Below are 72,089 nucleotides of genomic sequence, written 5' to 3'. Positions count from 1 at the left end.
CAAAGAGTGCCAAGAAAATATTCCCCACACCATGACACCACCACCACCAGCCTGAACGTTGATACAAGGCAGGATGGATCCATGCTTTCATGTTGTTGACGCCAAATTCTGACCCTACCATCCGAATGTCGCAGCAGAAATCGAGACTCATCAGACCAGGCAACGTTTTTCCAGGCAAACGGGTGGCGATTTGAGTCACTGTTGCCTTTCTATCAGCTCGAACCAGTCTGCCCATTCTCCTCTGACCTCTGGCATCAACAAGGCATTTCCGTCCACAGAACTGCCGCTCACTGGGTGTTTTTTCTTTTTTGGACCATTCTCTGTAAACCCTAGAGATGGTTGTGCGTGAAAATCCCAGTAGATCAGCAGTTTCTGAAATACTCAGACCAGCCCTTCTGGCACCAACAACCATGCCACGTTCAAAGGCACTCAAATCACCTTTCTTCCCCATACTGATGCTCGGTTTGAACTGCAGGAGATTGTCTTGACCATGTCTACATGCCTAAATGCACTGAGTTGCCGCCATGTGATTGGCTGATTAGAAATTAAGTGTTAACGAGCAGTTGGACAGGTGTACCTAATAAAGTGGCCGGTGAGTGTATCTTCTTATACACTATCAGACACACAAATGGAACTTTTAAACAAGGAACTGTCGTTTTGTACTATTGATGATACTGATTGGCTGAGATTTGAGGGGGATTTAGCCCGATGTTTCAGATCAATCAAACTTAAATATGGTATGCACAACAACAGGTCTCAACTGACAATATTAGTCATGCGAGACCAGAGTTATGTTTGAAGGACCTAGGTCTCTTCAATAAAAGTGATTTCTCACCATTTGTTAATTCATCTGTTGTGGAAACTTTCATGTCATAAGTGAAAAAAGATATCTCGGTACTGTGTCAACAATGGGGCCAGTCACCATTTCCAAAAATACGTAACAACTAGAGATGAGCGAACATACTCGCTCGGTGCTCGGACGAGTATTTCGCCCACTTGAGAAAATGTCATCTCGCGGCGTTTAGATTTTTGGCAGCCAGAAACAGAGCCAATCACAAGCCAGGAGACTCTGCACTACACCCAGCATCACGTGGTACACTTACATGTCGATAGCAGTGGTTGGCTGGATTGATCAGGTGACCCTGGAATATACTAGCCCCTGCCCCCGCTGCTCGGATCATTCTATGTCTGGATGCTGTTAGGGAGAGAGCTGCTGCTGGTCAGGGAAAGCGTTTGGGTGTTCTATTAGAATAGTGTTAGGCAGGAGTGATTCTACAAGAATCCAACAGCCCTTCTTAGGGCTACAATAGTGTTATATTTTATTTTTTTAAATTTGCTTGTGGCTGGGCTTGCTGGCACTAGTAGTCTAGCTAGTACCATATTGTGACAAATTTGCAGGGAGACTTGCGAACGTTCTATTTAGCTCTTAGAGACACACATATCCATCTCAAACACCTAAGTGGGACAATTTATTAGGGGAGTGATTGAATTAGGCACAGTCTGCCGTTTTATTTTTAATTTTTTTCTTCAAAACTGAAAGTCACAGGCACAGCACAAAATCCTATTGTGTGCTGTCAGTGTAGGTTAGAAACTAGCCATAGCAATCATCTTCTGTGTTTGCTGTGTGATTTCTTCTGCACGTTTTGTTCTATAAAAAAATTAAAAAACACAAAAAAATTTACAAAAAAAAAAAAACACAACATTTTTTTACAGTTTATATTTCTGTTTTGTCTATATAATAGACTTTAATTTAGAAAATGTTGAACCTGAGGGCTAGGGGAAGAGGACGAGGGCGTGGGGGTCGAACTACTGCAGGGGTCAGAGGCCATGGTCCTAAGCGGGATGAGACACCACCTGCTGATGAGGGAGCAGGGGAACGCCGCAGAGTTACACTCCCTAGCTTCATGTCTCAAGTTACTGGGACTCGTGGTAGAGCACTGTTGAGGCCAAAACAGTGCGAACAGGTGATGTCATAGATTGCAGACAATGCTTCTAGCCATTTGTCCACGCAGTCCACCCATGTTACCCAAGTGAGCAATCCTCCAGCTTCTCCACCTCAACCTCCTTCCCCCAGTCTGCCCCCTCCCAGGAAAATTTGGCTTTCGAGACGGCATACTCTGAGGAACTTTTTTCTGGACCCTTCCCAGAGTCACAAACCACTTGTCAGGTTGCTGCTGAGCTCTATCCCGATGCCCACGTTTTCCACCAGTCCCAGTCTGTGGGTCATGATGACCTTCTTGACATAGTGGAAGAGGTGTCGGACGATGAGAAGACACGGTTGTAAGACAGTGGTGAAGTTGTTGTCAGGGCAGGAAGTCCGAGGGGGGAGCAGACTGAGGGATTGGAGGATGATGAGGTGACAGATCCAAGCGGGGTTGATAGGCCGGGTGAACACAGTGCTTGTGAGATGGAGGCGAGTCCTATACCAGAACAGGTAGGAAGAGGCAGTGGTGGGGCCAGACGGAGAGGCAGGGCCAGAGCTGGTGCATCAGCGCCAAATGTTTCACGTAGTGAAGCTTCTGTGGCGATGGCTTTAAAGTCTGGAAGTTCTTTAAAGAAACACCGGATGACCGACAGACTGTGGTGTGCAACCTGTGCCACACCAGGATCAGCAGGGGTTCCACCACTTAGTACTGCTAACCACCACCAGTATGTGCAGGCATATGAATGGTAAACACCCCACTCAATGGAACCGAGGCCGTTCACCTCCGGCCGGGTCCACCACTACTCCTTCCCCTGTGTCATTTGCTGCCTCTGCTAGTTAGCCCCCTGCCCAGGACCCCAGCACAAACACCTCCCAGGCGAAAACCACACCTTCGCCTCCACGATCCTCCACAGCATCCACCAATGTCTCCATGCGCAGCGTCCAGCTCTCTATACCCCAGACCCTGGAGTGCAAGAGGAAATACATTGCAACTCAACCACACGCCCAAGCCCTCAATGTCCACATCTCCAAATTACTCAGCCTGGGGATGCTGCCCTACAGGCTGGTAGAGACCGAGGCCTTTTGCAACCTGATGGCGGCGCCGCCCCTTGGTATTCGGTCCCTAGCCGCCACAACTTTTCCCGATGTGCCGTCACAGCCCTGCACCAGTACAGTGTCAGACAACATCACCCGTGCCCTGACCAAAGCCGTTTCTGACAAGGTCCACCTGACCACGGACACGTGGACGAGTGCTGCCGGGCAGGGCCACTATATATCGCTGATGGCACATTGGGTTAACTTGGTGGAGGCTGGGACCGAGTCTGACTCTGGGGCTGCTCATATACTGCCGACGCCGAGGATTGCGGGGCCTACCTCGGTCCAGGTCTCTCAGGCCTACTATGCCTCCTCCTCCTCCCACCCCTCCTCCACCTCCTCCGAATTACCATGGGCATGACGCCATTAGTCGGTAGCTCTAGGCACGGCAGCAGTGCCGTCGCTAAGCGACAGCAGGCGGTGCTCAAACTGCTGAGTCTAAGCGATAAAAGGCACACCTCCCAAGAGCTATTACAGGGCATTACGGTGCAGACTGATCTGTGGCTGGCACCACTGAACCTGAAGCCAGGCATGGCTGTGTGTGACAACGGCCGTAACATGTTGGCGGCTCTGCAACTCGGCAGACTGACACATGTGCCCATGTGTTAAATCTCATAGTTCAGCGTTTCCTCAAGACATACCCCAATCTGTCTGATTTGCTCACAAAGGTGCCTCATCTGTGTGCATTTCAGGAAGTCCAGCACAGATGCTGCCACTCTCAGGGCAGCGCAGCGCCGCCTCCAACTGCCCGCTCATCGACTGTTGTGCGACGTGCCCACGAGGTGGAATTCAACATTAACCATGTTATCCAGAGTTTACCAGCAGCGCAGAGCGATTGTAGACTGCCAGATGTCAACTTCCACCAGAACTGGTAGTCAGGTCAGTCAGCTTCCTCAAGTCTACAATGAGGAATGGACGTGGATGTCTGATATCTGTCAGGTGCTGAGTAACTTTGAGGAGTCAACACAGATGGTCAGCCTCACCATGCCACTGCTTGGCCTGTTGAAAAACTCTCTGGTCAGAATGAAGTCGGAAGCTTTGCGCTCGTCACAAGAGACGGGGGAAGAAGATTCCCTTGTTGATAGCCAAAGCACCCTCCGGTCTCTTTCTCAGCGCGCATTGGAGGAGGTGGAGGAGGATGAGGAGGAAGAGGAGGAGAATGTTGGCAAGACAGAAGAGGGGAGCATTGCTCAGTCCTTCACTGTTCAGCATGTATGGGCAGAAAAAGAGGAGGAGGAAATGGAGAGTGAGGGGAGTGAATTCTTGCACATTGGGACTCTGGCGCATATGGCAGATTTCATGCTAGGCTGCCTATCCCGTGACCCTCGCGTTCAAAGAATTTATTCCAGCACTGATTACTGAGTATTCACTCTCCTGGACCCGCGGTACATGAAAAATCTTTCCACTCTCATCCCTGTAGAGGAAAGGAGTGTGAGAATGCATGAATACCAGCAGGCCCTGGTGCACAAGCTGAAACAGTATTTCCCTTCTGACAGCGCTAGCGGCAGAGGTTTCAAAGGTGGACATGTGGCCCGAACTGTACGCATTGGAGGTTCTTGCCTGCCCTGCCGCTAGCGTGTTGTCAGAGCGAGTTTTCAGTGCAGCTGGTGGCATCATCACCGATAAGCGTACACGCCTGTCGACTGACAGCGCTGATAGGCTGACGCTTATCAAGATGAATAAAGCCTGGATTTCTCAGGATTTCCAACTGGCTCTAGCTATAGTACTCTATGTATTTAATATTTCTGAAGGGCCACCTACCCGGTCCTCTGTTTTAAACAATTTTTGGGAGTGTCACATACAGGTACTCTACGTATTTAATTTTTCTGGAGGGCCACCTACCCGGTCCTCTGGTTTAAAAACTTTTTTGGACTGTCACATACAGGCACTCAATCTATTTAATTTTTCTGGAGGGCCACCTCCTGCTCCTTTGGTTTGAAAACTTTTTTGGACTGCCACATACAGGCACTCAATCTATTTAATTTTTCTGGAGGGCCGCCTACCTGCTTCTCTGGTTTGAAAACTTTTTTGGACTGCCACATACAGGCACTCAATCTATTTAATTTTTCTGAAGGGCCACCTCCTGCTCCTCTGGTTTGAAAACTTTTTTGGACAGCCACATACAGGCACTCAATCTATTTAATTTTTCTGAAGGGCCACCTCCTGCTCCTTTGGTTTGAAAACTTTTTTGGACTGCCACATACAGGTACTCAATCTATTAAATTTTTCTGGAGGGCGTTGTCTCCACACGTTATCTCCATAGCTGCCTCCAAAAGTCTTCCATATAACTGCCTCCATACATTGTCCCCTTAGCAAACGAGCTGTGTCAGGCAGAATTTTGTGTTGTTTTCACGGCTTCCACATCAAACTTTTTAACTTTGTCGCCAGCCTGCTGTGTTATCCACAAAATATGCCGCCAAACTTTTGTCATTTACCGATATTATTTCAGTGCTAATTGCGCATCTGTTTACCTTCCCCTCCCCCGCAATAACTAGGCCAATTACTTATAAGAACAGTACTACACTTGATCTTATACAAAAGGTTCTTAGAAGTGCTGTTTGTAGCCCCCTCCTGCTTTGAAAATTCTAATTTTTTCAAAGTAAACGCTGCTGGTCCCCAGGCCCATTTTGGGTGGGGAGGAGCCGAGAGACAGGGGCTTGGACAGGCGAAAGCTCGCCTGGCAGCGGACCGCCAGCTCCATCCCAAGATCCAACTAACATAGTTTTAACTGCAGTACCTTTAATCTACTACTACCTTACTGCCTCCATACATCGTCCCCTTATCAAACGAGCTTTCCCGGTGGGCCGGTCGGTCCTGGGCCGGTCTGGGGCCGGTCCGGCGCTGATCCGGGCCGCCCGCACTCCCTCCTTACAATTTTTGATTTAATGTATAGTACCTGCATCGTACGATCGTACACAGCGCAGCACCGCTGCTTCTGCGTATACAGGCAGCTACACAGGTCGCGCAATCGACGTCATTGCGCGACCTGTGTAGCGTGGAGGAGGCGGACACTCACCAGACCTCAGCTGTCCGGCCCTCCCTGCAGCTCCGCGGCTTGGTGTAAGAGGCACGGAGCAGTGACGTCACTATCCCGCGCCTCTACACCAAGCCACCGAAGACCGAGGACAGGAAGAAACCTGCGCCAAAGGGGTGAGTATTATGTTTTTTTTTTTTAATTATAGAAAGTGGGACATTAATTACATGTCTGAAGCAGGGGGGGGGACATTATTCTGTATCTGGGGCCCGCAGGGGGCATTAATTATATGACGGGGGGCATTCTATATCTGGGGCTGGCAGGGGCATTATTTATGTGTCTGGGGCAGGGGGGGGGACATTATTCTGTATCTGGGGCCCGCATGGGGCATTAATTATATGACGGGGGGGATTCAATATCTGGGGCTGGCAGGGGCATTATTTATGTGTCTGGGGTAGGGGGGGGGGGAAATTATTCTGTATCTGGGGCCCGCATGGGGCATTAATTATATGACGGGGGGCATTCTATATCTGGGGCTGGCAGGGGCATTATTTATGTGTCTGGGGCGGGGGGGGGACATTATTCTATATCTGGGGCTGGCAGGGGGCATTATTTATATGATGGGAGGCGTTATTCTATATCTGGGGCTGGCAGGGGGCATTATTTATATGATGGGAGGCATTATTCTATATCTGGGGCTGGCAGGGGGCATTATTTATGTGTCTGGAGGGGCATTATTGTATTTCTGGGGCAGGCAGGGGGCATTAATTAAATGTCTGGTGGGGGGGGCATTATTGTATATCTGGGGCTGGCAGTGGGCATTAATTATATGTCTGGGGCGGGCAGGGAGCATTAATTATATGGTGGGGGCATTATTGTATATCTAGGGCAGACAGGGGGCATTAATTCTATGTCTCGGGCAGGGGGCAATTATATGTCTGGGGCGGGCTGGGGCCATTACTACTATGTCTGGGGTAGGCTGGGGCCATTACTACTATGTCTGGGGTGGGCAGGGGCCATTAATTCTATGTCTGAGGTAGGCTGGGGCCATTCATTCTGTGTCTGGGGTAGGCTGGGGCCATTCATTCTGTGTCTGGGATAGGCTGGGGCCATTCATTCTATGTCTGTGGTAGGCTGGGGGCATTTATTATATGTCTGGAGCAGGATGGAGCCATTCATTCTATGTCTGTGGTAGGCTGGGGCCAGGGGCGGACTGGCCATAAGACCCACCGGGAGAAATCCCGGTGGGCCGATTGGTTTAGGGCCGGTCCGGGGCCGGTCCTGGAGTGGGGGGCCGGTGAAAAAATAAAAACACATGAAACTCCCCTCTCCGACGCCCCGACGCTGCGGCCCAGCTTGATCCAGTCCGGCCGCGGTGACAGCTCCGTACGGGCCGGCGTCGCACAGACCATGACGTCGGCAAGCGTGGGCAGGGGCTGGCCGGCTGTATACACCGGGGCAGGGGCTGGCCGGCTCTATACACCGGGGCAGGGGCTGGCCGGCTGTATACACCGGGGCAGGGGCTGGCCGGCTTTATACAACGGGGCAGGGGCTGGCCGGCAGTATACACCGGGGCAGGGGCTGGCCGGCTGTATACACCGGGGCAGGGGCTGGCCGGCTGTATACACCGGGGCAGGGGCTGGCCGGCTGTATACACCGGGGCAGGGGCTGGCCGGCTCTATACACCGGGGCAGGGGCTGGCCGGCTCTATACACCGGGGCAGGGGCTGGCCGGCTCTATACACCGGGGCAGGGGCTGGCCGGCTCTATACACCGGGGCAGGGGCTGGCCGGCCATATACACCGGGGCAGGGGCTGGCCGCCTATATATGGCAGGGGGCAGTATTATAGTAGTTATATTCTTGTACATAGGGGGCAGTATTATAGTAGTTATATTCTTGTACATAGGGGCAGTATTATAGTAGTTATATTCCTGTACATAGGGGCAGTATTATAGTAGTTATATTCCTGTACATAGGGGGCAGTATTATAGTAGTTATATTCCTGTACATAGGGGGCAGTATTATAGTAGTTATATTCTTGTACATAGGGGGCAGTATTATAGTAGTTATATTCCTGTACATAGGGACAGTATTATAGTAGTTATATTCTTGTACATAGGGGGCAGTATTATAGTAGTTATATTCCTGTACATAGGGGCATTATTATAGTAGTTATATTCTTGTACATAGGGGGCAGTATTATAGTAGTTATATTCCTGTACATAGGGGGCAGTATTATAGTAGTTATATTCCTGTACATAGGGGGCAGTATTATAGTAGTTATATTCCTGTACATAGGGGGCAGTATTATAGTAGTTATATTCTTGTACATAGGGGGCAGTATTATAGTAGTTATATTCTTGTACATAGGGGGCAGTATTATAGTAGTTATATTCCTGTACATAGGGGGCAGTATGATAGTTATATTCCTGTACATAGGGGCAGTATTATTGTAGTTATATTCCTGTACATAGGGGGCAGTATTATAGTAGTTATATTCCTGTACATAGGAGGCAGTATTATAGTAGTTATATTCCTGTACATAGGGGGCAGTATTATAGTAGTTATATTCTTGTACATAGGGGGCAGTATTATAGTAGTTATATACTTGTACATAGGGGGCAGTATTATAGTAGTTATATTCCTGTACATAGGGGGCAGTATTATAGTAGTTATATTCTTGTACATAGGGGGCAGTACTATGGTAGTTACATTCTTGTTTATCAGAGAAGGTATTGTAGTATGTTTTTAGTGTACATATATGGCAGTATTAAGTTGTGTGCTCTTAAAATAGAAGTGTTATTCCTCTATAAAGGAGGCAGTATGAGTCTCTTTCTCTGTGGTGTACATGTTGATTTAGACCATCTATACAGTTTTTATGGAGTTTAGTAACTCCACCCACATCACAAGGCCAAGCCTACTTGTTTTGACCCCGCCCACAGAATGGGGCCACTTTTACAGTTTTTTCCAGGGCCACTTTAAATTCCCAGTCCGCCCCTGGCTGGGGCCATTCATTCTGTGTCTGGGGTAGGCTGGAGCCATTCATTCTGTGTCTGGGGTAGGAGAGAAAGAAGAAATAAATTACCCTTCCCATTACAGTGTGTTACATTATAGGGCACTATTTGTGTGGTACTAATATTGTAGGGGGCTCTATTACAGTATTTGGGGCACAGTATTGGTGGTAGCAGAAGAAGGGACAATGGGAAAGTGCAGAACATAAGACGTCTGTGTGGTAAACTCTGCAGGAACGCTGTGTACCTGGAGGAAGAGACAAGGTGATGGTGGAACTAATGGAGAAGAGGAACGAGTACAATCAGAGGAGACGTCACCTGATGTCACTGGATGCAATAGGTGAGGATCTCATGTGTTTTCTGTAGCTGTATATGATAAATACTGATTGTTTTTCATGTTCACTTCTGTGTAAATATGTAGTATTATAGTAGTTATATTCTTGTACATAGGGGCAGTATTATAGTAGTTATATTCTTTTACATAGGGGGCAGTATTATAGTAGTTAGATTCTTGTACATAGGAGGCAGTATTATAGTAGTTACATTCTTGTACATAGGGGCAGTATTATAGTAGTTATATTCTTGTACATAGGGGGCAGTATTATAGTAGTTATATTCTTGTACATAGGGGGCAATTTTTATTAGTATAAAACAAACATAAATACAGAAATACTTTTCCATCAAATAAATCAACATTAAAGGTCATCAGTATAAATCATACATGTTCATAAAAATAAAATTTAGATTAACTGTAACTTAAAAGTCCATTTTGGCTTAAAAAAAAAAAAAAAATTAAATAAATAAATAAATAAATAAATAAAGAAAGAAAGATATATATATATGTATATATAACAGATACAATCGCATATTACAATCAGCCTAGATGAATATTCCTCCAGAGTCTTATATTCTGGCTCTTTTTCTTGACCTCTAATGACTGTATCCACCTGAGCTCGGACATGATGAGGCTTATGGCTTTATTATGATGGAATGGCTCGCTATGTACGGACACTCTGGTTCTCATGTGCCAGTGATAGTATTTAATGACCTGTATAACTATATACATGGTCTCCGGATTGATGTTACTTACATTAGATCTTATACCATAAAGGATCTCTGGGTACTGAAGGGACTGCAGTGATGGGAATCTTATCTTGGTGGATATGTCACGCCAGATGTTCCGTCCACCCCAGCACTCAGATATAAAGTGGACCATAGTCTCCTCTGTCTGACACCCGAGGGGACACATACGATCTGTCACGCTTAGGAATTTTAGATTTCCCCTGACAAAGAGCTTTCCCTGTAATGAGAGCCAGGTGATGTCACAGAACTTATGGGGCAGCCTCCGACCATTCAAGAACCTCAGACTGTCCTTTAGGGTGGTGGTTGGACAGTCTGGAAGTGCCAGCTGTAAGCAATAGAAGGTCCTACATATTCGGGAGTACAGATCTTTCCTGGTCTTACTCTCAATAAAACCCTTGTCTATACCCCATTTCTTCAGACACCTTATTCCATACTCCAGATACTGGGGGAGGAAGCCAGGAGTCCACCGACCCCTCTTGAGACTGCCGCCTCGCATCCAGGATTCTGCAGAAGGCAATATCCAGTCCCTGACACTACTTACCCACAGGAGACTGTGGTTTGAGTCCAAGTTACCAAAGTTAGCTTTCAGAAACATGGAGTCAAAGAAAACCCTTGGATTTAACATATCCAGCCCACCCTCTCTCCTCCGTAGGTAGGTTATCCCTCTTTTTACTGGGTTCAACCTGTTCCCCCATAAAAGCTGGAAGAACAGGCTAAAGAGCCTAGCGGAGAAAGATTCTGGCAAAGGAAAGACGACAGAGACGTAGAGGAAGACAGGCACCAGGTAAGTCTTCATCAGAGTAACCCTTTCTCTATAGGTCAGCCTCCAGTTCTTCCATCGCTGAACCTTTACATTTCCGGTATCCAACTTCTCTTCCCAATTTAGCTTGGAATTATCTTCCCTCCCAAATTTCACCCCAAGAATTTTAATATGGGTGGAGGCCTTGGCGAATTGTGGCAGATCAAAGCCAGGAGCAGTATCCAATGTCCAGAAAGCTTGACTCTTCTCAAGGTTGACCAGAGACCCGGAGGCCTCTGAGTAACTTCTGATGGCTGCAGATAACATCTCCACCTCACGAGGTTCAGATATCACCACAGTCACATCATCCGCGTAGGCAACAACATCCAGGGGCAAGCAATGGGGGACCGGCACCCCCTGAAAATCGCACCGCTGCAGTGATCTCAGGAACGGATCGATGGCAAACACATACAGCAGCGGACTCAGGGGGCAGCCTTGTCGCACCCCTGCCTCTACCCTGAAAGTGTCCCCCTGCCAACAATTGATCAGAGGAAAGCTCTTCGCCTCTCTATACAAAGTCCTGAGCCAATCCACAAATTCTCCCGGGATACCGTACTTTGATAAAGTTGCCCATAGATAATCGTGATCAACCCTGTCAAAGGCTTTAGCCTGGTCCAGACCTACAACATATCTCCCACACCTCAGAGCTTTACATCTCTCAAACATCTCTCTTATCGAGAGGACTGCTCCAGAGATGTTCCGCCCTTTTACCGTGCCGTACTGAGAGCCTGCCAACAGTGCCGGGGACAAACAGACTAATCTAGAGAATAGAATTTTTGCCAAAATTTTTCTGTCAACATTCAAGAGGGCGATCGGCCTCCAGTTCTTGATGTCACTAGGCTCCTTACCTTTGGACAGCAGAATTAGCGATGAGACCCTCATGGATGGAGGCATCAGGTGATTTTCTAGACAATTTCTGTAAACATCCACGAGGATTGGAGCTAAGAGGTCTCTGAACTTCTTATAAAATTCTGCTGTTATACCATCTGGTCCTGGTGCCTTCTTCAGATGTAACTTATCAATGGCCTCTTTTATCTCCTCTACCGTTATTTCTGCTGTTAAAGGAGAAAAGTCCAATTCTCTAGTATCAGGGCCTGGAGTTGCCTCCAAGAATTGGGTCACTTTTTCCTTATCCAAAGCTTTCTTCTGAAACAAGTCAGTATAGTACGATCTCACCACCCCCAGGATTCCCTCCCGAGACTCTTGTAAAACACCCTGGGAGTCAGTGAGACCAGCGATCAGTTTTTTCTCCACACGCTCCCGGCAATTCTCAAATGGATCCGGTGCCCCTCGGGTGCCATAGTCCCTCTCCACTACCAGGGAGGTGTATCTACTGTACTGATACTGCCTTATCTCAGATTTCAGCCGGTCAATCCTTTGTTGGTCATCCCCACCCGCCGAATAGAGCGACTCCAATTCTTTCCGCAGTCTCAGATACTGGCTGTACTTACTTCTCCCTTTCTTAATTGACAGTCTCTGCAAGAGGGACCGGATCTCCTCCTTGACGTCCTCCCACCAGTCGGCCATGTTGTCATAAAAATCCACTCTGTCAAGTTGGTTCTGGAAAAAATAGTGCAAGTATTCCTCGACAGAATTGTCATCTAATAGACTAGAATTTAGTCTCCATAGCCCTCTACCAACATCAGGATACTTATTGGCACCCAAACAAAAGTATAAGGCCAAATGATCGGAGTGTGGGACAGTTCTTTCCCTTCTTTCCCTTATGGCTTCAGTAGCACTCACCAGAGCAAGATCTATCCTACTGCTGCGTCCTGCACAAGTGTAGGTGAACTTAGGACTCCTACCACCCTGTACAAAAACATCGGACAGGCCAGCCTGCTGAATTATACTGTTTAGGACCTTACAGTCCCTGGTAAGGGGCCTACCGTTCCTGTCCCTGGTGGTAGTGGTGGCATTAAAGTCCCCAGCCATGATGACTGGAACAGATGTGAACAGATATGGCTTTACATCATTAAAAAGCTGAGTCCTTTCGGTCACTGTCTGTGGGCCATAGATGTTAATGAGCCGGAGTCTTCTACCTCTGATGGTGATCTCTAACATCAGGCACCGTCCCATCGATACCTCGGTGAGTCTGTGGATGGTGACATCATGGGTGTTAAACAAAATCGAGACCCCGGCATAAGGCTCCACAGCCAGCGACCAAAAGGAAGGACCAGACTGCCAATCTCTCTCCGCCTCTCGTAGGAGACCCAAGGTGTTTAATCGTGTCTCCTGTAAGAAATATACATCGGCCTCGAGATACTTCAGGTGGTCATATACAACATGTCTGGTCCTTCTAGCCCTAATGCTATTCACATTGCTGGTGACCACAGAAAGATGGAAGTCTGCCATCAGAAGAAGAAATAGAAAGAGCATCCCCATCATCATAGATCAGAGTCAGAGTTGTCTTGCTGACTACTAATCTCCATATCCCATACAGACTGAGACTCGGTTTGAAGGGGTTTCCTTTTTGTGGGAGGATCCCCCCCTGGATCATCATCATACTCCTCCATCATGCGCTTCAGTTCTCTCTCTATTTCCTCCTCTCCATCTGACTCAGACAGTACGCTGTACCTATTAGTGGTTACAGTAACATCAGCCTGACTCTGTACTTTCATTTTAGAGGGTTTTTGGACAGTAGTCCATGCAGTCTCAGGTTTTCTGGTGCTCCTGTCCTTTTTCCTCTTTTTAACAGCACTATTATTATCCCCAGTGGCAGGTGCTGAGGCAGGGGAAGGGACGGGCACTGGTGGCTCTACAGACTGCTCCACTACCTCCATGTCTCCCTCTGTGTTACCTGTCCCTGGATGGTCTGGGGCAGCACCACTAATATCTGGGGTCTCTGGCACTGTGCACACTGACCCTGATAATAATGCCTCCTCCTCCTGCTCCTCATCTGGGACATCTGCCCCTTCCATCAGGTCTTCATCGGGGAGGTCCCTACAGATGTTGTGCCAGGCTTCAGGACAGTCCCTATGGGGATGACCGATCTGACCACAGAGGTTGCACCTTATGGTCTTGCAGTTGGCGCTCACATGGCCGAGGTCCCCGCACAGGGTGCACTTCACTGTGGTGCAGTTACTCGCCACGTGACCAGATCTCCCACACCTAAAGCATAACCTCGGCTGACCGACATAAAAGCACACACCCTTCTCTCTGCCGATAAAGAAGGAGTTGGGGAGGTGATGGGTGATGTTCTGGTTCTGATGTAATCTGACCAGGACCCTCCACCCCCCGGTCCAGATTCCATCCTCATCCCTGGTCTTGGTCATGTCTGACATGAGGGTGCAATGTCTCTTGAGCCATATGATGATATCTTGAGGGGGGACAGACTCGTTCCAGAACATTACGGTGACAATCGCTGTATCTAGTTTGGAGATGGGAATGAAACTAAACTTACTCCATCCCTCAGTATCTCTATAACGGGGTTGTTGAGCCCAGAACCGGTCCAGATTACACATGAGCTTGAAGCTGATATCATACCCCTGTCTGTCTGGAAGATTTATTACGGCCAGGATGTCGGCTGGCTGGAAACCCATCTGGGTGCACAACATGTCCCTGACCACATGCCTCCTGTCAGGTAGATCCTCTTTAGCCCCTTTATGCCTAAACCTGACAACATTCCTCCTCTTGAAGGCCTGGCCGGTGTAATGGGTGCTAGAGGAGAAAAATGGGGAACCCCGACTCCATGCATTCCCTGATGTCTGACCCCTGTCCTGCTGTGGGGGATGTGTGGGCTGTGGACCATCAGTACTAGGGGGCAGCTGACCACCCGGACCATGGGGCTTCTGAGCAGCTGGACCATGGGGCTCTGCTGCTTGTGGTGTAACTAAAGGGGGAAATTCCTCGCCCTCTACAACATCAACATTGGGGGTCTCTGTGTCACCAGCTGCCACTGATTGTACCTGAGATGACTCCTTAGCTGGGACATTATCAACCACAAAAACATCAACATTATCAGAAACATCTTCAATATCAGACATGTCAGCAACAGTATCAGAATTAACCCCTTGCACAGCACAGTCCTGAATGTCCTGCTCAGATTCATCCTGCACCTCACAGTCCTGCTCAGATATACCTTGGGGTACAGATACAGTGTTACCTGCATGTGAGAGTCCAGAGTCCTCCTGCAGTGCGCTGCCTTCTCCTGGGACTTTTGGTGTCTCCTCCACTACTTCACTGGCAACATCAGGTTTACTTACTGCTGGAGCTTGTAGTTCCTCGCCAGGGCATGCTGGGACTTGTAGTACCTCATCAGGGCACGCTGGGACTTGTAGTACCTCATCAGGGCACGCTGGGACTTGTAGTACCTCATCAGGGCACGCTGGGACTTGTAGTACTTTATCAGGTGTAGTGGCAGGACTTGGCTGTTGTTGCTCTTTCTTGTATACTTGTCCCTCTTCAAAGGGCAGAGTAGCTGGCTGTAGTATGGGCCTTACATGGGACTGCTGAGTCTCAGACCTGGATGATGAGGCCTTGTCTCTTTCAAACCTCTGCTGGTTTCTGTAAGTTTCTCCCACTGGCCCCATTTGCTCAATGATGGACTCCATCTCCTGCACAATGTCAGCCAGTTGTTTTGCGCACGTGGCCAGCTTCTTGTCCAGCAGGACCTGCTTCCCCGGGTTTGCTGCTTTTAGCTTATACGTGCAGTCAATCTGTTTTTGCAGGAAAAGTTTCTGCTCTTTCAATGCCTCCATCTTCCTCACCAGTCCTGGGATCTGTCTGGCCAGCTGCAGCTCAGGTGATGGCTCTGGCGGCTGCAGTTTGCTGCTGCGGTGTGGTTCCGGCCTGTTTGCAGTACTGGACCCTGCAGCTGCACCATGACCGCTGTTTCCTGGCACTGAACCCCGTGATTTTGGCGCAGAGTTCAGAGATTCTTGGATTTTCCCGGCTGCTGTCACTGCTCGGGGGTCACAATCTCCTGATGGGCGACTGGATCCCGGATGTCTTGCAGATACGACGCTGGTAGCACCTTTGGATCTTGCTTCATGGCTGCCTTTGGTCTCTTTCACAGCCTGCAGGCCCCCAGACCTGGTACGATCAGACGGTAGCATTACACGCTGCTGCAGGTTCTCCTGTATTGTCTGCCTTTCCAGTGATGTCCTCCTCTGCCTGCTCGGGGTGGAGGTGGATTGTCCACCTGAGGCTTGCACTGGACGCTGCTGCACACTCTGGATGATACCTGACTTTGGACTCTGCGATACTTCAGGCTTGTTCACAGGCAGAACAACCTTCCCACTGGTAGGTGGTTTCACCAAATTCTTGCTTACTGTTGCTTCTTTTTCTACACCAACTTTCCTGACACCACTGCAACTGCTGACATTTGTTCCAATAACAGACATTTTAGGGTTAACATCTCTTACTTCAGCTTGCTGATTGCTGTTCGCCAAATTAGGCCTAGAAGCCTGGGCCTTGCTTGGGGAGCTTCCCCACCCAGGGTGGCCCCGCCCTGGGCTATCTCCAGTCATGCAGAGGTCTCAGGAGCTCAAACCACGCACAACCTCACCTCTAGGAGGCAGGATTATAGTAGTTATATTCTTGTACATAGGGGGCAGTATTATAGTAGTTATATTCTTGTACATAGGGGGCAGTATTATAGTTGTTATATTCTTGTACATAGGGGGCAGTATTATAGTTGTTATATTCCTGTACATAGGGGGCAGTATTATAGTAGTTATATTCCTGTACATAGGGGCAGTATTATAGTAGTTATATTCTTGTACATAGGGGGCAGTATTATAGTAGTTATATTCCTGTACATAGGGGGCAGTATTATAGTAGTTATATTCTTGTACATAGGGGGCAGTATTATAGGAGTTATATTCTTGTACATAGGGGGCAGTATTATAGTTGTTATATTCTTGTACATAGGGGGCAGTATTATAGTTGTTATATTCTTGTACATAGGGGGCAGTATTATAGTAGTTATATTCTTGTACATAGGGGGCAGTATTATAGTAGTTATATTCTTGTACATAGGGGCAGTATTATAGTAGTTATATTCCTGTACATAGGGGGCAGTATTATAGTAGTTATATTCTTGTACATAGGGGGCAGTATTATAGTAGTTATATTCTTGTACATAGGGGCAATTTTTATTGTAAAAAGCCAACAAAAATACAATTAAGCAAAATACAAAATCATAAATACATTCTTCTGTACAATTAGTATTCAAACAAATATAAACTTAAAGTAAATTTAACTTATAGAGTCCATAGCTGCTGCTGGAAAGGAAAAAGAAAAATGTAAAATCACTATATACAAATTAAATACCAGATACATTCCTCCATAATTTCCTATTTCTCTGGTCTTTTCTGACTTCCAGTGATTTTATCCACCTTAGCTCAGACAATATCTGGGATACCACAGCCGTGTAGTTATAGTCCTCACTATGCAGGGACACCCGGGTTCTGGCATGCCAGTGGTAATATTTGATTACTGTTATTATAAGATACATGGTTCCCGGATCAATATTACCATCTGGCGATGGGACTCCATAGATGATGTCCGGGTACTGGAGGAATTGCAGCTTCGGGATGTTCAGCAGGTCAGATACTTCCTTCCAGATCTTCCTCCCTCCCCAGCACTCAGAGATGAAATGCTCCATCGTCTCCTCCTGCTGACACCCCAGAGGACACTTCCTATCTGCCACACTCACAAACTTTAGGTTCCCTCTAACAAATAACTTCCCATGTAGTGACAACCAAGAAATATCCAAAAACTTGGGGGGAAGTGGCTTCCCATTGAGGAACCTGAGACTTTTCTGTAAGGTGGTGGTCACACAGTCTCTAAGAGCAAGTGGGGAATGGAAGAAAGCCCGACATATCCTGAGGTAAATATCTCTCCTGGTGTTACTGACAATGTAGGACTTCTCCAGCTTCCACATCCTGACACACTTCAGACCATATACCAGATATTGGGGGAGGAAGCCAGGAGTCCATCGGCCCCTCTTGAGACTGCCGCCTCGCACCCAAGACTCTGCAAAAGGCAATATCCATTCCCTGACACTACTTACCCACAGGAGACCATTATTTGAGTCCAGGCAACCGAAATTGACTTTCAGAAACATGGAGTCAAAGAAAACCCTTGGATTTAACATATCCAGTCTACCCTCTCTCCTCTGCAGGTAAGTGATCCCTCTTTTTACTGGGTTCAACCTGTTCCCCCATAAAAGCTGGAAGAACAGGCTAAAGAGCCGAGCGGAGAAAGATTCTGGCAAAGGAAATACGACAGAGACGTAGAGGAAGACAGGGACCAGGTAAGTCTTCAGCAGAGTAACCCTTTCTCTATAGGTCAGCCTCCAGTTCTTCCATCGCTGAACCTTTACATTTCCGGTTTCCAACTTATCCTCCCAATTTAGCTTGGAATTATCTTCCCTCCCGAATTTAACCCCAAGGATCTTAATATGGGTGGAGGCCTTGGCGAACTGTGGCAGATCAAAGCCAGGAGCAGTATCCAATGTCCAGAAAGCTTGACTCTTCTCAAGGTTAACCAGAGACCCGGAGGCCTCTGAGTAACTTCTGATGGCTGTGGACAGCATCTCCACCTCATGAGGTTCAGATATCACCACAGTCACATCATCCGCGTAGGCGACTACCTTCAAAGGCAAGCAATGGGGGACCGCCCCCCCCTGAAAATCACACCGCTGCAGTGATCGCAGAAACAAGTCTTTGGCAAACACATACAGCAGTGGACTCAGGGGGCAGCCCTGTCTCACCCCCGCCTCTACCCTGAAAGTGTCCCCCTGCCAACAATTGATCAGAGGAAAGCTCTTCGACTCTCAGCCAATCTATAAATTGTCCTGGAATACCGTACTTTGACAAAGTGGCCCATAGATAATCGTGATCAACCCTGTCAAAGGCTTTAGCCTGGTCCAGACCTACAACATATCTCCCACACCTCAGAGCTTTACATCTCTCAAACATCTCTCTTATAGAGATAACTGCTCCAGAGATGTTCCGCCCCTTTACTGTGCCGTACTGAGAGCCTGCCAACAGTGCCGGGGACAAACAGACTAATCTAGAGAATAGAATTTTTGACAGAATTTTCCTGTCGACATTCAAGAGGGCGATCGGCCTCCAGTTCTTGATGTCACTAGGCTCCTTACCTTTGGACAGCAGAATAAGGGAGGACACTCTCATGGATGGAGGCATCAGGTGATTTTCTAGACAGTTAGTAAACACATCCACAAGGATCGGGGTCAAGAGGTCTCTAAATTTCTTATAAAATTCAGCTGTTATCCCATCAGGACCTGGTGCCTTCTTCAGATGTAACTTATCAATGGCCTCTTTAACCTCCTCCTCTGTTATTCCTGCTGTCAAAGGAGAAAAGTCCAAATCTTTAGTGTCAGGGCCTGGAGTTGCCGCCAAGAATTGAGCCATTTTCTCTTCATCCAAAACCTTTTTCTGAAATAACTCAGCATAGTAGGATCTCACCACCCCCAGGATACCCTCCCGAGATTCCTGCAAAACTCCCTGGGAGTCAGTGAGACCTGTGATTGATTTCTTGGCCACACGTTCCCGGCAACTCTCATATGGATCAGGCGTGACTAAGATTCCATAGTCGCGCTCGACAACCAGAGACGTGTAGCGGCTGTACTGATACTGCTTTATTTCAGATTTCAGTCGGTCAATTTTTAGTTTTTCATCCCCACCCGCCGAATAGAGTGACTCCAATTCTTTCCGTAGCTTGAGATACTGGCTGTACTTACTCTTACCCTTCTTCACTGACAGTCTCTTTAAAAGGGACCGGATCTCCTCCTTGACGTCCTCCCACCAGTCAGATATGTGGTTATAGAAATCCACTCTCTCCATTTCACCCTGTAGAAGAGAATGGACATGTTCCTGGACAAAACCTTCTTCCAAGAGACTAGAGTTAAGTCTCCATAAACCTCTTCCCATATCAGGCCGCTCACTAGCACCTAAGCAAAAAAATAAGGCAAGGTGATCTGAATAGGGAACACACTTTTCGCTCCTCTCTCCTATGACCTCCATAGGACTCACCAGCGCCAAGTCTATTCGGCTAGTTCTTCCAGCACAGGAATAGGTTAATTTGGGTTTCCTACCACCCTGCACAAACACATCAGATAAACCTGACTGCGAGATTATAGCATTCAAGACCTTGGAGTCCTTGGTGAGAGGTCTACCACTGGATGATTACGGGCACAGATGTAAAAAGATAGGGTTTTACCTCATTAAACAGATTTACCCTTTCAGTCACTGTCTGCGGACCATAGATATTAGTAAGTCGGAGCCTCCTACCTCGGATGGTAACCTCCAGCACCAGACACCTTCCCATCAATACCTCTGTAAGTCTATGTATGGTGACATTGTGTGTATTAAAGAGTATGGAGACCCCGGCACAAGGCTCCACAGACAGTGACCAGAAGGATGGACCTGAGCGCCATTCCCTCTCTGCTTCTCGTAAGAGACTAAGACTATTGAGATGAGTCTCCTGTAAGAAAAAGACATCAGCGTCCAGATATTGGAGATGTTCATACACCGCATGTCTTTTCTTCCTTGTCCTAATGCTATTTACATTAGTCGAGATGACTTTAAGGTGAAAATCCGCCATTAGAGCCATAAGAAGAAGCAGAGAGAGTAACGCCATCATCATAAGTCTGAGTCCGAGCCCTCCTGCTGACCACCTGTCTCCATATCGGATTCAGATTCTGGCCCTACTGCCTGAGGTCTCCGTTTGGAAGGGGGATCTGGCTCATCCTCATATTCTGCCACCATTTTCTCAAGTTCCCTCTCTAGTTCTTCCTCTACATCTGACTCCGACAACACACTAAACCTGTTTACAGTCATTGTCACATCTGCCGTTCTGTCCACCTTCATCCTGGATGATTTTTGGACAGTGGTCCACTCTGGCTTACGAGTGGATGTATCTTTCTTCCTTCTCTTTGTAGAAGTTGGTGCTGGAGAAGGAATGGGCACTGAGGGTGGTACAACCTGAGGGACAACCTGCTTGTTCCCCTCAATGCTTTGTGGTCGGGACTGGTCTGGTACTGGTGTGGTTTTAATCTGAGGCTGGTCTGGTACCGGCGTTGTGTTTATTTGAGGCTGCTCTAGTACTAGTATGGTGTCACTTTCCATCCGCTGAGGTTCTGGCCCAGCTTGAGCTGACCCTGACAACAAAGCCTCCTCCTCCCCCAGGTCATCTGCCCCTGCCAGTATATCTTCATCAGGGAAGGTCTTACAGATATTATGCCATGCATTAGGACAATCCCTGTGGGCATGCCCCATCTCTCCACACAGATTACAACGGATGTTCTGGCAGTCCGCACTCACATGACCGATGTCCCCACACAGGCTGCACTTTATCATGGTGCAATTACTGGCCACGTGACCGACTCTACCACACTTGAAACATCTGCGGGGCTGACCTGGATAGAAACATACCCCCTTCTCACGGCCTATGAAAAAAGAATTGGGCAGATGTTGGCTTATGTTATGAAACTGGCGTAACCTCACCAGGACCTTCCACCCTCCTGTCCAGATCCCGTCTTCATCCCGGGTCTTAGTGAGCTCTGACATAAGGTCACAGTGCCTCCTGAGCCAGAGCACAATATCCTGCGGGGGCACAGCTTCATTCCAGAAGATAATGGTGACAGTAACCTGGCCAAGCTTAGAGATGGGGATGAAGCTAAATTTATTCCACCCCTCAGCATCCCTATACCTGGAGAAATTTGCCCAAAACCGGTCCAGGTTGCACATCAACTTAAAACTGACATCATATCCCTGGCGGTCTGGGAGGTTTATCACTGCCAGGATGTCACTTGGCGAGAAACCCATCTGGTCACATAGCAGAGATCTCACAACAAATCTCCGGTCAGGTAGGTCTTCCTTGGCCCCTCTGTGCTTAAATCTTACCACATTCCTCCTCTTAAACGCCTGACCGGTGTAATGTGAGCCGGACGTAAAGGATGGTGCACCCCGGCTCCAGGCATTGCCAGAGGAGGTCTGGTCAGAACCTGTACCACGGTGTGACTGGGGGCGCTGTGGAGGCTGCTGAGCACCTGAACTAGGAGGGTCCACACTAACATCAGGGACTAAAGGGGGGAAGTCCTGAGCATTGGACTGCGCTACCTCCTCCTCACCATTAGCCTCTATGACTCCAGGCTCCATACACTGCTCTACAACAGCATCCCAGACAGATGGTGAAGCCCCTTCTAATGGAAAATTATTGCACACTGAAATATCAACATTAGAATCAGCAATAACCACAGACATAGCAGTATCAGAGACAGATATATCAGCAGTATCAGTCACAGAGATATCAGCAGAGTCAGTAACTGGCACAGCAGAGTCCTGATTGTTCTGCTCAGGCGTCACCTGGGAGCTCTGCTGTGCTACCTCCTGGATTGTGTCCACAGTCCTTCTGCATGGAGATGTCATCTGCACCACTAACATCAGGCAAGTGTCCTTGTTGCATGCTGTATGCTGGGACTTGTGGTGCATGCACTGCACCATTACCATCAAGGAGATGTTCCTGTCCTTGCTGCATGCTGGGTGCTGGAACTTGTGGAGCCACGGATTCACCATTTACATCAACGGGATGGCTGCAATCGTTCTGCAGTTTGCAGGATGCTGGGACTTGTGGTGCTTCTGTAAGTGGCTGCTGATTCCTGGCAATGTCTTTCCTGTAGAGATCTCCTTCCTGATAGGGGAAAGTCGCCGGCTGCAGTACCGGTTTTGGATAGGACTGCTGGACGCCATTAGCGCAGGTCTCTGGTACAGGATATGATGATCCTCCATGATGTTTTTGAGCCTGGAATTGCTCCTGGTTCCTGTACGTCTCAGCGAGAGGTCCCATCTGCTCCAGTACGGCCTCCGTCTTGGTGATGTTGTCAGCAAGTTCTTTGGCCAATGAAGCCAGTTTTTTTTCGAGCAGCTCGTGTCTTTCGGGGTTCGCAGTTTTCATTTTATATGCATAGTCTATTTTTTTCTGTAGCAGCAGTTTTTGTTCTTTTAGCTTCTCCAGTGTTTTTACGAGTGCTGGGATCTTATCAGCCAGCTGGAGCTCATGTGCACGCTCAGCTGCAGGACTGGGAGAGGCTGCATGTTGTACTCTGCTGGGTCCGGGCCTCTGTGGCGCTGGTGGGCTCTGGCGCGCTGCGGCTGTCACTGATGGGGGGGTACAATGTCTATCATGGGGACTGGGTCCCACTTTCCTGCCAGTGACAGCGCTGGTAGCAGCTTGAGGCCTCCCTGCTGGTCTCACCTCGGCCTCCACAGATCTTACAGTCCTGTTTCCTCCACTCCCAGACCTGGTTCTCTCAGTCCGGATCAGGACAGGCTTCTGCAGGTTCTCCAGGATGGTCTGGCGCTCCAGGGATGTCCTCCTGTGCCTGGATGATAGAGGTGTGGAGGGCACAGCTGAGGCCATACCTCCCAACATTTGTGAAAAGGAAAGAGGGACAAAATGGCGGCACGCATAGCGTGCCGCGGCGATCCCCCTAAGCCACACCCCCAATCACTCCCTGGCCACGCCCCAAATTTTAGCCATATTAAAATAATAAAAATCATCTAAAAAAAAAAAAAAAAAATTATCCTCATTGGGATTTGAACCCAGAACCTTCAGTGTCCATGTACAATAATAACACAGCGCCTCAACCAACTGAGCTATAACCTCTGTGATTAACAAGGTGGAGAATTTTGGTAACTAAGAACTATGACTATATACTGCCTTGGTATATAGGGAGGGATCTTCTCAGATTATTGTAATTATTGAGACTATTATTATTATTATTATTATTATTATTATTGAGATGATTATTATTATTTTTACCATTATTAATAATCATCTCCATAATAATAAAAATAATAAAATTTATAATAATAATAATAATAATAATAATAATAGTCTCAATAATTACAATAATAATCTCTGAGAAGATCCCTCTCTATATATCAGTGCATTAGTCTGTATCACAATGTAACACTGGCTGATAATATGTCTTAGTTGCCAGAAATCCTCAGCCTTGTATCACTGGGCTTATAGCTCAGTTAGTTAAGCTCCTGTCTGCAGTGCAGAGGGTCCCAGGTTCGAATCTCAGCCTGGCCAAAACTTTATTTAATTTAATTATATAAAGAGCTTGTGTCTGGGGAAGCCCTGGAGACCATATATGGACAGATGGTGATCTGACCTGATGACGTGGTCCCTGCTCTCTCCACTAAGCCCGACACTTCTCTGAAAAGGATTCCCTGCCCGATGTCTGCTCTGGGGAACCCTAGGAGATGCAGTGACCATATATGGACAGATACTGATCTGAAGCTGATGACGTGGTCCCTGCTCTCTCCGCTAAGCCCGACACTTCTCTGAAAAGGATTCCCTGCCCTATGTCTGTAGAAGCCATTCAGTACTGTGAGTTCAGACTTTCAAAGTATTTACTATACGGACACAGCGCCGGGACACAGCGGGACCTGGGGGGGAGAATCCGTGACAATCTCATAGCTGCCCGTGACGCGGGGCAGAGGTAAGAAAAACGGGAAAGTCCAGTCAAAATCGGGACGGTTGGGAGCTATGGCTGAGGCCTGTATTGGAGGCTGCCTCTGCTCCTGCACAACTTTCCCCAGCGGATTTCCCAACACTCTGCTCTCACTCAATGGTTCCTGCTTCACACTCACACTGGCAGATGGATTCACCATAGAGGTACTTACTGCTACTGCTGCTGCTTTCTTCACCGCATTCATGTTCTTCTCTTCACAAACTCTGACTATACCAGAACTGCTGACACTCTGCACAGAACTCACTTTACTGGTCACTTTAGGATTTTCATCCACGGGATTTGGTGGCTGAGAATTATTTCCCAGAGAAGGCCTGGAAGCCTGGGCCTTGCATGGGGAACTTCCCCACCCAGGGTGGCCCCGCCCTGGGCTTGCTCCAGACATGAGGAGACCTCAGGAGCTCACACTGCACACTTCCTCTCAGCAAGGGGGCAGTATTATAGTAGTTATATTCTTGTACATAGGGAGCAGTATTATAGTTGTTATATTCTTGTACATAGGGGGCAGTATTATAGTAGTTATATTCTTGTACATAGGGAGCAGTATTATAGTTGTTATATTCTTGTACATAGGGGGCAGCATTATAGTAGTTATATTCCTGTACATAGGGGGCAGTATTATAGTAGTTATATTCCTGTACATAGGGGGAAGTATTATAGTAGTTATATTCCTGTACATAGGGGGCAGTATTATAGTTGTTATATTCTTGTACATAGGGGGCAGTATTATAGTAGTTATATTCTTGTACATAGGGGGCAGTATTATAGTAGTTATATTCTTGTACATAGGGGGCAGTATTATAGTAGTTATATTCTTGTACATAGGGGGCAGTATTATAGTAGTTATATTCTTGTACATAGGGGGCAGTATTATAGTAGTTATATTCTTGTACATAGGGGCAGTATTATAGTAGTTATATTCTTGTACATAGGGGGCAGTATTATAGTAGTTATATTCTTGTACATAGGGGGCAGTATTATAGTTGTTATATTCTTGTACGTAGGGGGCAGTATTATAGTTGTTATATTCTTGTACATAGGGGGCAATATTATAGTAGTTATATTCCTGTACATAGGGGGCAGTATTATAGTAGTTATATTCCTGTACATAGGGGGCAGTATTATAGTAGTTATATTCCTGTACATAGGGGGCAGTATTATAGTAGTTATATTCCTGTACATAGGGGGCAGTATTATAGTTGTTATATTCTTGTACATAGGGGGCAGTATTATAGTAGTTATATTCCTGTACATAGGGGGCAGTATTATAGTAGTTATATTCTTGTACATAGGGGGCAGTATTATAGTAGTTATATTCTTGTACATGGGGGCAGTATTATAGGAGTTATATTCTTGTACATAGGGGGCAGTATTATAGTTGTTATATTCTTGTACATAGGGACAGTATTATAGTAGTTATATTCTTGTACATAGGGGGCAGTATTATAGTAGCTATATTCCTGTACATAGGGGGCAGTATTATAGTAGTTATATTCTTGTACATAGGGGGCAGTATTCTAGTAGTTATATTCTTGTACATAGGGGGCAGTATTATAGTAGTTATATTCTTGTACATAGGGGGCAGTATTATAATAGTTATATTCTTGTACATAGGGGGCAGTATTATAGTAGTTATATTCTTGTACATAGGGGGCAGTATTATAGTAGTTATATTCCTGTACATAGGGGCAGTATTATAGTAGTTATATTCTTGTACATAAGGGGCAGTATTATAGTAGTTATATTCTTGTACATAGCAGATAGTATTATAGTAGTTATATTCTTGTACATAGGGGGCAGTATTATAGTTGTTATATTCTTGTACATAGGGACAGTATTATAGTAGTTATATTCTTGTACATAGGGGGCAGTATTATAGTAGTTATATTCCTGTACATAGGGGGCAGTATTATAGTAGTTATATTCTTGTACATAGGGGGCAGTATTCTAGTAGTTATATTCTTGTACATAGGGGGCAGTATTATAGTAGTTATATTCTTGTACATAGGGGGCAGTATTATAGTAGTTATATTCTTGTACATAGGGGGCAATATTATAGTAGTTATATTCTTGTACATAGGGGGCAGTATTATAGTAGTTATATTCCTGTACATAGGGGGCAGTATTATAGTAGTTATATTCCTGTACATAGGAGCAGTATTATAGTAGTTATATTCCTGTACATAGGGGGCAGTATTATAGTAGTTATATTCCTGTACATAGGGGGCAGTTTTATAGTAGTTATATTCTTGTACATAGGGGGCAGTATTATAGTAGTTATAGTCTTGTACATAGGAGGCAGTATTATAGTAGTTGGCTTGTATATGGGAGAAGGTATTGTAGTAGTTTTATTTTGTATATAGAAGCCATGATTGATTGTGTTATTCTAAATGTGTTATTGTAGCATTATTACTGTACATAGGAGGCAGTATCAATATATTCTTTCTTGAATTGTACATATATGGCACAGGGGAAAGGTATTTAAGGCTTATCGGGTCATGTGTTTGCATCATTTACTGATCGACAGGTCACATTCCTTGTACATTAGATTCACTTACTAGCAAAAGTTGTTTTGCATTAAGGCCATCTACCAACAATTTGTCTGTTATAACCCCACCCACATTATCTGACCACACCCACTTGTTTTGACTCCACCCATAAAATTGGTCCACTTTTTTAGTTTTTTCCAGGGCCATTTTAAATTCCGCCCCTGATGCTGCCCCTGCTGTTTCCTGTCCATTTCGCCTCCACGATCCTCCACAGCGTCCACCAATGTCTCCATGCGCAACGTTCAACTGTCTATACCCCAGACGCCTGAGCGCGAGAGGAAATACAGCACACAATCCCCTTATCAAACAAGCTGTGTCAAGCTACATTTTCGGGTGTTTCACCAGATATATAATGCAACTCGGCCCATCTGTCGCCGCCATGCTGGAGACCTGAAGTTTCAATCATAGCAGCGCAATATGGATGCCCCATACTGTCGCTCTAAATCATGAAAGTCGTTTCCATGCCTCCACATGTCGTCCCCTCAGCAAACGAGCTGTGTCAGACTCATTTTTCGGGTGTTTCACCAGATACGTTATGGAACTTGGTCATTATGTCACCACCATGCTGTGTTATCGACTAAATATTAAATAAATTATATAAATGATTTCCTATGTGAACAAAAGGTTGGCGGTAGGGGGATAGTTACTTCTTGCTATTACGCGGCACAGTGATTGGGGCCAATATGGCCCCCACTTATGCCAATATTTTTATGGCGGATCTGGAGGAGGCGTCAATATACACGTCACCACTTTTTACAAATGTCCTTGGGTGGTGGTGGTATAACGACAATGTCTTCTTGGTTTGGACAGGTGATGTTGAGACCTTTCTTACTTTTTTTGACCTCTTTGTCAAAGATACTGATCGGAATAATTTACTGCGATATGACACATCCCAGAAGTGGGACTCCCTTCCATTTAGTCAACTCATTAGCGTTCGAAGAATTGTGGATGACCCTAGCCGGGTGAATACTAGACTTAATGAAATGTCGGACAAATTTCGAGCTAGGGGGTACCCTACCCAATTGATCAATAGACTCAAGGACAATGTAAAGAGACTCGACAAACCGTCCTTGCTGTCAATGAGAATGAGGGACACTAAGGCACCAGACAGGATACCTTTTGTGTCCACTTTTGGCCCTCACAGCCAGTTTGCGTCGAACTTGATCCGCAAATATTTGACAACCCTTTCTCGCTATCATAGTGACATCAAAGAATTCCAGGCACCCCCACTCTTCTCTTACAGAAGACCCAAAAACTTAAGAGATAATCTGGTTAAGGACGACTTTGGCACTATTGATAAACAGGACAACCTGGCATGCAGTCTTAAGCCGGGTTCCTACCCATGCATGAACTGCGAGAATTGTAGTTACATGAGTTACATGAGACTCATTTATTCACCCACTTACTGGTATACAAATAAAAATACAAAAGTACAGAAGTACAGAAGAACAAGATTTCACGTCATTTGAAATGTAGGTCAGACCATGTGGTTTATGTCCTGTTTTGTCCCTGTCCTAAAATTTATGTGGGGGAGACCACTACTGAGTGCAGACTGAGATTACATAATCATACGTCATCCATCAAAACGTTGAAGTATGATTTACCTGTACCCCGACACTTCATAGATTACGGTCATAGTGTTCATCAGATTTTGTATTGTAGAGTACATACCACCACTGAGGAGAGAAATTACCACCACTGAGAGACAGAAATTATTGCTAAAACGAGAAATCGAATGGATACATAAGCTTAACTCTCTACAACCGGCCGGCCTGAATGTGGATTTTAATGTTAACATTCTGAATTAGTCCTGCCAGATGGTCCCCTTCTAGTGATCACACAATAAATGATGTAAGGAAGTAATTTTTTTCTTATTGACATATGCTTATATAGTAAAAATTGCTCTTTTCTTCTTTTTTTAACCTAGATCACTATTCAGAAGATGCCTGTTGATAATCAACCCGGAGCGCTGACCACCATCAGCCACTACCCTTATTTGTTTTTTCTTATTTGTGTTTTTTCTTCTTTCATATCCTTGTGTCTGCCCAACGAATCTTATTTTTTTATTATTATTATTTTTTGAATATCATCAGTACAAATACCAGTAATTTGCTCTGCATCTGACCTGACAGCTTTTATCCAGGGTGCCGTCTGACTATACTATAGAACAGCGATGGCGAACCTATGGCACGCGTGCCACAGACGGCACGCGAAGCCGTTTCTGTTGGCACGCGTACCGTCGCCAGTAAGCCTCTGCCCGCTGCCCGTAAAAATTTGGTCTATGCGAGCGGCGGAACTACGCGCCGCTCCATAGACAGAACCGCAGTGTTTTTGCGCATGCGCGGTAACTTGGGAAGCGCTGAAAGTTTCAGTCGCTCCCATAGAAACCGCGCATGCGCATTAATTATCCCGGGCCGCTCCGCTCTGCTCTGCTCCCTGTCCGCTCTACTCTGTCCCGGTCCGCTCCGCACTGCTTTGCTCCCTCTGTCCCGTTCCGTAGCCCCCCTCTCCTCCGCTCCATAGCCCACCTCTCTACCTCTCCGTAGCCCCCCTCTCTACCGCTCCGTAGCCCCCCTCTCCTCCGCTCCGTGGCCCCCCTCTCCTCTGCTCTGTGGCCCCCCTCTCCTCCGCTCTGTGGCCCCCCTCTCCTCCGCTCCGTGGCCCCCCTCTCCTCCGCTCCGTGGCCCCCCTCTCCTCCGCTCCATAGCATCTTCTGTATGTATTTTATACTACATGGCAAATTCTGTATGCATTTTATACTACATGGCGGCATTCTGTATGCATTTTATACTACATGGCAAATTCTGTATGCATTTTATACTACATGGCGACATTCTGTATGCATTTTATACTACTTGGCGGCATTCTGTATGCATTTTATACTACATGGCGACATTCTGTATGCATTTTATACTACATGGCGACATTCTGTATGCATTTTATACTACTTGGCGGCATTCTGTATGCATTTTATACTACATGGCGACAAGCTTTATGCATTTTATACTACATGGCGACAAGCTTTATGCATTTTATACTATATTACGTATATGGGGGGGGGGCGTCTCTCTATGGCTTGTTTTCTCAATTAAAACCTTGTTATTCTAGTTAAATTTTTGTGTTGGCACTTCACTTCAAGTCAGAAGGGTTTGGGTTGCATTTTGGGCACTCGGCCTCTAAAAGGTTCGCCATCACTGCTATAGAAGGTCGTAATACAACTTCGTTTATATGACAACCCTGGAGATAATTCAAAAGTTATTGCTCACCTTTATGTATTGTACCCATATTAGTGACTTTGACAGATTTTTCTGTATTTATCTGTTTATGGGCTACATGTGCGCTTGCCCACTTCAAAGATGTTCGCAGTCCCACCGGGTAATTCTCGCAAAAGTGGGGTTGATCCTTGAGAGTTTGACGTTGCCGTGCGACATGGTGGTTCGCAGCAGAGCTGGTTGCAGCCCAGCAATGCGATCACACCGCCTCGGCTAATCACCTCAGGATCTTGTTCTCTACCAAGGTAAGGACACGCTTTCTCTTGTTGTTGGTGCTATAAGTAGTTTCCTGGCACTGAGCATTTTCCTTATTGTGAGTGTATCTGCTGTGGAGCATCATGTTGCTTAGCAACTGGTTGTGGGCATGCGCTCTGATGATATTTACAAACTGTGGCATGGCGGTGCGTGGGGAGACTATCGATCAGCTACACTGTTTCCAACACTTGACACTGAGTCATGATTGTGTGATGTAACAATAATGCACATTGCTATGTTGTTTATACTTTTTGAATATTGTTAAATTTATTATTTCACTATTTGTTTATGTATTCATGATGTCACGTCCTGGGGGTGATGATATGAACCCGCCCTATACCACTCTACACTGTGCTTGAAAATGGCTACATAGAGCTAGCCGAAACGTAGTATTCACCAGTATTACATATTAACACTGTGACCCAGAACAAGTCCATAAAGTCCATAAATGTTCTGGAATAATTTTTTTATTTCACACCATCCTCCATTATTTACACCTATGTTATGACGTTCTCACTCAAATTCTTTAGCTTGGTTTATGGATATATAGGGGGTCATTTACTAAGGGCCCGATTCGCGTTTTCCCGACGTGTTACCCGAATGTTTCCGATTTGCGCCGATTTTCCCTGAATTGCCCCGGGATTTTGGCGCACGCGATCAGATTGTGCCGCATCGGCGCCGGCATGCACGCAACGGAAATCGGGGGGCGTGGCCGAACGAAAACCTGACGGATTCAAAAAACCTCCGCATTTTTAAAAAAATGTGTCGCGAAAATTGCACTTACCTTCACTCAGCCCGGCTCGGTGTATTCCAGTGCGTTCCGATGCTCTTCAGCGCAGCAGCGACATCTGTTGGACGGCGGAGGTACTACCTAAATAAATCCCGGCCGGACCTGAATCCAGCGCAGAGAACGCGCCGCTGGATCGCGAATGGACCAGGTAAGTAAATCTGCCCCATAGTTATTTATTTGGGTTACCATTGTGTTAGGGAGCATACAATGATAGATCTGTGTAATAGATCTGTGTGTTTACAGTTATTGCCTTTTGTTTTATTTTCATTTGTTTCATTACGGTTCAGAATCGTCATTCTAAACCAAAGGACATTTAAATTATGCTTGATCATATATGTAGTGAAATCCAGGGATTTCAGATGGGGAATATGCTGTGACAGATTGTCATATTGTCCATGTTGCTATTGGTCTTGTATTGTACATTCAGTCTGCAATGGTATGTTCATTTTCATGTTATTCATGCTGCCACCTAGTGGTCAAAGTTTTCATTGTTGGATCGTTTGTTTTGATTGGTCCTGAGGCGACTAAGGACTTGCCGTACGTGGGACTGGTGGGACTCTAGATCCAGGAAGAACACCAGAATGTTGTCAAGATAGACCAGGACACAGGTATATAGCAGATCCCTGTAGATGTCGTTGACGAATTCTTGGAATACAGCTGGCGCATTGCACAATCTGAACGGCATTACCAAATACTGGAAATGTCCATCGAGAGAGAGAGAGGAGTAGCCCAGGCCAGGGCCTTCCCGCAGTGGAGGTTGATGATGAATGCCACCTTACACCGTTCTGTCACAAATTGAGACGGCATAAGTTCAATGTGCAGGTAGCACTGGGTAATAAAGCCCCTGCACAGCTTGGGGTCCCCATCATATTTTGTAGGCATGGAGAGTCTTAGCCTAGGTTCAGCGGCAGGCAGACAAACCGGTGTGATAGGAGAGGCCACAGGGATCTGACGCTGTTGCTGAGTGGCAATCAACTGCTGCAGCATGGCAGTGCAACTTGCTTGGCAATCTGCTGGGACTGCCGGACTGCCACAACTGTGGTAAGATCAGCCAGTTTAGGTAGCGGGACCATGGTGGGGTCCATGGATGGATCTTACTTTCAGGCTATAGGGGTTGTGGACCCCCTGGACCACCACGGACGATGGCACAAGCCGACAAATGGGACTGGAATCTAAGTGGCACCCGCTTTTCACTAACTCTACGTGGTTGGGTTACAAAGGTAGTGTCTGCTGTAAGGTGAAGAAAGTGCAATATTTGTTGCTATATGCACAAAACAGAATCTTTTTACTCCTTTACCAACCAATCTTATCTGTCAGGATCAGTGGATCCTCTGGACCACTGCGGGAGATGGAACTAGCCGTCACCTGAACCGGAGTCTAAGTGGCACCTGGTTTTCACCAGAGCCCGCCGAAAAGCGGGTTGGACTTGCTGCGGCAGGATACCACTAGGTCGTTCCCAGGTGTGACTAGCCCGTGGTGGCAGCCGAGGTTGAAGGTACCTTAGCGGAAGAGAATCTCGTGGTCAGGTCCAGGCACAGGGTCAGGGCAGACGGCAGAGATGCAAGGTCAAGTCCAAGTCCGGGGTCAGCAACGGAGGTCCAGGCAGGTGGAAACGGGAACACAGGCACATGGAACACAGCAACACGGAGGAACTCAGGTAACACGGCAACACAGGACTCAGGAGCGGGAACATACAGGAACGCAGGAATACACAGGAACACAGGAATACACAGGAACGCGGGAATACTCGCTTGGAAGCTTTCTCTTAGGCTATGAGGCACTAGGATCCGGCAGCGCAGGAAGGGAGGTGCCGTATTAAAAAGTGGAGGTTTTCAGCCAGAGCACCAATTAGCAGTCCGCTGGCCCTTTAAATTTTCGGCAGCCGCGCGCGCGCACCCTAGGAGACGGGGACGCGTGTGCACGGCAGTCCGGGGAAGAGCAGGATCCGAGAGAGGTAAGAGAGATGGCGGGGCTGCAGTGGGGGCACACGAGATAGGGATCGCGGGAGCACCCGTGACGGTACCCCCCCTTCGGCCTCCCTCTCTTCTAGGGCCTGAGGATATGTTGAAGCAGGCTCTTGTCCAGGATGTTATCCTCTGGCTCCCATAATCTCTCCTCAGGACCAAATCCTTTCCAGTCTACAAGAAACAACCGTCTACCTCACCGTCTTTGTATCTTAGGATCTCTTTCAGGATTGCAGGAATAGGAGCGGGAATGATTGTGTGAATGAATGAGAGTCTGCAAAACACAAAAGGTAGTGAACCCGATAAGTGTTTTGGAAATAGACAACTAGCGGTTATCTTTTACCCACATTGAATTTACCGCATTCAATAACGTATAGCAAACAACAAACACTGTGCGTACCTAGCAATTGATATTTTGACCACAGCCCGGGAGCCTACACGGTTAAAACACCCCAAAGTGAGGGGTATGATCAAGAGTGAGGTTGAACACTCACAAAAGTTAGAATCCATCCCTGGAGTAACTGTAGTCAAGATTTGCAAGAAAAACCTCTATTTATTATCTAGAAAAGAGCAATGTAGCACCGTTAACCCATTAACACCCATCTGTGGCCTTAAACTCCCTAAATTCCGTACGCCAAATGTGAATTCATCTCAAATTCATAACATTCCCCTTCTTGCCAAAAAGAAAAATTCTATTTCGTTTCCCACCATTCCTATTTTTAATATTTTTTGTTTGTTTCTACACATTGGAAAATAAAATGAATGATCAATCAGTTTTAAAATAAATGATCAATAAAAGTTAAATTTTAATAAAATCGTTTTCACTTAGGTCGAAGGACCTTTCTGTTTGCAGAAATGCAAAGTATGTAAATAAATAGTAACACTATGGGGCACATTTACTAAGGGTCCGCAGCCGCGAATCCGTCGGGTTTTTCCCGAATATTTCCGCTTTGTGCTGTATTTCACGGGATTGTGGCGCACGCGATCGATTTTTGGCGCAACCGCGCTGACTTCCGCGCGACAGAAATGGGGGGGAGTGGCCACCGGACAACCCGAAGGATTCGGAAAAACCGCAGAATTTAAAAAGCCATTTGTGTCGCAAGATCAAGCACTCACATGCACCAGAAAAAAGCAGGTGAACTTCGGCGGACCTCGGCGCAGCAGCGAAACATGGTGAATATCGGCGCACGGACCTTAGTGAATCCCGGCAGAACCCGAATCAGCGTCGGAGAACCCGCTGCTGGATCGCGACTGGACCGGGTAAGTAAATGTGCCCCTATAGGTCCAGACCACACATGTGGCCCTAAGTGTGTCTAACCCTATTATTTGTACCCTCCAGCAGATGGCGCCACTCTTCCACTAGCTTGATAGCTAGAAGCTCCCGATCTCCAATAGAATTATTTCTCTCCGCGGAGGAGAAGGTCTTGGAGAAGAAGCCGCAAGTGAGAGTTCGGCCCCTAGATCCCTTCTGGGTAAGGACCGCCCCAGCGCCCACGGAGGAGGCATCAACTTCCACTAGGAACGGCTTTTCAGTATCAGGTCGGGTAAGAACTGAAGCGGAGGAAAATGCAGTCTTTAATTTCGTGAAGGCCTCTTCTGCCGCTGGAGGCCAGACACGGGGATTAGCACCCTTCTTCGTAAGCGCCACCATCGGCGCGACCAGAGATGAGAAAATGGGATAAATTGTCTATAATAATTAGCAAAGCCCAAAAATCTTTGTATAGCTCGCAGTCCCACTGGGCGTGGCCACTGAAGAACCTCAAATAACTTGCAGCTCCTTCTCCAGATTTAAAGGGCCAGCACGCCATTAATTGGCGCTGGCCATATTTCCCAATTCTATATAAGCCTGCCTCTTCCTGCAAGCCCTGCCGGATCTGTGTGCCTCACAGCCTGAGAGAAAGCTTTACTGTGATTTGCCTGCGTTCTTGTGTCTCCTGCGTTCCTGTGTCTCCTGCGTTCCTGTGGGGGACCACGTTTTCTGGGGCCGGTCAAGGTGTTAAAGCGCATTAATCTAGTATAAACTCCGCCTTCCTCCTACTATTCGCATCCCAAATTCTTTCCACGTCTCCCTGCTGAAACCTGTCATTCTGAATCACTTCTCCCGGCAAGTTCCTCCCCCCACTTCAGTGGCGGACTCCACCAACACATATGAGGTAAAAGAGATTCTGGACATGAAGACAGTAAGGGGGAAGCGGTTGTTCTTGGTTGACTGGAAGGGATTCGGGCCAGAATAGAGGTTGTGGGAGCCTGAGAACAATATATCCCATATCGCGTGTCGCGGGCTCACCCGTGCTTCTCTGCCCCCGCCAGCGCGCGGCCAGCCCGCCATTAATTGGTGCTGGCCATATTGCCCAATTCTATATAAGCCTGCCTCTTCCTGCAAGCCCTACTGGATCTTTGTGCCTCACAGCCTGAGAGAAAGCTTTACTGCGATTTGCCTGCGTTCCTGTGTCTCCTGCGTTCCTGTGTCTCCTGCGTTCCTGCGTCCCTCCGTGTTCCTGTGTTACCTGAGCTCCTCCGTGTTCCCGTGTACCTGTGATCCTCCGTGCTGCTGTCCTGTGTGCTGTGTTCCCGTACCCCTCTGCTTGGACCTCCTGTTGCTGACCCCGGATTGGACTCTGACGTTGCATCTCCGCCGCCAGCCCTGACCCTGTGCCTGGACTTTGACCACGAGATTGTCTGCCGTTCTTGTACCTCAACCTTGGCCGCCACTGCAGACAAGTCACGCCTGAGGAACGACTTGGTGGTACCACGCCACAGCTTGTCTAACCCGCTTTGCAGCGGGCTCTGGTGAGAACCAGGTAGCACTTAGACTCCGGTCCCAGGTAGTGGCTTGAGTCATCGTCTGCAGTGGTCCAGAGGATCCACAACCCGCAAGCCTGACAGCTCTTCTGATGAAACTGGAACTTACCCAGTTTGGCGTAGAGATGGTTCATCCTGAGGCAGCTGAGCACTTGCCGTACGTGGGACTGGTGGGACTTGAGATCCGCAGAATACACAAGAATGTCATCCAGGTAAACCACCACACAACTGTACAATAAGTAAGATATCATTCACAAATTCCTGGAAAAAGGCTGGCGCATTACAAAGACCGAGGGGCATAACTAGATATTCAAAATGCCCATCACGGGTGTTAAAGGCGGTCTTCCACTCATCACCCTTCCTGATATGGATGAGGTTGTAGGCCCCACGGAGATCCAATTTGGAAAAAATTCTTGCACCCCACAGACGGTCAAACAGCTCCGTGATCAGCGGCAGAGGGTAGCGATTCTTAACGGTGACTTTGTTAAGACCGCAATAGTCTATACCGGGGCGAAGAGAGCCATCCTTCTTTGAGACAAAAAAGAAACCAGCGCCAGCTGCATATTCAGACATAGCGGCAGTCTCAGGTACCGAGAGCGGGTACACCCGACCCCATGGAGGAGAAGTACTGGGCAGCAGATCAATGGGGCAGTCGCAGGGACGATGTGGAGGAAGGGTTTCAGCCTGTTTCTTGGAGAACACGTCTGCGGAGTCAAGATATGGAGCTGGAAGGCCCCTCCAAAGGCTTGGGAGACACAGTAGAATCCCTGACAGGAAGCGGATGAGGGATTTCCATACAGTGAGAAAAACAGTCCGGGCCCCATCGGAGAAACTCCCCAGAAGACCAGTCCAGCACAGGGGCATGACGTTGTAACCAGGGGAGGTCTAACAGGAGAGTGGAAGTGCTTTGGGGTAGCATAAACAAAGAAAGTCTTTCTTTATGTAGAGTGCCAACTTGAAAAAGCAGGGGTTCAGTCTGAAACCAGATGGGTACAGAAAGGATCTGGCCATTGACCGAGGCAATGGACAATGGCTTTTGAGACAAACCACTGGGAAGTGGTGCTGGGAGACCAGGGCTGCGTCCACAAAGTTTGCTGTGGAGCCTGAGTCCAGGAAAGCAAAGACCTGAATTGGGGTGCCGGTACCAGCGCTGAGGAGCACAGGAATCGTCAAGCGTGGAGAAGCTTTGCTCACACTTAGGGATGCTTCTCCCAAGAATCCTAGGTGCTGGCACTTCCCGGACATTGGGGACAGGCAGGACAAGTCCCAATGAAGTGCTCTGGGCTGGCACAATACATGCAGAGGTTCTCCTGACATTGTCTGGAACATTCTGGTAGAGAAAGCCGGTCCACCTGCATAGGTTCCTCAGCAGAAGATTCAGGCGGGGGCTGGAGCGGCTTTTGGAAGACAGGTGCCAGGAGAGGAAGACGTCTAGCTCGGCCTTGGGGGTACTCGGAGCGTAGTTCCTCAGCACGCTCCCTAAACCAAAAGTCAATTCAAGTGGCCAGGGTAATGAGACCACTCAGAGTTGACGGCAGGTCCCGAGCCGCTAGCGTGTCCTTGACCTGCGCAGAGAGTCCTTTCTTAAATGTAGTGATGAGGGCTGCATCGTTCCAGGCCAGTTCGGAAGCCAGGAAGCGAACTGAACTGCGTACTCTCCCACAGACGAGTTGCCCTGGCGCAGGTTCAATAATGCAGTCTTTGCAGAGGAAGCCCGTGCTGGTTCTTCGAAAACTGACCGAAACTCTGCCAGAAATGCCGTGAGGGTAGCCATAACCAGGTCATCTCTGTCCCAAAGAGGAGTAGCCCAGGCTAGGACAAATGCCACCTTGGACCGCTCGATGACAAATTGCGATGGCATGAATTCTATGTGCAGGTAGCACTGAGTTATAAAGCCCCTGCACATCTTGGGATCTCCATCATACTTGCCGGGCAAAGAGAGACGTAGAGAGACTGGGTTCAGCAGCAGAAAGGCAAACAGGGGTAGCAGGAGTCGAGGGAGCAGCCTCAGGAAACTGTTGCTGATTCTGGGTAGCTAGCAGCTGTTGCAGCATGGCAGTGACTTGCTCAAGCTGATTCCGGTGTGCAGCAATCTGCCGGGATTGGTGGATCACGATGGTGGCAAGATCAGGCTGACTGGGAGGTGGAATATCAGGGGATCCGATAGGCAAGTGGGAATGGGAACACAGGCACAAGGAACACAGCAACACGGAGGAACTCGGGTAACACGGCCACAGGACTCAGGAGCGGGAACACACAGGAACGCTGGAATACACAGGAACTCAGGAATACACAGGAACGCAGGAATACACAGGAACGCAGGAATACTCACTTGGAAGATTTCTCTTAGGCTATGAGGCACAAAGATCCGGCAGCGCAGGAAGGGAGGTGCCGAATTATAAAGTGGAGGTTTTCAGCCAGTGCACCAATTAGCGATGCGCTGGCCCTTTAAATTTTCGGCGGGGACACGCGCGCACGGCAGTCCGGGGAAGAGCAGGATCTGGGAGAGGTAAGAGAGATGGCGGGGCTGCAGTAGGGGCACACGGAGGACCACCGGTGCGCCTGCGATCCGAGACAGGGATCACGGGAGCACTCGTGACATTATCTCATAAGAAAGTATCTCAAATGCAAGTCCACTTCAGTTATATATATACAGTGACATTCACAAAATTCAGACTACAATATGTGGGATGCACTGTTTGTAAACTAAAAAAACTGCATAGTGGAACTCATCAATGGTGCCAAAGCCAACAATATTGTAAGGACCTGTAATGTTTTGGGAGCCTCTTCCGAGACTGCCATTAAGGTTCCATGCTTCACATGACTGTCACTGCCATTGAACACGTTCCCTTTAACCCCTAGGGGACACAGCCTATTTTGGCCTTAAGGACGCGGTCCCATTTTTCAAATCTGGCCTGTGTCACTATAAGTGGTTATAGCTTTGGAACGCTATGAGATATCCAGGGGATTTTGAGATTGTTTTCTCGTGACACATTGTACTTCAAATTAGTTTAAAAATTTGGATGAAATCTTTTGCGTTTAGTTATGAAAAAAAACAAAATTTGGCAAAAATTTTGAAAAATTCTTTATTTTCAACGTTCTAAATTCTCTACTTTTGATGCAGACAGTCATAGCACCCAAATAAATTCATAACTTACATTTCCCAAATGTCTGCTTTATGTTGGCATGGTTTTTTAAGATTCCACATATTTTACTAGAATGTTATGAGGCTCAGAATTTAGGTGCCATTTTTCACATTTTTTGTAAAATCGCCAAAACCCGTACTTAGATGGACCTGCTCAACTTCTAATTGACACTGAGAGGCCTAAATAATAGCAAGACTCGTAAATTACCCCATTGTGGAAACTACACCCCTCAACGTATGAAAAACTACTTTTAAGAAGTTTGTTAACCCTTTACGTGTTTTATAGGGGTTAAAACAAAATGGAGGTGCAGTCTGCAAATTGTAATATTTTTTCACAATACACTCATTTTGGGTGGAAAATTAAACATTTAAAATTGATTAAATTAAAAAAGGCTCCACAAAGTTTGATACCCAATTTCTCCTGAGTACACGGATACTCTATATGTGGTGGTAACTTCTGTATGGGCGCACGGCCGGGCATAGAAGGGAAGGAGGCGCCATCCAAATCAGATTTGCTATGTCACATTGTACAGGCTATAATTTTTTTCTTTTTTTTAATGAGGACCTATAGGGGCTTATTTCTTTTGCCACATGAGATGCACTTTTCTGGTATGTAATTTTGGGGCATCTACAGCTAATTGGTGAGATTTAATTTACTCTTTGTTGGTGGAGGAAATGAAAATCATCAATTTTTAGGAAAATTTTTATGTGTTTTTTATTTGGCCGTTAACCATACCATAAAAATAGTATATTATTTTTATTCTATGGGTCGCCACGATTATGAAAATACTTCATTTATATATATTTTTTATTTTTTACCATTTTTACTGAATAAAAAGTAATTTGGCAAAATTGTTGTTAATTTTAGCATCACCGTCTTTCATATGTATAACTTTTTTATTTTTCACCTCACAAATCTGTTTAAGGGCTTATTTTTTGCAAGAATGATAGCTCTTTTTAGTGGTCTTATTTTAGATTGCGTAACTTTTTAAAATCACTTTTTTTAGAGCATTTTAGAGGATTTTAGAGAAAATCTTATTCATTTTAGCATCACCATCTTTCATATGCATAACTTTTTTATTTTTTGGCTGACAAATCTGGTTAGGGGCTTATTTTTTGCGAGAACAGTTGTTCTTTTTAGTGGGCTTATTTTACAGTGCATAAAATTTTTAAAATCACTTTTTAGAGCATTTTTTTATAGGGTATTAATTAAAAATTATCTTTTTTCGGAACGTTTTTTGCGGTTTTTTCCTCCGGCGTTTACCGTGCGGGTCCAGTAACAATTCTGTTTTATTATGCAGATTGTTACGGACGCGGCAATACCAAATATGCAGGTTTTTTTTGTGTTTTTATGTTTTTTATACTTTATTAAGTTTTTTATGGGAAAGTGACATTTTAGGGGCTTATATTTTATGTATTTATTTTTTATTTATTATAATGTGTAGTGTTAACTGTTTTTGCATTTTTTTTTACTTATACATACTTGAACTTAAACCAGTGATGCTCTGATCACTGGTTTAAGTTCAATACACTGCTCTACAATACTATTTTATTGTAGAGCAGTGTAAACTGTCTGAGCAAGCTTGCGCATGCTCAGACAGTTTACAGCCAGACCCGGAAGGGGTCTGGCTGCCATGGAGACCGGGCAGCTCCGGGGCACATTCCAGTCCTCGGAGCTGCCCGGAAGAGGATCGGATCCCCCGGTAAGCGGCACGGGGGATCCGATCCACAGCAGGAACACCCTTACACGCCGCGGTCATGCTTGACCGCGGCGTGTAAGGGGTTAACACCCGCGATCGGAGCCGGCTCCGATCGCGGGTGTTACAGCGCGGTGTCAGCTGTGATAGACAGCTGACAGCCGCTGCTTCTGGTACCGGCTCCGTTCGTGAGCCGGTCCCAGAAGCTAGACGTTATACTACGTCCCGGTGCGCTAAGCATCTAGCCCCGGGGACGTAGTATAACGTCGTGGTGCGCCTAGGGGTTAATAAGTGTGGCGGTGACCACATGAGAAGACTTCATATGCGCAAAGCTTTTTGGATTCTAGCTTTATTCTATATCTCTTCATCTCTTTATTCTTATTTTTTGTATAATTTTGCACATCTTTAATTGATGTGATTTTACTATGAAGCCATACACAAATGGCCGTTTTTACTCTTTCTTACCCATGCGGAGCCATCGCACCTGTACTGTTTTCCATCCGTGTCTATTTTTCCGTTATGTGTTCTCCTGATGCGTCTTTGTTTTGTGATTCTTACTTTTATTTTCCTGGTTTACAGCTCGTTTGATAATAAGAGGTCCTCTTCTGGTGCCTCTTAGGTAACTATAGTGACTCTTACGTAATTCATCTATGCACACACCTCTTTTAACCATCTAGGTGGTTCTTATGTTCACACGTTCATTCCATGGTACTACAAAATGTTGTATTTACTCATACTTACCCTATTCTTTTTTGCACTTTTTCCTACTGATACTCATTTTTCCCTTATATGGTTCCTCGATACGTGCCGATCCTATGACACCACGAATGCTATACTCATTCATACTTAAACAATTTTATGTCATCGTATTTTGCGTTGTTTTTTACTGATACTTATAATTCCCTGACACGTTTCTCGGATTGTGTTTTTCATTTTGCTTTTATAGCTTGACTATGGGCACATTTACTAAGGGTCCACGTACCGCAATTCCGTTGGGTTTTCCTGAATATTTCCATTTTTTGCAGAATTGCCGCGGGTTTTTGGCGTGCGCAATCGGATTGTGGCGCTTCGGCTCCCACTTGCACGCGACAGAAATAGAAAAAAAAGCATAATTTAAAAACCCCACTGTTAGGGTTGGGTAACACAGAAGACAGGGGATAGTTTGCCCTGAGCTTGTCCCAAACTGTCCCTTCCTATAGCCCCCCCACGCTAAACCGTGGGGCGACTACTTGAAGACTCGTAATACACTGGATAAGTGTGGGATGGGAAACACAAACAGACTGACAAACATAAAACACAAAAGAATGGTAAACTAGCCGGAGTCACAACGAGAGGGTACGTCAAGAGCAAAATCAGTAAGCAAAGAGTCAATGTCAAAAACTAGCCGAGGTCACAACGATACCGATACAGATACAGAGCAATACAACCTAATGCAGCGAGTGATAAAGGGATTTCAAACACTGGCACAGGTGACTAGTGAAGCTGCAATTTATGCAGCCAGAACTCCACCTCCAGAACCTCATAGGAGCTGGACAGCTTCTGGGAATTAACCCCTCATGGTGCAGAACAACCAGGCATCATGCAGAGGTACCACAAGTCCCAGCAGTTCCGAACACAACTCCTAGACAGCGCGAGATCTTAGCAGCCGCTGCCCGGGACGAGAGGTGGAGTTTGCGCGGATACACGCCGGGGGTCGGAGAACGCTGCTGGCACCAGCAGAAGAACCATAAGTCCCAGCATTCTCCCTAGCAACCCTGACACCCACTAGCATGCACCAGGAAGAAGAAGGTGAACTTTAGCGGACCTCGGCGCAGCAGTGACACCTGCAGGAAATTGGACGCACAACCTTAGTGAATCGCGCCGGACCCGAATCCTAGTCGGACAACGCACCGCCGGATCGCGTCAGGACCGAGTAAGTAAATGTAAATGCCCCTATGTCTTGTTTAATAACATCAGGTCCTCTTCCCATGCATTCCAGGTTACTATAGTGACTCCAGTCTCACGTCATTCCTGTGTAGCATCATGTGTTTTGACTGTGCACACACCTCTGATTTGGTGTTACCTGTGACTACATGCCCATTCTGTGATAATTGTTTCCAGTGGCGTTCTCCTCCATTTTTATTTAAATGTGCTAGGAGTTTTAGTATGTTATGGTTTGACTACGATTTGCTCTTTTCTGAAATGTGTCACTGCATTCTCCTTTTTTCTTTTTAAGTGATGTCACTTTTTTTTAACGAAAATGGATTAAATAAAAGTTTTGGGGATTTTACTTGCCTGCCAGTGCGGATGTACTCTTTTTATAATTTTTTCTGCTTTAACCATTTATGGAAGAGTAACAGTTGTCCTACTCTGGCGTCATTGTTTTTTAAATGGTCGAGTAGAGTTGCTGTAGCAAAGGAGAAATTCTCTTCCTATTCCACCTTTAGGGTACCTCCATCTACCTTGTTTACCTTTCCCTTTGTATGGAAATCTGTTTTCTTTAGGTTCACGAATGGACTGTTTCTTCTGACTTACTCTAGCCTCCGGTCCGCCGCCTTTTAAGGCTTCGTATCCAGTTATGGACCGAACATCTCCCTCAAATGGAATTCCACACAACTTGGACTTTGCCTGTGCCAGAGTAAGCGCCTGGCCAAGTTGGAGAGTACTCCTTCCTTTGCACTAAACCTCACCCCTTCCGCGGAAGCATCTGCAAGCAGTAGATGATTTGAGCATGGGAAAAGTATCCAAAAATGGGGAAGATTTACAAACCTGGTCCAAGCGCGTGTCAAGCGACACTTTTTTTTTTAAATGTGGAGATTTTTCCGAATCCGTCGGGTTTTCTTACGGCCACGCCCCCTGATTTCCGTCAGGTGCATGCCGGCGCCGATGCGCCAGAATCTGATCGAGTGCTCCAAAATTCCCCGGGCAATTCATGGAAAATCGGCGCATATCAAAATATACGGATAACCTGTCGGATAAACGCAATTCGGGCCCTTATGTTTTGAGATGTCCCATCTTGACATGATTTTCTAATTCAGATAGCCAGTAAAACAGACTCCTAGCAATAGATGTTGTGGCGATATTAGCCTCAACATTAAACATAGAATATTCCCATGCTTTCTTTAGGAGGCTGGCGGCCTTCCTGCCATCGGGTCTTTCAATTGTATAGCGCCCTCAAATGGCAGGCCTGTCTTTTTATCTAAGTGACCTCTATAGCTTCCTTTGGGGTGGAATTCCAAAGTTTAGCTTTTTCTTCTTTAAACGCTAGTCTGCTTTTGAACTCTCTAAATATTAAAATTCTGTTCTCTGGCTCTCCACTCTTAAAGAATTAATTCCTTAAGAGTATCATGTAAAGGAATCACTCTTTTCTTCTTAGCTTTTATGGACATTGATTCCTCAACCTCTTCTAATAATAATAATAATAATAATAATAATAATTCTTTATTTATAAAGCGCACACAGATTACACAGCGCTGCACAAAGCATGTCAAATTGGACCCTGTTGTCACAGTCTATGGGGATTAGTCCCTTAGGACTAAGTAAGTGGACTCCCTGGACCACCGCGGGAGATAACAACCTTAGCCACACCCGGGAGCGGAGTCTAAGTGAACTCCTGGTCTTCGCCAGAGCCCGCCGCAAAGCGGGATGGTCTTGCTGCGGCGGGGAGTCACCAGGTCACTCCACGGGTGTGACTAGGCCCACGGTGGCAGCCAAGGTAGGGACAAGGGGACCACGGGAAGGCAGGCAGGACCACGGGAAGGCAGGCAGGACCACGGGAAGGCAGGCAGGCAGGACCACGGGAAGGCAGGCAGGCAGGACCACGGGAAGGCAGGCAGGCAGGACCACGGGAAGGCAGGCAGGCAGGACCACGGGAAGGCAGGCAGGACCACGGGACACCAGGACCTCCACAGGTCACCTGGACCGCCACAGGAAAACAAGGAACAAGGGGACACCACGGAACACAAAAACCGGGAACACGGACACTCAGAGGCGTCTGGAAACGCTCAAGAAGGCTTTCTCCTCAGAAGAATGAACTGAAGATCCGGCAGGGGATGCTGGGAGTCGCCAGGCTATATAGCCGAGCCAGGAATGCAAGAGCCAATAAGGAGGACGCTGGCCCTTTAAGGCTGGGAGAAGTCTGGGCGCGCCCCCTCTAGTGGCAGGAGCACGCGACTGCATGGAAACAGCATGCGGCCTACACGCTGGGAGCAAGAGTGCAGGCCAGAGCCAGGAGAGGTAAGTGAGAGCTGGGGGAGCAGGGACCGTGGCAGCAGGCACGGATACACCCTCAATCCGTACCGAGGATCGCGGGTGTAACCGTGACAGTACCCCCCCCTTAGGGCCCCTCTTTTCTTCTTCAGCCCGCTGTTCTTCTTTCTTCGCCTCCTCCAATTCTTTTTGGTGATGAGACACCTAAGGAGGAGAGAAGGCACCGGGAAGACTTGGGAAGAAGCAGGCTGGGTTGGCTCTAGGCACACCGGAGCAGCCTCAGGGGAGGCCGGAGCAGCCGTCCGAATCTGCGGAGTCTGGGGCACCACTGGAGCAGCCGTGGCAAGCTGCGGAGTCTGGGGCGCCACTGGAGCAGCCGTGGCAAGCTGCGGAGTCTGGGGCGCCACTGGAGCAGCCGTGGCAAGCTGCGGAGTCTGGGGCGCCACTGGAGCAGCCGTGGCAAGCTGCGGAGCCTGAGTCTGCGGAAGCTGCGAAGTCTGGGGCGCCACTGGAGCAGCCGTGGCAAGCTGCGGAGTCTGGGGCGCCACTGGAGCAGCCATGGCAAGCTGCGGAGTCTGGGGCGCCACTGGAGCAGCCGTGGAAAGCTGCGGAGTCTGGGGCGCCACTGGAGCAGCCGTGGAAAGCTGCGGAGTCTGGGGCGCCACTGGAGCAGCCGTGGCAAGCTGCGGAGTCTGGAGAGTCTCTGGAGCAGCTGCGGGGAACTGCAGAGCCTCTGGAGCAGCTGCGGGGAGCTGCGGAGCCACTGGAGCAGCTGCGGGGACCTGCGGAGCCACTGGAGCAGCTGCGGGGAGCTGCGGAGCCACTGGAGCAGCTGCGGAGCCACGGGAGCAGCTGCGGGGAGCTGCGGAGCCATGGGAGCAGCTGCGGGGAGCTGCGGAGCCACGGGAGCAGCTGCGGGGAGCTGCGGAGCCACGGGAGCAGCTGCGGGGAGCTGCGGAGCCACGGGAGCAGCTGCGGGGAGCTGCGGAGCCACGGGAGCAGCTGCGGGGAGCTGCGGAGGCTTGGGTGCCGCTGGAGAAGCTCTGGGAAGCTGCGGAGGCTTGGGCGCCGCTGGAGCAGCTCTGGGAAGCTGCGGAGGCTTGGGGGCCGCTGGAGCAGCTTTGGGAAGCTGCGGAGGCTTGGGCGGCGCTGGAGCATCTCTGGGAAGCTGCGGAGGCTTGGGCGCCGCTGGAGAAGCTCTGGGAGGCAGTGGAGACACCGGGACCAAGCTGGACAGGCGAGGTAGCCGGACTTGAGGTGGTAAAAACCTGGACCGGATTTTAGCCAGGAACTTGGTATGGGAGACCATGTCCGGGTCACCACTATCCAATAGGGGGGTAGCCCAGGCCAGGGCCTCTCCAGAGAGCAGACAGTAGATGAACGCCACCTTAGAGCGTTCGGTGGGGTACTGGGAAGATAACAGTTCAAGGTGCTGCGAGCACTGGGAAATAAATCTCCGGCACAATTTGGGGTTGCCATCGAATTTGTCCGTCAAAAAATTTTCGGGTCCAGTCTCTACTGCCAAAAAACATTGCGGGGTGACTGAAGCAACGGGAGGAGTCGAGGGAGCCTGTTGCTGGGAGGCAATCATCCGAAGAGTGGCAGCAAGTTTGTCCAAGAGTTCCTTTTGGACAGCAATCTCTTTGGACTCCCGGGGCGATGGTGCTAGGGAGGTCACCCAGTAGCAGGTACAGATCCTTGACACAGTCCATGGCTTTTGCAGGATACAAGACCTTGGCGGAGTCCATGGCCGGATCTTACTGTCACAGTCTATGGGGATTAGTCCCTTAGGACTAAGTAAGTGGACTCCCTGGACCACCGCGGGAGATAACAACCTTAGCCACACCCGGGAGCGGAGTCTAAGTGAACTCCTGGTCTTCGCCAGAGCCCGCCGCAAAGCGGGATGGTCTTGCTGCGGCGGGGAGTCACCAGGTCGCTCCACGGGTGCGACTAGGCCCACGGTGGCAGCCAAGGTAGGGACAAGGGGACCACGGGAAGGCAGGCAGGACCACGGAAAGGCAGGCAGGCAGGACCACGGGAAGGCAGGCAGGCAGGACCACGGGAAGGCAGGCAGGCAGGACCACGGGAAGGCAGGCAGGCAGGACCACGGGAAGGCAGGCAGGACCACGGGAAGGCAGGCAGGCAGGACCACGGGAAGGCAGGACCTTCACAGGTCACCTGGACCGCCACAGGAAAACAAGGAACAAGGGGACACCACAGAACACAGAAACCGGGAACACGGACACTCAGAGGCGTCTGGAAACGCTCAAGAAGGCTTTCTCCTCAGAAGAATGAACTGAAGATCCAGCAGGGGATGCTGGGAGTCGCCAGGCTATATAGCCGAGCCAGGAATGCAAGAGCCAATAAGGAGGACGCTGGCCCTTTAAGGCTGGGAGAAGTCTGGGCGCGCCCCCTCTAGTGGCAGGAGCACGCGACTGCATGGAAACAGCATGCGGCCTACACGCTGGGAGCAAGAGTGCAGGCCAGAGCCAGGAGAGGTAAGTGAGAGCTGGGGGAGCAGGGACCGTGGCAGCAGGCACGGATACACCCTCAATCCATACCGAGGATCGCGGGTGTAACCGTGACACCTGTCCCCATGTGGCTCACAACCTAACAGTATGTTTTGGAGTGTGGGAGGAAACCGGAGTACCCGGAGGAAACCCACACAAACACGGAGAGAACATACAAACTCTTTGCAGATGTCTTAAGGGACCGCATTTAGCAGAGATTCTAGCTCTTCAGATGAGAATAAGTATCTGCACTCCATTCTAACCGCTGAAGAGGATGGGGATGGTCCTAAATCCATGGATTCTTTACATGATTCCCCTTCTGAATCTGCCTCTGAAAAGGATTCAGCGACCCTTATTCTTTTCTGGGGTTAAAGCAGCCATAAATGAGGCCACATGTCACGGTTACATTCGCGATCCTCGGTACGGAACGCGAGTGCACCATTGCCCGCTGCTGCTGCTTTGGTCCCCGCTCACGTGCTCCCGTGGGTCCATACTCACCTCTGGCTCCAGCGTCCTCCTAATTGGCGCTTGCATTCCGGGCTTTGCTGTATAGCCCAGCATCCCCTGCCGGATCTTCAGGTCCTTATACTGAAGAGAAAGCCCCCCATGTTTCCTGAGCATTTCCAGATGCCTCCGTGTTTCCTGAGCGTTTCCAGACTACTCCATGTTCCCGAGACATTCCTGTGGCATTCTCGTGTTCCTGTGGCATTCCCGTGTTCCTTTGGTGGTACTGTAATCCTGTAGTGGTCCTGTAATCCTGTGGCGGTCCGGCAATCCTGTGGCGGTCCGGTAATCCTGTGCCGGTCTGGTAATCCCGTGGCTGTCAGGTAATCCTATGGCGGTCCTGTTATCCTGTGGCGGTCCGGTATCCCATTGGTCTTCCAAGGTCCTGCCGGCCATCCTTCCGAGGTCCTGCCAGCCATCCTTTCGAGGCCCTGCCAGCCATCCTTTCGAGGCCCTGCCAGGCGTCCTTCCGAGGTCCTGCCAGGCGTCCTTCTGAGGTCCTGCCAGCCATCCTTCCGAGGTCCTGCCAGCCGTTCCTTCCGAGGTCCTGCCATCCCGAGGTCCTGCCATCCCGAGGTCCTGCCATCCCGAGGTCCTGCCATCCCGAGGCCCTGCTATCCCGAGGTCCTGCCTTCCCGAGGTCCTGCCTTCCCGAGGTCCTGCCTTCCCGTGGCCATGCCTTCCCGTGGTCATGCCTTCCCGTGGTCATGCCTTCCCGTGTCCCTACCTTGGCTGCCACCGCGGGCCTGATGGCTCCCTGCCGCAGCAAGACCATCCCGCTTTGAGACGGGCAAAGACCAGGAGTCCACTTAGACTCTGCTCCCGGGTTGCTGCTAGTATCCCCCGGGGTGGTCCAGGGAGTCCACAGACTCTTGTCCCAAAGACACTCTCCCACCCCCCCCCCTCATTTCATCCACAAAAGACGACCTCTCCTTTGCAGTTTTTTATAATCACTCGCTAGTTTAGCCAGGCACGCGTTACACTTGCGATATGTCGTCTTCTTTTTCTCTTGCTCTTTTGGTTTGAATCCTTTTCTTTGTCTGTCTTTTTTTCCTTAGGCTTCTCTTCTCTTAGGGCTACTGCCAAGATCCTAAAGGGAAGCTGACCTGAACATCTCACTCACACTCCAACACAAATCACGTATCTTTGAGCTATGTCTCAGCATCTAGGTGAGTTCACAATACCATTAAGCGGGGTACAAACTCATGGCCAGATGGTATAGGGTCCAAACCAGGTTACATACCATTTTCTCGCAATTACCCCCCACATGCGGGAGATGCGGAGAGGAGATGCCCGGTCCTGCATTCCAATACTCTAGAAACAGACCACTCCTCCTACAATAGCCATGTGGGTCAATAAAGTCAATTGGCTAGAGGACAGTGGAGATTGGAATGCGAACACTTATGAGTAGTACTTAAAGTGATAATATGTAATGTATACTAGCATTCATGATTCACATATGACCTATTGTTAAACTGTTTTCTTCTTTTTCATGCATACTGTTAATGTGACAAGGAATACGTTCCTGCCTTCTACTTGTGTTCCGGCTACTGCTAAAAGCAAATTATAAAAAAAAAAAGAGAGAAGGAGAATAATCTTATTACAGATTAATATCCTATCCTACTGTATACTGTATGTAAAACTGTGATATACAGAAATAAATGGGACATTTGGAGGACCAACCCCCCTCCCTACCAGAACCCCCAAACCACTCACAGGAGCTATAGGCATGGGTTCTGATCCAGAGGCATCCATGATGTAATGATCGGTATTGCCAATTGTGGCACCACAAGATCCAGCCAGGCTATGTAGATATAATACATATATATACATATTTTATATAATGAACATGTCTGCCTTGCAATATACTGTATAACATAGAACACAGAGAATACCTGGATAGATACCATGGATTAAAGCTTCAGGAGACAGCAGTATGTCTTCCTAAAAACCAAAGTAACAATAAGCGCCAGACAGTGGATACAGAATAACTGTCCCATAAGACAGGTCTGTACCTCCAGGCAACACAAAATCATCTTTGAAGTGCGCCGGGACAGCTGCTGCCAAAGACCACCTGCTACGACCTCAGAGCAGTGTGCGATCCCATTGGCATTTTTTTAAAACATTCCGCTCCACGCTCCTGTTTCCGGATTGCGTCTCTTGATATGTCACTTTCGGCATACCTTCATGCATCAGAAGTTGTCGCTGGAGCTTGGCCGGGAACTAGAGACCTCACTGCTGCACTTCAAAAAGCGGCCTGGACGTCTTTAGCTTGGCGGAGCCGCAAACAGAGCTGAAGGACAGCTCACACATGGCTTGGAAGGAACTGGAGCCAAATCTAGGACTGGGTTTTTCGGGTAAGGGTTTAAACCCCACGCCAATAGGATAAGGATCCCCCTGACTGTCCCAAATGAAAGAGACACAGGAGAGATTACTCTCTACTCCCTGCCCTATGTAGGGACAGGAAGCACACTGGTGTGTGGATGTAGGGGTAGGGCTTTTAAACTCTCTGCTTCCTGTTCCTACAGAGGTCAAGGGGTCAACCCCCAGTTGGGCCATTATGGGGGAAGACATGGAAAAGATTGTTTCTATAAAATGAAATAATATTAGCACAAATTTCCAGAGACCAATATACCACAATATGGTAACATGATAACAGCTCAGTACAGAGAATACAACTAAATCTACTCACTTACCACTGACATATTGATTGAGTATTTCAGCTTTTTAGTTTTTCCAGACTTCTTCCAGTCACAACTCATCTCTGTGGACTCAGCAAAACAGACTATCCATCAATGGATAATGTCCATTATCCATAATGTCACGGGTGTTTCTGCGACCCATGACCCGTGTCGCAGGCGCACTCATGCTCCTATATGTGTCCCTGGACTCCCGCCAATGTGCTTACCTCTCCAAGTTCCCACACTGGCTCTGACGGTTAAACACGCATCCCGGCCTCCTAGGACGTGCACACCACAGCTTACAGAGATATAAAAGGCCAGTGCGCCAATAATTGGAGCTGGATGGCTGCCAATTCTGATAAATTCTCAGCCCCTTCCTGTCTTCCCTGCCGGATCTTCATTCCTTGTGCCTTAGAGAAAGCTTTGTTCCTGATGCCATGTGCTTTTTTTATGATTTCCCGTTGTGACCCAGGTTCCATTCCTGACTATGTTCCTCTGGTGCCCGACCTGACCTCTTGCCTGTCCCCGACTATGTTCCTGCTTAACGTCTGTGTACCTCGCCTTGGTTGCCACCACAGAAGTTGCACCTGTGGAACGATTGCCACTTAGATTCCGGTCCCAGGTGTCGGCTTATCTCATCATCTATGGTGGTCCAGTGGGTCCACTACTCCTGAAGCCTGACAGTAAGATCCGGCCATGGACCACGCAAGCTGAACAGCTCGGAAAAGTCCCCGCCATGTTGCAGCAGTTGATGGCACCCAGCAACGGCACCAGATTCCAGCAGCCTCTCCTGCTACTCCGGTCTGCATGCCGCTGAACCTAGGCTAAGACTTTCCCAAGTTGTGCAGGGGCCTTATCACCCAGTGCTCCCTGCACATTGAGCTTATGCTGACACAGTTCATCACGGAATGCTCTAAGGTGGCATTCATCATCAGCCTCTTCTCTTGGAAGGCATGGGCTACTCCTCTCTGGGACAAATAAGATCCAGTTACAGGTGACATTGTCTCCTTCTTCGCCGAGTTCCGGTCCGTCTTTGAGGAACCAGCGCAAGCCTCTTCAGCTGAGCCCGCACTTCTGAACCTGCATCAACGGGACTCATATGTTGGTAGCTATGCGAGTCAGTTTCGTACTTTGGCCTTTAAGTTAGCCTGGAATGAATCAGCTCTAATGCGACCTTTAAAAGGGAGTTTTGAGGAAAGTTAATGACGCAGTGTCTGCAATTGACTACTCAGATTGATCTCATCTCTCTGGCCATTGATAGCCGGTTTATGGAGCACTCTGAGGAGCAGCGTCTCGAACAAGTGCAAGTCTAGGCCCGAGCGTCTACCCCGCTGGCAATGGACTACCATAATCTGGGTGGTAACCGACCAGTTCTCAAAAATGTCCCACTTTGTTCCTCTGCCAGGTCTCCACACCTTGCCAGCCTGTTCTTCCTGCATATCTTCCCTTACACATTGTCTATGGCAGTGATGGCGAACCTTTTAGCGATCGAGTGCCCAAACTGCAAGCCAAAACCCACTTATCTACCACAAAGTGCCAACATGGTAATTTAGAGCAATATAACCTACGTTACTGCCACATGTATAGTGCACACATATATACAGTATGCATAACACAGATATATACAGTGCACACATATACAGTATGCATAACACAGACATATACAGTGCACACATATATACAGTATGCATAACACAGACATATACAGTACACACATATATACAGTATGCACAACACAGACATATACAGTGCACACATATATACAGTATGCATAACACAGACATATACAGTGCACACATATATACAGTATGCATAACACAGACATATACAGTGCACACATATATACAGTATGCACAACACAGACATATACAGTGCACACATATATACAGTATGCACAACACAGACATATACAGTACACACATATATACAGTATGCATAACAGAGACATATACAGTGCACACATATATACAGTATGCATAACACAGACATATACAGTGCACACATATATACAGTATGAATAACACAGACATATACAGTACACACATATATACAGTATGCATAACACAGACATATAAAGTACACACATATATACAGTATGCACAACACAGACATATACAGTGCACACATATATACAGTATGCGTAACACAGACATATACAGTGCACACATATATACAGTATGCGTAACACAGACATATACAGTGCACACATATATACAGTATGAGTAACACAGACATATACAGTGCACACATATATACAGTATGCACAACACAGACATATACAGTACACACATATATACAGTATGCACAACACAGACATATACAGTGCACACATATAAACAGTATGCATAACACAGACATATACAGTGCACACATATATACAGTATGCGCAACACAGACATATACAGTACACACATATATACAGTATGCATAACACAGACATATACAGTGCACACATATATACAATATGCATAACACAGACATACAGTACACATGGCACATATATATACACATATACGCACAAATTAGCACAGCAGATACAGATACAGACACATACATATACTTATATACACATAACACAGACATAAACACACACACATGTGCATAACAAAGACATATTATATATATGTGTTATGCATATGTGTGTAAATGTCACATATACACACACATATATGCATAGCACAGGTATATATGTATGTGAACTGTATAAACAAATTTTAGACACTGTACAACTTACAGTTATCTATGAGGAAGGCACACAGCAGCCTCTGGATGTTCCGGGTCACAGCATCCCCCTCCCCCTCTCTCTCTGTCCCGGCTCCACTTCAGGTCTCCTAGTAGGAGGGGGGAGGTACAAGCTCTCCATGCTGCTTCCTGCTCCCAGGCTGCACTGGGATCTTCTTATAGAGCAGCGCTCCTCTGACAGGAGCACAGACATCCTGCACCCCGCTGTGAGCTGCATCTGAGGGGCCCGCAGGTCCTCAGTTTAGAAGAACTGCATCTACCCTGTGCAGTGTGACCTGCCTGCTCTGTATCTGAGCGCAAGGTGCAGCTGCTGTTCTTCTAAACTGTGGACCTGCGGGCCTCTGCACACGGTGGAGGATGATGGCATGCGTGCCAGCAGAGAGGGCTCTGCATGCCTTGTCTGGCACGCGTGCCATAGGTTCGCCACCACTGGTCTAGGGCCTTGGGGTCCAGTTTGTTTCCCGTTCCTTGGGATCCCTGTGTGGGGAACTACAAGTAAAGCTGGACTTCTCATCTGCATACCATCCGCAGTCCAACGGACAAGTTGAGAGGGTTAATCAGTCCCTGGGTTGCTATCTCCGCCATTTTGTCTCCCCGCCGACAGGACAACTGGTGCACCCTGCTTCCATGGGCGTAATTCTCTTACAACTCTCTGAACTCTGGATCTGCCAGCTCCGCTCCATTTTTATTGTGTATGAACTACATCCTCGTCCTCCTCTCCCTCTTGCTAAGAGGTCTGATGTTCCTGCATGGAGGTATTGGTCCGAGATCTCAGATCCATCTGGGAACAAACACGTCAGTCTTTACTCCGGGGATCCGCCTGCACCAAAACCCAAGTGGACAATAAGCGCAGGTCTCCTCCAGTCTTCTCCCCAGGTGAAATAAAATGGCTGTCTTCAAGGTACGTTCATTTGAGGATTCCCATCTATAAATGTGGTCCTGAATGTGGTCCTGAAGTACTGAATTGCATCAATCCTGTGGCGTATAAGCTTCGTCTTCCCCCATCCATGCGCATCCCAAACTCATTCCACATCTCTCTTGAAGCCAGTCAGCCTGAACTGCTCTCCCAGCAAGTGCCTCCTCCTGCTCCTGACGCTGATTCCATCAAAGTCTTTGAGGAAAAAGAAGTCCTGGATATAAAGACAGTTAGAGAGAAGTGGTTCTTCCTTGCTGACTGGAAAGAGTTTGGTCCAGTGGAGAGATCCTGAGAGAGCCGGAGGATAACATCTTTGACCGTGGCCTTCTGCAGAAATTCCTCCAGTCCAAGAAGACTAGAATGGGGGATAGAAGAGACAGAGGGGCGCTCCTGTGGTGTATTACCTTTGTGATAAATGGTAAAAATGTTATACTTCAGGCTACTAACCTTGTGGGGTTGTGCATCCAGGGCACAACTCCCAAATGATGCTTCCTTAGATGGACCTTTATCTCCGCTGCCGCGTTCGTGGTCCTGCTTACTCCCCCTTGGCGTGGATAGGCAGTTTCAAACGGATATCTTTTTCTCCAGGGTTGGAGTGGGTTCTTTTCTTGAACTCTGAAAGAATGGCGCTGGCTGGTCCCGTAAAAATGATTTATTTCATTGAACGTAAAATAAAGTAAAATAATTAAAATAGAACAACGCGTTTCGTGCTTGGGCTAAGCGCTTCCTCTGGTTCATAAACAGATGACCTTGGTGTTCGAGTCAGAATTGAATAACCGCCTCCCGTTTTTTTCTTAACTTATGGCGTATGTGAGTTTTTACATGACAATATATAAACAATAAATAATCATAAAATGCATCATGCATAGACATAAAAGTGTTATATACACATATTACAAAAGTATCATTAAAAAATCGAGGTATTTTATATATATATATATATATATATATATATACACCTTACTGTGTAAAGACTCTTATTCCCATGTGTCTGTGGGGTATCTGGACTACATCTACAGGTGCCTCAGGAGGTCAAACCATGGTTTCTATAGTGACTCTGAAAACAGACTCCTTATCGTCTGCAGCTGGTGAACTAGATCTTTCTCACAGGATGGTTTCATTGATCTCATTTAGGCCATTTGGTGTTAGTGTATTCAATTTATATATCCAATATACTTCCCTCCGGCAGAGTGTCGGGAACCTGTTGGATATGGTGGCAGGTACGTGATCTATTGGTTTGATGGAAATGGGGCATTTTATTTTAGGATTGTGGAGTGCTTCGAGACGCTGTGCAATAAAAAATTTTTCTTTATGTTCTCCCTATGTTTATTTAAACGATTACGTAGCGTTTGCACTGTCCTTCCTACGTATTGCAAATGGCATATTTCACACTCAATTAAATAAATGACATATTTGGTGTTACAAGTCATTTTGTTTTTTATATGGAACATTTCATTTGTGTTGTTAGATTTAAATGATGTTCCAACCTTGATGTTTTTGCAACACAAACATCTGGTTTTGTGGCATTTTGAAACATAGTAATCTTTGTTATCTGTACCATTTGGTTTATGTTGTCTAAGCACACTTGGGGCCAGGATATTTCTAATTGTAGTGGCTCTCCTATAGATAATTCTTGGACGGTTAGAGAGATGATCTTTAAGATGTATGTCTTTTCTGAGGATAGACCAATGTTTCTGCATAATGTTCCTGATCGCATGATGTTGTGTACTGTATCTAGTGATGAAATTGGTTTCCTGTCGGCTGTTGTTCTTTACGTCTTTTATAGATTTTTCTTTTGGTTGGACACATTGGGGGTCATTTACTAAGGGCCCGATTCACGTTTTCCCGACGTGTTACCCGAATATTTCCGATTTGCGCCGATTTTCCCTGTATTGCCCTGGGATTTTGGCGCACGCAATCGGATTGTGGCGCATCAGCGCTGGCATGCACGCAATGGAAATCGGAGAGTGAGGGGAGTGGCCGAACGAAAAACCCGACGGATTCGGAAAAACTGCCACATATTAAAAAAAAAGTGTCGCGGGACTCACGCTTACCTTCACTAGGAATAGGCCGGTGAACTTCAGTGCATTCCGGCGGGCCTCAGCGGACTTCAGCGCAGCAGCGCCACCTGGTGGACGTCGGAGGAACTACCTTAGTGAATCCCGGCGGGACCCAAATCCACCACAGAGAACGCGCCGCTGGATCGCAAATGGACTGGGTAAGTAAATCTGCCCCATTCAATTTGGCTTAACATTTTAGCCTTCTTATATGCTCCTTTCAGTATTTCTTCCGGATAGCCCTTTTCCTTGAATTTTTCTCTTAGAGTATTTGCTTGTTTGTGATAGACATCAGTACTTGTGCAGTGGGTGAGTTCAGTGGGACTTTTCTCTAGGGTGAAGGATATTTCCCAAAAAGTTGTTATTTAAGTGCTTCTGGAACTGTTCTGCTTCTTCTATGGGTCCTGACCACAGAAGAAATAGGTCATCAATAAAGCGCCTATAAGTGTGACTATGTGTTTAAGGAATGGATTGTGTTCTTTTTTCAAGATGTGGTGGTCTTCAAAGGCCCCCATAAACAGGTTGGCAAAGGTTTGTGCTACTCGTGTCCCCATTGCCGTACCCAGTTTTTGGTGGTAGAGCTTAGAGTCATATGTGAAGTAGTTATTGCTTAAGACTATATGTAGGCATTCTAGAATGAATAATCTTTTCTCTTTTCTTATGGTGGTATCCCTTTCAAGGTATGTGTTAACACAGTCTATCCCTTTTTGATGTTCAATACTTGAATATAATGAATGTCACGGGTGGTCCCGCGACCCATGTCGCGGGCTCACCCGTGCCTTCTGTCCCCCGCCAGCGCGCCGCAAGTGCCACTTACGTGCCCCGGCTTCTGCTCCGGCTGCTGCTGCTCCGTCCTCCTCGGCTGTGTGCGCGCATCCCCGACACCTAGGGCGCGCGCGGCCGCTTCTGCAAATTTAAAGGGCCAGCGCACCGCTAATTGGCGCTGGCCTTTCCCTCTTAATCTATTTAACCCTGCCTCTTCCTGTTACCCTTGCCGGATCTTTGTGCCTTGCGCCCTAGAGAAAGCTGTATTTGATGCTTTGTGCTGTTATTGAGATTTCCCGTTGTGACCCTGGTTCCATTCTGACTTTGCTCCTTTGCCACCTGCCCTGACTTGTTGCTACGACTCTGACTCCGATCCTGTGCTGCCTGTCCTGACCTTCTACCTGTCCCAGACTACGAGTTTGCCTGCCGTTTCTGTACCTTGGCTGCCACTGCGGACAAGTCATGCCTGTGGAACGACCTGGTGGTACCACGCCGTAGAAAGTCCAACCCGCTTTGCGGCAGGCTCTGGTGAAAACCAGCTGCCACTTAGACTCCTGCCGCTGAACCTAGGCTACGGCTGTCTATGCCCGGCAAGTTTGATGGCGATCCCAAGTTATGCAGGGGCTTCATAACCCAGTGCTCCCTGCACATTGAGTTTATGCCGTCTCAGTTCAACACGGAGCGATCCAAGGTGGCATTCATCGTCAGTCTACTCTCTGGAATAGCCCTGGCCTGGGCTACTCCTCTTTGGGACAGAGACTACCCGATCACGGATAATCTCACCGCGTTTCTGGCAGAGTTCCGTTCCGTCTTTAAGGAGCCTGCACGGGCATCTTCTGCTGAGACTGCGCTGTTGAATCTTCGCCAGGGGAATTCATCCGTGGGAGAATATGCAGTCCAATTCCGTACCCTGGCCTCGGAACTGTCCTGGAACAACGCGGCCTTGTCCGCAGCCTTTAAAAAGGGACTTTCCTCTCATGTTAAGGATGCTCTGGCCACTCGGGACCTGCCGCCTACCCAGAGTGGGGTTGTCACATTGGCCACCCGGATTGATGTGCGATTTAGGGAGCATGCTGAAGAGTTACGCCTAGAACAACCACAGGTCCGCCCACGATGTCCTCCTCGCCTGGCTCCTGTTTTTCAAAGGCCGCTTCTGTCTCCAGTTGTACCTTCTGTAGAGGAGCCTATGGAGGTGGACAGGCTTAGACTCTCTTCCCAGGAGCGTATCAGAAGACATCAGGGAAACCTCTGCTGTGCCAGCCCTGAACACTTCCTGGGGTCCTGTCCGTCCCCAGTCTCCGGGAAACGCCAGCACCTAGGGTACTTGGGAGAAGCGTCCCTAGGTGTAAGCAAAGCTTCTCCACGCCTGATGATACCGGTGCTTCTCAGCATTGGCACCGGCACCCGAATCCAGGTTTTTGCTTTTTTGGACTCAGGTTCCGCAGGGAACTTCGTGGATGCCGTTCTGGTCTCCCAGCATCACATCCCCGTGATGCGCCTAGAGAAGCCACTGGTCATCTCCTCTGTCAGTGGACAAATCCTTTCTGACCCGGTCCAGTACTGCACCAAGCCTCTGACCTTGCAAGTCGGTGTGCTGCACAAGGAGAGACTGTCCTTTTATGTGCTACCGTGTTCCACGTCTTCCATCCTGTTGGTTCTACCATGGTTGCAGTTACACGCACCCGTTCTTGACTGGAAGACGTGGGAGATCCTTCGGTGGGGACCTGACTGCCAGTCTCGCTGTGTGGATTTGCCTCTTCCAGTGCCTGTCCTGGCTTCTTCTGTGACTCTCAAGGCCCTGGAGGGTCTTCCCACATGTTATAAGGACTTTTGTGATGTCTTCTCGAAGAAGCAAGCCGAGACGTTGCCACCCCACCGTCCCTACAACTGTCCTGTGGATCTGCTCTCAGCCTGTGGGCTGTGTGTACCCGCTCTCAGTACCAGAGACCACAGCCATGTAGGTGTATATCCAAGAAAACCTGCAGAAGGGATTTATACGCAAGTCCTCTTCTCCGGCTGGTGAAGGTTTTTTCTTCGTGACCAAGAAGGACGGGTCACTCCGTCCATGCATAGACTATTGCGGTCTTAACAAAATCACAGTTAAGAACCGCTATCCGTTGCCATTGGTCACCGAGCTGTTTGACCGTCTTCGTGGAGCCAAGATCTTCTCCAAATTGGATCTTTGAGGGGCTTACAACCTCATTTGTACCCGCCAAGGAGATGAATGGAAGACTGCTTTTAATACCCGCGATGGACACTTTGAGTACCTAGTGATGCCGTTCGGACTCTGTAATGCACCGGCCGTCTTCCAGGAGTTCGTGAATGACATCTTTAGAGACTTGCTTTATGTCTGTGTGATGGTCTATTTGGATGATATCCTGATATTTTCTCCGAACCTTGAGAACCACCAAGTCCAAGTACAACAAGTACTCAGTCGATTAAGGGCCAATCGTCTCTATGCCAAACTCGAGAAGTGTCAATTCCATCAGCGGAGTATTCCCTTTCTCGGTTATATCATCTCGGGCAAAGGACTCCGTATGGATCCCGCCAAGTTCTCTGCAGTACTCCAGTAGCCCCGCCCAGTGGGACTGCGCTCTATACAGCGATTTCTGGGCTTTGTGAATTATTACCGCCAGTTCATCCCTGTCAGGTTCGCTGGAGAGAATGCTGGTACTTCTGGTTCTTCTGGTGGTGCTAGCAGCGTTCTCCAACCTCCAGCGCGTATCCGCACAAAAACTCCTCCTCTCGTCCCGGGCAGCGGCTGCTAAGATCTCGCGCTGTCTAGGAGTTGTGTTCTGAACTGCTGAGACTTGTGGTACCTCTGCATGGTGCCTGCTATTGTGCTTGGTTATTCTGCACCATGAGGGGTTAATTCTCAGTAGTTGTCCAGCTCCTATCAGGTTCTGGAGGTGGGGTTCTGGCTGCATAAATTGCAGCCTCACTAGTCACCTGTGCCAGTGTTTGAAATCCCTTCATCACTCGCTCGCTGCATTAGGTTGTATTGCTCTGTATCTGTATTGGAATTGTTGACTTTGTTATTGACGTACCTTCTCGTTGTGACTCTGGCTAGTTTACCATTCTTTTGTGTTTTATGTTTGTCAGTCTGTTTGTGTTTCCCTTCCCACACTTATCCAGTGTATTTCGAGTCTTCAAGTAGTCGCCCCACGGTTTAGCGTGGGGGGGCTATAGGAAGGGACAGAGGTTGGGGCAAGCTCAGGGCACACTATCCCCTGTCTTCTGTGTTACCCAACCCTAACAATCCCACAGTTCTCCTCTCTGGTGTCTTCGATTGTGGCCCTTACCAAGAAGGGTGCCAACCCCCGACACTGGCCTTCGGCAGCTGAAGAAGCCTTTATGAACTTGAAATCTAAGTTTACCTCAGCTCCAGTCTTGGCGAGTCCCAACACTGAAAAACCTTTTCATCTGGAAGTGGATGCCTCCTCGGTAGGGGCCAGAGCAGTACTCACGCAGAAGGGTCCCAAAGGCCGCACAGTCACCTGTGGATTCTTCTCCAAGTCTTTTTCCTCCGCAGAGAGGAATTACAGAATTGGTGATCGAGAATTGTTGGCGAATAAGCTTGCCTTGGAAGAGTGGCCGGTTTCCGGTCAGCATTTATACGGACCACAAAAACCTCCTCTATCTCCAGACTGCTCAGCGACTCAATCCACGCCAAGCTTGCTGGTCGCTCTTCTTTGCCCAGTTCGATTTTCTCATTCATTTCTGTCCGGCTGAGAAGAACATCACGGCTGACGCCCTTTCTCGTGCCTCGGATGTCATTGGGGAAGAACCGGCTCCTCATCATGTCATCTCTCCTGACCGACTTGTACTGGCCGCGCCTGTGGATCTTCGTCTATTACCTCCTGGCAAGACATACGTACGACCTGCGCTACGAAGGAGAATTCTGTCTTGGGGACATTGCTCTCGTGTGGCTGGACATCCTGGGGTGCAGCGTTCTATCGCCCTCATTACCCGATTCTATTGGTGGCCAGACCTGGCCAAGGATGTTCGGGATTTTGTGAATGCTTGTGCTTCACGTCTTAAGCCTTCTGGTCTTTTTCTGCAGTTGCTGATACCCAGCTGTCCGTGGACTCATATTGCTATGGATTTTATCAAGGATCTACCGTCTTCTTCAGGCAATACCGTCATCTGGGTGGTGACTTCTCTAAAATGGCCCATTTTATCCCTCTGCCAGGTTTGCCAACAGCTCCATGTCTTGCCAACCAGTTCTTCCGCCACATCTTTCGACTCCATGGACTTCCACAACACATCGTCTCTAACCGTGGGGTTCAATTTGTCTCGAAATTTTGGCATTCCCTCTGCAACCAACTACAGGTGAAATTGGACTTCTCTTCCGCCTATCATTCCCACTCTAATGGGCAGGTGGAGAGAGTTAACCAGACCTTGGGCTGTTATCTACGCCATTTTGTTTCTGCCCGTCAGGACGATTGGTCCAGTCTGTTACCTTGGGCGGAGTTCTCCTACAACTCCTTGGAATCTGCATCCACGGGCTCCCCTCCATTTTTTGTTAATTATGGACTCCATCCTCGCTTTCCTCTACCTCTGCCCATGTCGTCGGATGTTCCTGCTGTTGAGGAGGTGGTACAGGATCTGAAGACCATCTGGGAGCAGACCCGCCTTTCCTTACAACAGGCTTCAATTCGAACAAAGTTCCAAGCCGATAAAAGACGCAGGCCTCCTCCCGTTTTCTCTCCTGGTGACAAGGTCTGGCTGTCTGCCAAATACGTCCGGCTTAAGATTCCTGGCTACAAACTTGGTCCTCGCTTCCTGGGTCCCTTCGAGGTGATGCATCGCATCAATCCAGTCTCCTATAAGCTGCGCCTTCCTCCCACCATGTGCATCCCGAACTCCTTCCATGTCTCCCTGCTCAAGCCTGTCATCTTGAACCGCTTTTCCCGACAGCTGTCTCCTCCTGCTCCTGTGGCCGACTCCTCTGACATCTATGAGGTAAAGGAGATCCTTGATACTAAAATGGTGAGGGGTAAGCGGTTCTTCTTGGTTGACTGGAAGGGGTTCGGGCCGGAGGAGAGATCCTGGGAGCCCAAGGACAATATCCTGGACCAGGACCTCCTGCAGAGATTCCTCTAGCCCAGTAGAAGAGGGAGGCCGAAGGGGGGGGGGTAGTGTCACGGGTGGCCCCTCGACCCATGTCGCGGGCTCACCCGTGCCTTCTGTCCCCCGCCAGCGCGCTGCAAGTGCCACTTACGTGCCCCAGCTCCTGGTGCGTCTGCTTCGGCTCCGGCTGCTGCTGCTCCGTCCTCCTCGGCTGTGTGCGCGTGTCCCCTTCTCCCCTTAATCTATTTAACCCTGCCTCTTCCTGTTACCCTTGCCGGATCTTTGTGCCTTGCACCCTAGAGAAAGCTGTATTTGATGCTTTGTGCTGTTATTGAGATTTCCCTTTGTGACCCTGGTTCCGTTTCTGACTTCACTCCTTTGCCTGCCCTGACCTGTTGCTACGACTCTGACTCTGATCCTGTGCTGCCTGTCCTGACCTTCTGCCTGTCCCCGACTACGAGCTTGCCTGCCGTTTCTGTACCTCGACCTTGGCTGCCACTGCAAACAAGTCATGCCTGTGGAACGACCTGGTGGTAGACCGGGTGCCATTTAGACTCCGGTCCCAGGTAGTGGCTTGTGCCATCGTCCGCAGTGGTCCAGAGGATCCACAACCTCTAAGCCTGACAATGAATTTACATTGAGGGTTAAAAAGATCCATTCTTTGTTCCATTTGAGGCTGTGTTATTCTCTGATCAACTGATCAGAATCTTTTAGATAGCTGGGGAGCTGAACAACATACTTTTGTAATAGGAGGTCAAGGTAATGGGAGATGTTACTTGTCATGGATCCAATCCCTGATATTATTGGTCTCCCAGGCGGTTCTTTTGCATCTTTGTGGATCTTAGGGAGGAAATAAAAATACACCGTTGATGGGAACGGAATGTATAAGAAATTTTTCTCTTCCTTATTAATTAGGTTATTCTTCTGTGCGTCATCTAGAAACTTTTTTATGTTTTTCTGGATGTCCGAGGTGGGTTCTTTTTTCACTGTTGTGTAATATGTTTTTAACATTTTTATATTGTGGCTCTGTTCTTTCAGTGGGTAAAATCTCGATTTGTTTTTAGGAGACTTACAGCTTTTTCTTGTTCCGTTTTTTTCTGCGGTTTCTACTTCATTCTGTATTGTTTTTTCTTTCTCTTTTTTAATAAAATGCCTTTTAATTGTTAATTTGCATATATATTGATTTAGGTCAAGAAATAACTCGAAATTATTTGAATCAGTGCTTAGGCAAAATGACAACCCTTTCTCTAATAGAGATCTTTCGTCTAGGATGTAATCTGTCAGGTTAAATCACTGTAGTGCTATTTTTGGAATCGTCAACAGGTTTATTAATGTTTAATTGTTTTTTTCTCTTTTTGCCCCCCCCCCCCTCGCGATATGCATCTAGTTTAACTAGCAACTGGTCAATTTGTTTGGTATAGTTATGACATAAATTAATCCTTTTGTCTCTGATGGTGTGCATCATACTTGCTGAGAACTTATTTAATAATAAGTCCCATGCTGCTGAATATTCTGCATCCTCAGGGAATGTGGAGGTAAAGGTTGGATGTAAACCCCTTGGAGCTAAATTCTCAAATAAAAGTCAGTTCATTAATAAGATTGAATCTTGACGTCAGTCGTTTACTGTAATAGTCCATATTTGACGTTTAAAATAGACGGATATTCACACAGTTTGCTGCTCCCTCTTGTTGTGTGGAATTCGGTTCGCCCGTGAAACACAGTCACATAGGAATAGACTAGAAGAAATGGGGGATAGAAGAGACAAAGGGGCGCTCCTGTGGTGTATTACCTTGGTGATAAATGGTCAAAATTTGATACTTCAGGCTACTAACCTTGTGGGGTTGTGCATCCAGGGCACAACTCCCAAATGATGCTTCCTTAGATGGACCTTTATCCAAGTCCAACCTTTAATATTGAACATCAAAAGGGATAGACTGTGTTAACACATACCTTGAAAGGGATACCACCATTACAAAAGAGAAAAGATTATTAATTCTAGAATGCATTCATATAGTCTTAAGCAATAACTACTTCACATGTGACTTTAAGCTCTACCACCAAAAACTGGGTACGGCAATGGGGACACGAGTAGCACCAACCTTTGCCAACCTGTTTATGGGGGCCTTTGAAGACCACCACATCTTTAAAAAAGAACACAATCCATTCCTTAAACACATAGTGACTTATAGGCGCTTTATTGATGACCTATTCCTTCTGTGGTCAGGACCCATAGAAGAAGCAGAACAGTTCCAGAAGCACTTAAATAACAACTCCTGGGGAATATCCTTCACCCTAGAGAAAAGTCCCACTGAAATCACATTTTTAGACTTGGAGATTTACCATGAAGGAGATTGTTTCAACACCAGAACACACTTCAAAAAGGTCGACTCAAATAATTATCTCAGCTATACCAGTTCACACCACAAGAAATGGATTAGAAACATCCCTTTCTCGCAGTACAAGAGGATATGTAAAAACTGCACACGTACTGATGTCTATCACAAACAAGCAAATACTCAAAGAGAAAAATTCAAGGGAAAGGGCTATCCTGAAGAAATACTGAAAGGAGCATACAAGAAGGCTAAAATGTTAAGCCAAAGGGCGTGGCCTAGCTGTCTAAGTGAGTGCACGCGTGCGGAGGGAGCTCCGGCCAAGTATCCTGCAAAATAGCCTGGAGGCATAGGAATATCCCCGCAACATACCTGGACCGGTAGTATCGGGGGTCTCGGAGTGCTTCGGTGCTTGTAGCCGCTGCTGACATGGGCCCGAACGGCAGAGTTCGGCCGGCAAGCAGGCGGAGAGGTCCAGCCAAGATGGCCCCCGGAGTGGATGTGGCGCACGGCTCCCTGCAGGCCTGAGAGCGGAGACCGCAGCAAGGCTGGGGGGTTTTGCCAAGGAGCTGCAGCAACGAGACAGAATGCCTCCCTGAGTGCTACATATCAGGAACAGCACTCCACTGGCTCCAGGTTTGCTGTGTTAGGTGAAGGGAGAAGTGGGGAGGAAGATATGGAGGGAGAGCCTGCAGCAGGCTCTCCTGACATGGGAGAGGAGAGGAGCCCTGGAGAATCTGAGTCTGAACCCACTCTGGCTGAGGTCCTGAGAGATGTGCTGGGAAATTCTTCTGTATTACGTAAGCTGGTAAGCCAAGTAGGTGGCTTAAAAGAAGATATTCTGCTGCTTAGAATAGAATATGCAACGAATGTCCGAAACGGCGACTGCCATTGAAGGACGTGTACATGAGGTAGAAGAGGTTATTCCTCCAATACGGCAGGATGTTCTAGAGCATACACCAGCGATATCTGCCTTACAGGCCAAGGCTGACGATCTAGAAAATAGGTTGCGCAAAAATAATGTGCGTCTGGTGGGAGTGCCGGAGAGAATTGAAGGAGCACGACCGGATGAGTATTTTGAAACTTGGCTGAAGGACGTGTTTGGGAGCGGTAATTTGACATCATTATTCGCTGTGGAAAGAGCACATAGGGTGCCAACTCGTCCGGGACCACCGGGTTGTCCGCCGCTTCCTGTCCTGATCAAATTGTTGCACTATAAAGATAGAGATCGAATACTGCGGCTTGCAAGGGAGCGGCAAGATATAACCATTAATGGGGCACGGATTGCCTTTTTCCAGGACTTCTCAGCGGAGGTGCAGAGGAAAAGAGTGCGCTTTTCAGATATTAAACAACGCCTAAGGGATCTCGGTATACAGTATTCTGTGATGTATCCGGCGAAATTGAGAGTGGTGGCGTTTGAGACTACTCACTTCTTTGAGGAACCTCAATCAGCGCTGCACTGGCTGGACAATAATGAGCAGAGATTGCGCAGACCTGCTGATGCTGGATGAGCGAAATGACCCCTTGGGACTGCTAGCCAACGAGGGGCCTATTGCAATTGCCGGTTCAAGGTTATGGTTGGGGGTGTTTGAACTCCTGATTTATATCTATAATGCTTTTGGGGGTGTTTTCTTTTAATAATTTGCCGTAATGTAGAGCCAGAGTTCCGTACATGCTTATCAGTATTTCCTAATTTGGGTAAGATGGGAATGCGCATTGATCGTGCTTTTCTTATCACTAGAGGGCTTGGATGTTATGTAAAAGCCCCGACTCTGACTACAGAGGAGGTGAACATTTGTTTTGTATTTGGTGGGGGTGGGATTGGGGTGGGAAGGTGGATTAATTGGTCTGTACTATAGGAGAAGTAAAAGATTTGTGTTGGTCTAGTCACACTCTCAAAAAACTTATCTATGTACTAAAGAGGGGAGGAGGGTTGGTGGCCGTTAAAAGCAACTATGGGGGAGAATTTTAAGTGTATGACTTGGAATGTTAGAGGGCTGGCAGAGGCCGGGAAACGTAGGGCAATCTTAGCATATATGAAAGAACAGGCTGCTCTAGTGTTAGTGTTACAGGAAATGCATTTGACAGGGGATACAGTACATGTGTTACACGGCTCATGGGTGGGCTATGGAGTGCATTCTTTCTACACATCATATTCTAGGGGGGTTAGTCTCCTTGTGCATAGGTCACTTCCATTCCGATGCTTTAGTTCATTTACTGATGAGGAAGGGAGATTTGTAGGATTGCATTGTAAAATATTTCACTGGGTCTGTATCTTAGTGGTAGTGTATATCCCTCCTCCATTCTCAAATGTGGTACTCCGTAGGCTCTTAGAGAAACTGGCCCTACTGCCTGAGGGGGGATTTCAATATGGTGTGGGATAGGGATATAGACAGGTTCTCTAGCAGAGGGGAAGGAGGAGGAGGATTATCGCCTCTGGCCCGTTGGTGTGAGGAGGTTGGTTTCCTCAATATGTGGAGAGGTAAGAACCCTGGAGTGAGGCAATACTCCTATGCCTCTTTGGCTCACGGTACGCTTTCTAGGATGGATATGGTACTGGTACGGGGTCCTTCTGGTGTTGAAGGGAGTGACTTATCTGATCATTTTCCCATCCCTCTACATATTGAGGGTAGGGTGGCATCGAGGGTGGAGAGGAGGATGCCGTTGAGATTGAACGCGTTTCGGCTTAAATTGGTGAATAAGGAAAGGGTTGTGACCCAACTGAGGGTCCCAAGAGATGTGTTATGGGAAGGTATGAAGGCATTCCTGAGGGGTGTATTTAAAGGGCACCTACCACCACAAATCTACCTATAAAGGTAGATTGGGTGGTAGGTGGATCAATGGGACGTGAGGATAGCCCTTTTAAGGGCTAATCCTCACGTCCTCACACTTTTTTGATAACTTTTATTACACATATATTCAAATTTACTTATGCGGCTACTGGGGCGTGGAGTAGCCGCATCTGGGATTACACGAGGCGGCTACTCCATGCCCCGGTAGCCTCTTTTCCCCTCCTACTCACCCATCTTCGGCGCGCTGCTACGCGTCCGGCGATCCTGCTGTCTGCGCATGCACAGAAGAGCAGGCCCGCGCCTTCGCGGTCACTGCTCCGAAACAGGCGCGGCCCTGCTCTTCTGCGCATGCGCAGACGGCAGGATCGCCGGACGAGGGCGTGCAGCTACGTGGAGCTGCGCACCGAAGATGGGTGAGTAGGAGGGGTAAAGTGGCTACCGGGGCGTGGAGTAGCCGCCTCGTGTAACGTCAGATGCGGCTACTCCACGCCCCAGTAGCCGCATAAGTAAATTTGAATATATGTGTAATAAAAGTTATCAAAAAAGTGTGGGGACGTGAGGATTAGCCCTTAAAAGGGCTATCCTCACGTCCCATTGATCCACCTACCACCCAATCTACCTTTATAGGTAGATTTGTGGTGGTAGGTTTCCTTTAAGGGGGAGATTGCATGGGTGAAGAACAGGTCACATCAGGTAGGATAGTCACTAAGGTTCATGGTAGTGGATGAGGAAGAAAAATATACCCTGTTAGGCACAGAAGAGGCTGAAGCTGGATGGAGGGAGGCACAGGCGCAATAGTCTAAATACTACTTGGAGCAGGTGGATAACAAAGGCATGTTCCTGAAGCAACAATTTTATGCTGAAGGGGAGCAGACAGGGCGTCTACTGGCCAGGATGGCGCAGGCCAAGAAAGATAGTAACTTTGTGCATGCCATTAGGGACGCACAGGGACAATTGGTAACAAGCACAACGGAAGTGGTGCAACAGTTTGCAGACTTCTATAGGACCTTGTACTCTTCTAGGGCAGTACATATCCAAGCACAATTAGGGGATTTTCTAGGAAATATTACCATCCCAAGATTGACTGCGGACGTGCGAGGAGAGTTGGAAGCACCCATATCGATGGAGGAGTTAGAACAGGCAGTATTGAGTATGGCAAATGACAAAGCGCCTGGTATGGACGGACTCCCTATAGAAGTCTATAAAGAATATGCACATATATTATTACCTCTGCTGTATGAGATGCAGGATAGTTATGAACGTTATGTTGCAGGATAGATTGCCAGCCTCCTGTTATGAGGCTTTAATAGTTACACTGCTCAAGGATGGTAAAGACCCGCAGCTTGTGAATTCGTATAGGCCAATATCCTTGCTGACATCAGACGTAAAAGCTCTAGCAAAGGTGTTGTCCAATAGACTGTCCCAGGTAATAGGCACGGTTGTACACGCCGATCAATCAGGCTTTATGCCGTCTAAATCGACAGCACAGAACGTGAGACGCCTTATGATGAATTTACAGATAGACCCTGATAACTATGTGGGGAGAGCTATACTATCACTGGATGCCGCCAAACCATTCAATAGCGTTGAATGGAACTATCTCTGGACAGTCTTGGAGAGAATGGGGGTTTGGCCCTATATTTATTAGGTGGGTACAGCTGCTTTATCTGGTGCCAGTGGCATTTGTTAGGGTTAATGGAGTGATATCAGGGAATTTTTACCTTGAGAGCGGTACTAGGCAGGGGTGCCCATTGTCGCCACTGCTGTTTGCATTGGCAATCGAGCCCTTAGCCTGTATGATCCGTCAAAGTGAGGAGGTGTCGGGATTTCGGTATGGCATCAGGGAAGACCGCATAGCGCTGTATGCGGACGACATTTTGTTATTTTTGACTGAGGCAGATTGTACCTTGCCAGTGGTGCTGGATTTGATTGTACGGTTTGGGGGATATTCTGGACTGACGATCAACTGGACCAAGTCCGTTCTTATGAAGATTGACCAGATGGTATTGCCGGCTCTCTCAGTGGGAGATATACCTGTAGTAGCAAATTTTCGGTATCTAGGGATACAGATTACTTGGAAGGTGGAAGATTATATTGAGTTGAACTTACAGCCACTGTTGGGGAGTTTTAAAGATAGGATAGTGGTTTGGAACAAATTGCCCCTCTCAGCTTCAGGCAGGACCAACCTTATTAAAATGATATTAATGCCACAGTTGCTCTACATTTTTACATAATGCCCCAGGTTCCATAACCTGTTCCGAGACTTGGTATGGAAGAAGGGGGTTCCACGCATTAAGTTGGAAAAATTGCAGCTCCCCAGAGATCAGGGTGGTTTGGCACTGCCTAATGTATGGGTGTACTATTTAGCAGCGCAGTGTCAACATATGAGCGGTTGGGCCAGGGAGGAAAGAGAGACTGACTGCCCGAAAACACCTCTACACTTGGGAGGTGATATGGGCCCGTTAGCTGCATTAGAGGCAAAACGTTTCCAGGGGATGGCTAGACAAAGGCCGACTTTGGGGTTGCTGCAAAAAATATGGAAAATATGTAAATGATTGTTGGGAATAGAAAATTGTACTAAATATACACCGCTGTGGGACAATCCCGTCCTGGGGAAAGTGTTTATGTTGCAGGATATGCAAAGATGGGGTAGCAAAGGGGTGTGCTACTTGTGCCAGCTGTATTCTGAAGGGGTTTTAAAGTCATTCCAACAACTGCGGGAAGAGTTTGAATTGCCACAGTCTTGGTTCTTCCAATACCTAAGGTTGAGACATGCCTTACAGACACAAGCGCAATTAGGCTCCTTGGAAACAGGATCGATTAGAGTGTTGGAGGGGGTGGGAGGGGGTGGGACCAAGGGGATAATTTCCTTGCTGTATAGTTCTCTTCTTTCAAAAGTACTGGGGTATCCTATGGCTGAGACTAAGAGGAAATGGGAGGAGGAATTTGGGGAAATATCGGAGGAGGAGTGGGCAGAGGTGACGAGCTCTCCTAGTATACTATCAATGAATGTTGCACAAACGAGGTCCCAATTGTTCTTAATACACAGAGTATACAGGACACCATATGTGTTATGGAAGATGGGACTGCGGGAAGACGCACGTTGTCCTCGGTGCCCTGAAGAGAGAGCCGACGGATGGCATATGTTTTGGTCCTGTGTTGCACTAGAGAACGTGTGGAAGGAGGCGGAGGACCTAATAGACAGAGTGTACAACATAAGGATTCCTCATGACCCCAAGGTTGGTTTACTGAGCTGCATGGACGGGCAGCAGGGGACTCAAAACGAACGGTTGGCCGTGGCAAAATTTCTCTATCAGGTCAGGAAAAGTATAGCTAGGCATTAGTTGGACGCGGAACCTCCAGGGCTGGGAGAGGTGATATCTAGGACAAATAAAACTATATGAATGGAGATGAAAGTTTATCAGAAAAGGGGTAATCTCAAAAAATTTGAAAAACAGTGGTCCGAATGGGTGGAGTTTCCAGGGTTGGCAACTGAAGAACTGCGGAGAGGTTGGTCTATGCTAAATTTGGGAAGGGTACTGGGGCAGTGACGGATACTCTAGTATACTTGTTACTGTATTGGATGTGTGACGATATGATGGATGGAGGGAGAGATGACAGACCAATGGGTTCTGGGAATGGGGGGGGGGACTTGGGAAATGTTGTATGTGTTTCTGTTAACATATGTTTGTACTGCTATGTACTAAATGTTGGATCTTTTTATTGCATATATTTGTACTTCCAGCAAAAGTAATAAAGGTTTCTGATTTTAAAAAAAAATGTTAAGCCAAATTGAATGTGTCCAACCAAAAGAAACATCTATAAAAGACGTAAAGAACAACAGCCAACAGGAAACCAATTTCATCACTAGATACAGTACACAACATCATGCGATCAGGAACATTATGCAGAAACATTGGTCTATCCTCAGAAAAGACATACATCTTAAAGATCATCTCCCTAACCGTCCAAGAATAGGAGAGCCACTACAATTAGAAATATCCTGGCCCCAAGTGTGCTTAGACAACATAAACCAAATGGTACAGATAGCAAAGATTACTACTTTTCAAAATGCCTCAAAACCAGATGTTTGTGTTGCAAAAACATCATGGTTGGAACATCATTTAAATCTAACAACATAAATGAAATGTTCCATATAAAAGACAAAATGACTTGTAACACCAAATATGTCATTTATTTAATTGAGTGTGAAATATGCCATTTGCAATACGTAGGAAGGACAGTGCAAACGCTACGTAATCGTTTAAATAAACACAGGGAGAACATAAAGAAATTTTTTTTTTTTGCACAGCGTCTCGAAGCACTGCTCCATCCACCATCCTAAAATAAAATGCCCCATTTCCATCAAACCGATAGATCACGTACCTGCCACCATATCCAACAGGTTCCCGACACTCTGCCGGAAGGAAGTATATTGGATATATAAATTGAATACACTAACACCAAATGGCCTAAATGAGATCAATGAAACCATCCTGTGAGAAAGATCTAGTTCACCAGCCGCAGACAATAAGGAGTCTGTTTTCAGAGTCACTATAGAAACCATGGTTTGACCTCCTGAGGCACCTGTAGATGTAGTCCAGATACCCCACAGACACATGGGAATAAGAGTTTTTACACAGTAAGGTGTATATATATTT

Source organism: Engystomops pustulosus, chromosome 1 (genome assembly GCF_040894005.1).
Source record: "Engystomops pustulosus chromosome 1, aEngPut4.maternal, whole genome shotgun sequence".
In the NCBI taxonomy this organism is placed as follows: domain Eukaryota; kingdom Metazoa; phylum Chordata; class Amphibia; order Anura; family Leptodactylidae; genus Engystomops; species Engystomops pustulosus.
Note: the sequence above shows the minus strand (reverse complement) of the source record.